A 72089-nucleotide genomic window follows, 5' to 3' on the forward strand; every position below is an offset into this window, starting at 1 on the left:
CTCCTATGTCTTGGTTTGAACTTCACAATGAATGATTTTTTGATATGTTTCACATATTGGTATTAAACAAAACTCATTTAATATGAACCCTCCTACATGAAGTTATATTAAACATCATTATTATTTGAAACCCCAACCCTATAATAATAGTATGGTAATCGATACTTTCTTGAAACATCCCAAGGGCTATTGGCAGCATGTACATTAGACAACTGACATCTCCATCATTGTTGATCTTGGTACCCATCATGATTCCAATGGCTCAGAGGATAGTGAGGGTATACTCTCCCCCAAACTCTCTTGAGAAACTTTGATTTTGTTGTTGCATGGGTTGTTAGGTCCCTATAATATTAGTGATTCCCTGATTACTATTGTGATTGTATCCATTATTGTTATTATTGTGCCCCTATTGTCCACATATTGTTATTAGTGTGCCCCATAGAAGCCCACTATTGTTATTGTTGTGCCCTTATATTATTATTGTTATATCGGCTTTGATTATATTGCGACCCCTTAAACTCCTATATATAGAAAGGAGGCATAGTCATTTGTATCTTCCAAGAATTATTCATTTGTGTAATGTAAAGGAGGTTGCCCCCTCAAAGAGGCTGATTTTGAAGTCGTTTATCTATCTTTTCTTCTATTTTGTGAGCTGGTTGCATAACATTTGGTATCAAAGCTTTAGATTCTACGGTTTCACTGCTCCAAACAGGTCATCGTGGAATTTTCGCTATAACTTTTTTTCTACGATGTTTTAAAATCTAAAAAAACCCCATTTGAGTAGAAAACTTGATGATCCTTCAGTCTGAATTTCAGATCTTTTCTCACCATATTTTCGGAGATATGATCTGAGGAAGTTAGGGTTTTTGTAGGATCCTGAATTACATCCTAAACAGGGGACATTGGGAAAATCGTCTTAACTTTCTCTCTCAGTATCAGGTTGAAATTTCTTAAAAAGTTGCATTAAGAGGATGGACTATATTTTTCTTTGCATTGTTTTCAGGTTTGAATGTTGAAACAGTGACACGTGGCACTTCGTACAAGTTCACTCTACTGAAACAATGTATAATCATGCCATCTTGGGATATTGGGCATAATTTTTTCATGGAGAGTCCAATTTCGATCAGACTGGTGGTGTTGGAAAGAGGACTTAGAGGGATACCATAATTCACAATTTTAGACCTTGGCGCTCCGAAATATCAGAGATACATCAGATCCAATATCAAGCTCCTACAATGTGAAAAACGTTGTGTAGTTTTTTTAAATTTTGCATAAGTTTCGTTTGAAAAACTAGTTTGAAGGACTTCAAAGGGCATAGTGAAGCATAATTATCATTAATTTATGTCCCGAAGAAAGAAAATGGAAACGCCTAGTAAGCAACCTAAAAACTCTAACATGACTCATGAAGAAGAAGAAGAAATGGAACATGATAGATAAAAATTACGAGACCAAGTGCAACAAAATTCACTCTGACAAAAAGTAACAGAAGCTAATATGGATGGTTTAAAGAAAGGCGTGGAAGCTAAGATGGAAGGCAAAATGGAAGATTTGAAGACAGATTTGACAAAGTTGCTACAAGAAATGTTTACTAATGGTTAAAGGGTAGTAAATGAAGCTCATGATGAGAAAAAAATAAATGTTAATCATGATTTCATAGACTCTAATGTTGGATTGAAGACCCACCATGTTCCAAAGATCGATATGAGGAAGTTTGATGGCAAGGATCCCGAAACATGGATACTATAGATGAAACAATGTTTTGATCTCCATAATGTGAAAAACACACAAAATTACGCATTGCAACTTTATATTTGGAACCAAATCATTTTTTATGGTATCGATGGCTTTGCTCTCGTAAACAAATTTTCACTTGGGCAATTTTATAGAAGAAATGATAGCACATTATGAGGATACAAAAAGAAACACCTTTTTTAGCCAATTGATAAATCTCAAATGAAAAGGTTCAATGATGGAGCACATTGAGGACTTCAAAAAATTGAATATAAGGGTGAAAGATATTCCAGGGGAGCATAGGATTGATGTGTTCGTAGGGACTTTAAAGGATAACATTCAACATTAGGTTCGCCTTTGGGAACCTAATTCATTGGAGAAGGCATTCAAGTTGGCAAGAAAAATGGGAAGCAAAATTATGGCAACCAAGAAGCCTACCACTCACAAATATAAATATGGAAGTGTTATTGCCCCTATCCTTCCACAACCTACAAGAATGACACCACAAAAATTGGAAGAAAAAGCAGCAAAAGGGCTTTGTTACAATTGTGATAGAAAATACACTAAAGGTCATAAGTCTGTTGAGAAGAAATTATTTTACATATATTGTGAAGAGGAGGAAGAAAAGGAATAAGAAATGTAAAAAGTAGAGGATATACATGAGGAAAAAACCTTAGAGAATGAAGATATGAGTCTAACCATATCTTGTAATAGTGTTGATTGATTCGGGCAGTACCCATACTTTTATTCATTGTAAGATAGCCAAGGAATTGAATTGGTTCCTATATCCATCACCAAGGTGTCAAGTGATGGTTGCAAGTGGAAGAACCATAAATTGTTCTAGAAAGTGCCATAATATCAAGATATCCATGGGAGAATATGTATTGAATAGCCCAATTCTTTCCATTCCAATGGGCGGTGCTGATGTTGTACTAGGAGTCCAATGGCTACAATCCTTGGGTACAATAGCTTTTAATTTTCAAGAACTTTTCATGAAATTTTGTTCGGAAGGAAAGGAAGTTAAATTAAGGGGTATAAACCAGGAAAGATAATTAGCTCTAATGGAATGAAAAAGCTTCTAAGGAAAGAACAATGAGGCGTAATTGCATAATTATGTTTGCTAGAGGTTTCCACATCGAAATCATCTATTTCTCCAGATCTCCAAAAAATATTGGACAATCATTCCAAGGCATTTGAAACTCCGAAAGGCCTCACACCTATTCATGATCATGATCATGTTATTCATTTGATTTGAGGAAGTGTTCGTCCAAAAATCAGGCATTACAGATATCCCTATGCCCAAAAGAGTGAAATTGAATGTATGGTTGTAGAAATGCTAGAGGTTGGTATAATTCAACATAATCAAAGTTCTTTCTCTCCTCTAGTAGTATTGGTGCACAAGAAGGATGGGTCATGGCGCATGTGTCAGGATTATAGGGAGATCAACAAGCTGACTATTAAAGATAAATTTCCCATTCCTGTCATTGATGAATTATTGGATGAATTGCATGGATTAATTTACTTCACCAAGTTGGATCTTTGTTCAGGATATCATCAAATCAAAATAAAGACTGAAGGCAGTCTGAAAACAAAATTTAGAACTCATGAGGGTCATTATGAATTTTTGGTCATGCCCTTTGGCCTTACCAATGCACATTCTACATTTCAAGGTTTGATGATATAGATTTCAAGGTTTGGTGATATTTTTTGATGATATACTAACCTACAACAAGTCTTGGAAGGATCATGTTCAACATGTTGACACGATGCTCAAACTATTGGAGGAAAAAAAATTATATGCAAAAATCTCCAAATGTTTCTTTGGAGTACAAGAGGTTGAATATCTGCATCATATTGTATACCATGAAGGTTTTAAGGTAGACCCTAGCAAAATTAAAGCCATTAAGGAATGGAAAATTCCCACATCCCTAAAGCATTTGCGAGGATTTCTCAGGTTGACAAGGTATTATTGCAAGTTTGTTAAGAATTATGGGAGAATAGCACCACCTCTAACAACATTATTGAAGAAAGATGCATTTTCATGGACTCCAAAAGCAACAAAGTCCTTTGAACATCATAAAGAGGCAATGTGTCAAGCACCGGTCTTAGCTATGCCAGACTTCACAAAATCCTTTATTGTAGAATGTGATGCCTCAAGAAATGGAGTTGCTGTTGTTTTAATGCAAGAAGAAAGACCCATTGGTTTCAAAATCCATCCAATCAAAGGAAGCTATTTCCACAAAGCTATTTATGAGAAGGAAATGTTGGCAATACTACATGCACTTAAGAAATGGCAACCCTACCTAATGGAAAGACACTTCAAGGTAGAAACGGATCATGATAGTCTTAAATACTTTTTAGAACAAAGATTATTTTTAGAAGAGTAGAAAAATGGGTCACAAAGATGTTGGTTTATGACTTTGAAATCATCTACAAATAAGGGAAGCAAAATGTTGTGGCAGATGCACTCTCAAGAAAGGATGAGTATGTGGAAGCATTGCTTTGCGTCATTTCTATTAAACAACCAAATTGGATAAACGAAGCAATGGATGAATGGAAGTATGATAAAGAAGTGTGGGCACTCATTCAAAAGATACAACAAGATCCCAATCCATTTGGTACATTTAGATGGAAAAATGATTCGTTATGGTACAAAGATCGCTTATACCTATGTAAGAAATCCCAACTGAAACAAAAGATTCTTATGGAATAGCTCAATTCTCCCTTTGGAGGGCACTCAAGATTTTTAAAAACTTACCACAGGGTTAAGAAGGATTTTTTTTGGATGGCCTTAAATTAGATATTCAAAAGTGTGTGGTGGAATGTTTGGTTTTCCAAGAAAATAAAGTTGAAATAATTAATACCCAAGGTTTATTACAACCTTTATTCATTCCAAGCCAACGTTGGGAGGAGGTTTCAATGGATTTTATCACAGGTTTACCCAAGTCTAAAGGAAAGACTATCATCATGGTGGTAGTTGACAGACTTACCAAGTATGCACACTTTTGTGCATTATCTCATCCATTTAAAGCCAATACAGTTTCTACATCATTTATGGAAACAATTCAAATTCTACATGGAATCCCAAAGATTATTGTAAGCGATAGAGATCCCATTTTCACTCGAATGTTTTTGAAAAAAATATTTTTCTTGTCTATGTAATCAATTAGATCATAACTCATCTTATCATCCTCAATCTGATGGGAAAATTGAGATAGTAAAAAATTGTTTGGAAGGATATCCTCATTGCTTTGTCTTTGATAAAAAGACACAATCGATCAAATGGTTGCATGTCGCTGAATGGTGGTATAACACTTCCTTCCATTTTGCAGCAAAAATGACCCCATTTATTACACTTTATGGATATCATCGACCATCCATCACATCATATTTAAGAGAAAATTATAAGGTTCAAGGAGTGGAATATCACATCGAGCATCAACAACAAGATCTCCGACTCTTAAAGGATAACCTCACTTTGGCGCATAATAGAATGAAACAATAGGGAGATCAACATTGCAACGAAATAAGTTTTGATGTAGATGACTCGGTATTCCTACGGCTACAACCATATAAACAAATGTTCATCAAGAAAGCTAAGAAGGATAATAAATTATCACCAAAGTATTATGGTCCATACAAGGTGTTGCAAAATATTGGTACTATGGCATACAAATTGGAGCTTTTTGCAGCTCCACGAGTGCACCGAGTTTTCCATGTTTCATGTTTAAACAAGGTTATAGGTGACAAGCTCCGAGTTCAAACAATATTGCGAGAACTTGACGAGGAAGGAAAAATCATATTTGAACTTGAAGGAGTCACAGAAACAAGAACTCGACTCGTACGAAATTGATCAATTTCGGAGTATTTCATCAAGTGGAAGAACTTACCCGCTTAAGATTCCACATGGGAGGATGAGAATTTTATAGAGAAGCATCCACAACTACTCAAGCGTTGAGGACAACACATTTTTACACATTTTTGAAGGACAGGGGCATGTTAGGTCCTTATAGTACTATTGATTCCCCCATTACTATTGTCATTGTAGCCCTTATTGTTATTATTGTGCCCATATTGTTATTAGTGTGCCCCATAGAATCCCAATATTGTTATTGTTGTGCCCTTATATTATTATTGTTATATTGGCAATGATTATATTGACTCCTTAGACTCCTATATATAGAAAGGATGTTTAGTCATTTGTATCATCCAAGAATTATTTATTTGTGTAATGTAAAGGAGGTTGCCCCTCGAAGACGCTGATTTTGAAGTTGTTTATCTATCTTTTCTTCTACTTTGTGAGCTTGTTGCATGACATGGGTTCGTGGCACCGATGTACATCCAATGGGAGTTTTTCCATCCTTTTGCTCATAGACAACTTCTTATCGTAGCTTAATCTTCATATACTCGTTGCAGATGAGTTTTGTATTGTCATTGTGAATACCCTTTTACTAAAACCTTTTTCTTCTATTTTGTGAACTAGTTGCATAACATGGGTTAGTAGCACCCTTGTACATCCAATGCTCATAAACAACTTCTTATCTGAGTTTAATCTTCATATACTGGTTGCAGATGAGTTTTGTATTGTCATTGTGAATACCCTTTTACTAATGCTCAAAAAAAATCATGACAGTTCTCTATTTGTTGAACGGGTTTATTTAATACCAAATGCAACTTAACTATGGGGCCAATGCTTGGTTACAAGAGTGTGTTGGTTAATATTCACGTAACACGTGGCGTCTTGGCGTTTCTAGAGCATGTAGTCACCTATTTATATCATTTTCTGAGTTGGGTATTCTAAGGGTTTTCTCATATTGGCTCGACAAAAATGTCAATTTGTCAATTTTCCTTAGGAACTGTTGTACCCTAACACTTTGAGTTCTCTTTAATTATATAATGACATGCTAATTAGATTATACTTGGTACCCTATCGAGGTTGATGGTCATGTCATTCCTAGGTTTGGTTCGTCGCCGAAAAATCAAAAAGATAATTAACCAAGTGCCCGCTTCTGTTTCCAGGTTCACTTGAAAACCCTCGTGGTCTAGCCTAACAACCTTTCTTTCAAATGAGTTATTTTCTTGTTTTCCGAGGGGTTCGTTCACACCTGTAATTATGCTCTGCAGTCTTTCAAATTAGTTATTTTCTTGTTTTCCGAGGGGTTCGTTCACACCAGTAATTATGCTCGAGGGTTTGAGAACGGTAAATCAACTTTCTATATGTTGTAGTGTACAAACCTTGCGGTGATTTTCTCCTTAAGCAAGTGAGGCCAAGTTCATCTAGTATTAAAACAATGTTTTCAGTTGTGTGGAAATTTTATATTGTCTTTATGTATGTACAATGTTTAAGCTACCTCTCACCATGAGGAACACCTGATTTATACTTCTCTTGGCAAAGAGAACTCAGGTCAAGAATTTAGTTTCCCTCATGGTCAATTTAATTAAAAAAAATTCAGAATTACTAAGCAAGATTATATTTTTAGTACTTCCTTGTTATATATGTTTTCTTAATCATTATTAATATGAATATTTACAGTATGGAATCTGTTGCTACTTTTCTCCTCATTTATTACATTTTTCTTCTGCAATCTCCTTACTTTCTGGGCACTCCTCATTTATTTGTCTATTAATTGTTTTAGATAGCTACCATTTTTGTTGTGGACGAGTGCTTATAATTCTTTTGCATGATTACCTACCAGGGTTTCTATAATGAACTAGTTAAGCTCATTCTTCTCGGGCGGTATGTCGAGAAGAACAGAGGGTTTCTCTTTATTGTTCGTCTGGATTCCTATATTCTTTTGCTCCAAGGGTATCGAACTGTCTAGCTGTTTCGTTACCACCCGCAGGCCGAACTAACCTAACCCGAGAGCAAGTCCCTTCTCTTTAATAAATGTAGGTCATTATGTCATCGTCCATAGGATTATTTCTCTGTCTAATGGTATCTCACTATAACAGTACTGATGCAGAATTAGCATATTCACTGTTCCTATACCATGCATGTTAATCTCTCTTATTTAGTTTTACAACTTATCCAAGTATACAAATAAACCTTTTTATCTCACTATAACAGTACTGATGCAGAATTAGCATATTCACTCTTCCTATACCATGCATGTTAATCTCTCTTATTTAGTTTTAAGTTGTATAAACTAACAAGAAAAAAGTTTCAGAGACCAGAAAACAGTTCCAGTATTGAACTCGGATATTTATATATATCCCCCATGCATAAAACATTCTTTTCAACCACCAAAATAAAATAATTATAATTAACTCGAGATATTTTCAAAATTACTATGGCAATAAGTTAAGTTCAGTGATACACAATCAAGCCAATATGAGTCACAAGGAATAAGAAGAGGAAAAGATTCAGTATAAACGGGGATGAGTGATCTTGGTAATTCATAGCTATTTCAGTTCTATCTAAACGTGGACGTGTGAAAATACGTTATCAAAAAATAGTTTTGTTATTGAAAGATAGAACAATGTGATGCATTAGATTGTGGGTATGTGAACGTTTAGGGCAGTAAGTAGTTTATGTAGGGTTTAGTTCTTATATCGTGGGATATGGGATATATTTTATGAAGCATAGGAATTTATTAAGATTTTTTTTTAATAATTAATATATTTATATAGATTAAATGGTGGGTAAAAGTTAATATTTTTTAATTTTTTAAGATATTTTATGTTTAAAATTTTTAAAATTAAGAAAACAAAATTCATATTCAGCCGGAAATTATAATAGTAATAGTCAAATCGGCTCATGCTAATTTAGTATATAATCAGTTTAATTATTACTTTTTCTAATAATCTTCGAAGAAAACTTAATGAATATCTCAATTTCATATTAATAAATATTTCAATTTCATATTTTATTTTAATTCCATACTTAAATATGATGATGGTTACATAACGCAGTCATATCTCATTAAAGGTTCGAGACCGCCATGGGCTATTAATCACATAAAAGCAGCATAGAACACAAGATGGTGATTAATATTTTAATTTAAAAAAATACAATTTATATTTTTAAAAAATAAAACCAATAATATCATTATAGGTTACAGTGAGAAATATAGGAAGAAACTAAATATATACAAATAATAGTTAAAGACTAATTTAAATTTACAAAATATATTAGAGATATAATATTTACATATAAATATTGTTAATTTTCTATTCTTTTTAATACAAATTCTTTTTAAATGTTAAACCAATTACTTCTTAAATATTTGGTGAGTTTTAATATATTATAGTGAAAATTTTAAAATAGATTCATGTGAGGGAACATGTTGTGAGGTAAATTTAATTTTTATTAATTATATAAAGTCTAAAATTTTAGGAAAACTATATATTTTAAAATTTTAAGGAATGATATTGAAAAAAAACATATGTAGATGTTTAGTTTATTAAAATAATTATTTATTTAAAAAAACAAATATATGTATTAATTTACATAAGTTTCATTATAAAAAAACTAAAATATCATTTTGAAAAAAATAATGTAAAGAATTGCATTTATATTTTTGCTATTTTACTGTTGTGTTTTTTAACTATAATGAAATTTGAAATTAAAAAATTAAAAATAGAAATTTTAAACAAAAACCTATTATTCTTATATTCTTAAGAATAGGTTTGGAGCTGAATGTGTTGGTAGATGATTTTCAAATAATGTATTAAGTTTTTGTTGTTTCCTTCAGGGAAAAATTTGTTTGAAATAATGTTTTGGTAAAGAATTTATTTTACTTTTTAATTACTTTTTAATTGAGAGATATGCTACCAAGGTCTTTGCTTTGGTTAGACCAAATTCTCTACTAAAAGTTTAATTTAATTATGTAAGAATTAAATTCAAGTCTAGTGAAGAATATTTTTAACATGATAAAATTTAAATAAAATCTAAATAAAATTTTATATATATATATATATATATATATATCATGAATTTGAATAATTATTTTTTTACATAAAAAGAAAGAGAAAGTAAAAAAATAAAAAATAAAAGGTTTTGGGTTAATTACTTTTCAACTCATTTTCGCTTATCATTTGTGCATGTTTATATTAGGGATATTGGAGTTTGGTTTGTTGTTTATGCAACTTGGTTTTTTACATATGAAATTTAATATTAAACTTCAAATGCATAATTTCTTAAAAATAGGATACAAAATGAACCACAAATGATAATATGATAGCAATTAAATGGATATAACTCAAATAAATGAGAAATCATGATTACATGATAGAAGAAGAAGAGAAAGTGGAGATGATGAAAAGCAAATGAGGTTGACTAATTTTAAGATTATTTTTTTTTGTGTGTAAGCTTGGTAGTACTTCACTTTTCTATTAATTATCTATATGCACGTAACAAAATATGTTAGACTCAACCCTCTTGAAAGAAACCAGGTCTGTTGGCCACCTGTCAGCATGTTGTCCAAAATTTAAACATTTTAATCCTCATTATCCATGCTAAGTTTGCAATTGTATCTACTATATACTTAGTGCTTTGACTTGTAAAATAAATGATATTTGTCATAATAACAAAAAGGTAACTTTTTTGCTCTGTGCTTCAATGATTCAATTCGAGTAGGGTCCTTAGCACTTCACCCGGGCACTTCGCTCTATAGCAAGGCTTGGATCTGCTTCTCTATAGGTTCTCGTGATATTGTTGCACTTGCACCACCTCAATTTCCTTCTTGATGCCCTTCAAACTTGGTTCCTGTGGCCTATCTTGCTCCTTCTATGTCCCTGTATGCCAATAGATTTTTCACTACCTAGTACGCCTGCCTAAAGAGAGTTTGGCGGCTTCTAGTATGGCCCGGGTCGTTAAGTAATGGCTCCTAGTCTTCCATTGGGAGTTCTTAGTTTTCCACGTTGGCATTTAACTCTCCTTCCCACGTTGCAATTACGACTTTTACTTGTGCTCGGGTGCATGCATGGTAAGCATTCATAAGGTTCTGCATGCTTTCCTCACCCATTCTTCTTCCCCTTTTTCTCTGTGTTTTGCTTGTTGATGCCTCTAGGCCCTTCATTTTCTTCTTTGCTTGCTTACCTTCTCATCGGCCTCCTTTTCTTCCCTATTTCCCTTCTCCTTTCACTATATTTTCCTAAAGAAATTTCTTCCATCCCCTCCCCTCACTGTTCTCACATGTTTCCAATGACAGAGCTCCAGAGACTGAAGAGTATAAAATTAATTCTATGTGTAATGTTAACATGGGTGTGTTCATTAAAACTAGTCCTAAGTATTTCCTTAACATTTTGTCTTTCCTTTTCAATCTATTTTTCAGCATTAAAACTTTGAGTTTGCATCTCGGCAACCCAATTTTCCCGAATTTGAAGCAACCCATTTATGGGTTCTCTCCTGAGCTCTATTCCCCCTAGTACCCATCCCCTCGGGTCCTCACTAAGTTCCCTTGTCACTCTTGTGATACCGCGAGCTAGGAACTGGAATTGCAAGTACGAGAGAGCAAGGTTTTGGCTCCAATTCCGCCACAAGAGAGGACCCTCTCAGCTTGCTACTCACCACCCCCCACATCTTGGCTTAGTCTTCCTTTGTAGTCCATCACTACACATGGTTATAGAGAAATTATTTCCCAGTGGCCATGCAAAGCCCCATTGGTCTGGAATTCTCCCCTTCCTAATCTACTGCACCTCTTTTCTTCCTCATTGGCATAAGCTTCCCCCGAGAAGGCAAACTAGCCTAGCAACGCCTATTTGTCATTTCCCCCCTCTCGCCCCCACAATTTTGGAGTCTACATGGCCCTCGAAGGCTAACATAGGCTTCATAGCCTTTTCTCTGCCCTGGCCTATAGCACTTCCCTATGATAGGTATTAGTTTCTTTCCATGAGGTTCTAGCTATCCTCCAAACCCTTCGGAGGTCTCATTGCCCCACCCCCCCACCCTTCATAGAATACAATCAATTCATACCCAGACATTATCAACACCCAATTGAACTCAAATTCACTAAATTTTTTATTTCTTTTTGCAATTAATAAACGAGACATTATCTTCTTAAAACAAAACTAGAATTTTCCTATTACTTTCAACACCTCTCCTTGTTTTCCAAACTCTCCTACAATTTCGGGACATTGTTGCCAAATTTACAGTGAGAGGAGCTTGGTTCACATACCTGTTTCGTTGCAAGTTGTTTACGGTAGAGTCTAAATGCCAACCTTCTCCCCTTCTCCTATTCTCCTCTCGACTCTCACCTGAAACTCGTGTCGCTCGTTCTCCTTCTGCACTCTACATGCATTCTCGCCACTCTCTCGCCACCTTTCTTAATTTTAGGACATTATTGATCAAGTGAATGAATAAGGTAATATTGATATGAACATAATTACCATTTAAAAACTTTGTAAATTTCAAATTCTATAACCTAGATTTGTTTTATTCATGCTTTTTTTTTAAGTATATATATTTAATTGTTAAAATATACAAATTTATATTATTAGGAAGGAACAACGTCTAACCAACAAAAAGATCCTAACCCATTGGTTAATTCATGGAAATCAATTAGTAGCTGTAAGACCATAAATACATTTAGCATTGAAGAAATAGGACTAGAAATCCGTACTTACAAAGTTAAATATAATGTGCATCCACTAATCAATGCTTTTCATCGAGGTAAATAAATCATATTTCAAGGTTAAATGTTATGTTAGGTTTAAGTACAAAAAAATTAATAGATGTAGTTATATTATTGAGCATTAAAAGTATCAATAAGTTTAAGGTAATTTATACATTACAAAAATGTGACTCAGCACTTTCTTCGCTTGCAAATAAGTGATCAATCAATCTGGACATTATAAAAAATGTGACTTGGCATTTTCCTTACTTGGAAATAAGTCATCAAACAATCTAGTTTAGGTGCGCCCATAGAGTCAAAGTAGCATTGGAAAATGAACTTTACTAAAATATATGATATCAATTATTGTAAAAGCGTGAAATCTTTTGACTAGTTTAGGTGTGCCCATAGAGTCAAAGTGGCATTGGAAAAGGAACTTTATTAAAATGTATGATATCAATTATTGTAAAATTGTGAAATTTTTTGAGTACATAACTGTAGATGCATGCAAAATTTAGGATTTTATTGAATTAGGATGCTAAATATGTTTATTTTAACTATTGGAAAAGTGATCCTAAAGAATTCTAGATAATGTGAAGGTGAAGGTTCAAGAATTTTGGAATTGAAATCTCACGGCTTATTAGAGGAAAAGGATGTTATGTTACATCATATATCGAAAGAAGACTATTAAAAATTGTGTTAAACATATAATGCATGTTACTCACTTGGAACTAATCTATAATTTTAAAAGTTAATGCAAGATTTTTATTAACACATTTGTGAAGTTTAAACTATAGTGTGTTAGGTTAATTAGTATTCATGGCACATGTTACTTTTAGAGTAATTATTCTAAAATTTTAGTTTTATTATAATCCGTTTAATCTATAATTTTAAAAGTTAATGCAAGACTTTTATTAACACATTGTGAAGTTTAAACTATAGTGTGTTAGATTAATTAGTATCCATGGCACATGTTACTTTTACAGTAATTATTCTAAAATTTTAGTTTTATTATAAGCCGTTTTTATATTTTGAGATATAAAAATTCTCAAATGACCCTTTTCCTTCTCATGTTTATGAATTTTTATCTAAATATTATATCTATCAGAGAATTATTAATTTATTTATAAAAAAAATGTTTTGGGATAGAAAATAGAAAAAATGTTATTATTTGGTAGTTTTTACTACTATGTATCATTTTGGTCTTAATGATCTTTGATTATGAAATATCATTATGAAATGGAAGAGATATGAATATGCTAAGTAGACTCCATTTACTTGAGTAAGATATTATAATGATAAATTCATGAAGGGTCCGAAGGAAATATATAGATATATTAAACACTCACTTAGAGCTTAGTGAAAACATTTACCATTCAAGCAAAACAGAAATATTTTCATTTTGTTTGATTTTGATGATAATTGCATGTTTACTAGATAAAGGGAGATACAAGATCAATATTATGTTTTAAAATAGTTTTAGATACTTGTATGTATTTTATAAAAATATGGAAAATTTTGTATGAGTGGTTGTGATAGCAATGAAGATTTTTCTAAGGTAATTAAAAAGTATCTTTTTTACACTAATGAGGATTATATACATGATATATTTTTTATTATTAAAGTTTTGATTTACCTTATAATGAATTAATAAGATAAGCGTTGACTTTTATAAAACAATGAGCGTGGTTAGATGGATAGATTTTATGATATTGATATTTTTTTACTTTATAATGAATTGATAAGAAAAAAAGTAACTTCAAAAAAAAGTGGAGGTTATTAAATGGTTGTGGAAAATAATATAAATTAGCATGATATTATATCATATGATTATGACTTTCCTTTGTACATCATAGAAAAGATAGTCCCCTCATAGCATCCTTCACATAAACTTACACCCATATGGATCTCTTGATGCGACTAAATATACACTTGATCAACTATGGTGTCACACTTAAGAAAATAGGCATTTGTCACACTTGAAGTTTCATTGCAACATGGCATGGAAAATGAGAGCATGGTGGGGTATGTGTAAAGTAGGCACTTAAGACGTACCAATTGAATTTCTCTTCTCATTATCTTGAATTTCTCTTCTCATTATCTTATCGATTAAAATTATATTATTAATTACCACATAACAAATAGATGGCATGGATTCAACCTAAAGATGATTCATATGAGTAGGGAAGTGTCGATGGCTTTGAAGTTTAGAGTTAAATAAATATATGTGCCTTTTATATCAAAATATTAATTATTTCTGAAATTTGACATGTATGAACCTCTTTCTCTTGAGTAAGTTCATTCAAAATTTGAGCTTAATGTTTGTGGATCAATACCATTTAATTGTATCTAAGCTATATTTACCCTTAATTATGAGTGAAAAAATAATGAATGTATACTCAATTGAGAAGTGAAATTATTATTTCCTTTTTTCTTGTATAGAGGATGAAGAGTTCATTGATGTGTTAAAACCAAAATAACAAGTTTTTTCAACCATGAAAAAATTAAGAACTAAACCATTGCTACCTTTTGGAAATAAGACTATTGTAAAGATGGATAATGAAGAAATTACCATTAATAAGGATTATGATCATGCTTTAGATATGATAAAATAATATGATATTCTCTAAGTTAGTTGCATTAAAAATAATCTACTTATAGTATCACTTAATGTGATGCAAAATATAGAAAAAGCACATTAATAAAATAGTTTAAAGATGCTTTATATTATATATATGTAATTGGTTAAAGTTTAATGAGATATTTATTTGAATAAGTAAATTAATTTTAATAGATACTTTCATTTGCAAAACTACCATATAGATGATATATGTTTCCAGTATAATAAATTGTTCATAATTATTTGGTTGCACTTGAACTAAATGGATTGGAAAATTTTCCAAAATAAAAGTATGAAAATTGTTGATAAAATATCATTAAAATTATACTTAATAATGTTCTAATAATACATTTTATATTAAAATTAGATAAGAATGTTAAATTATATAATTGGTACATTTTAATTTAGGTAAGAATGTTAAATTATATATATATATATATATATATATATATATTATTTTAATAATTTTTCATTTAAATAATTATAAATTATTAATAATTTATTATAATTTCAAAAACATATATACCTATATTATTAATTTCTAAAATGTTTTATTAACCTATTGAATTCTATATACAACCATTATCATACATATCCAAAAGATTAATATTGTAAAGAAATTTTATGCGTGGAAGGGGTATGGACTTGTCGTGCTTTTGTGTGTGGAAGGGGTATGTTAAAAAAAACATCTAATGGACTTCTTTAACATATCTTTGTTGGTCGATTGTCGAAGAAGAGGTATATAGGTAAATTTAAGATTTAATTATTTGTTTTTTTAATTAATGGAAAGAAATAAAAATATAATATATATTTTAGTTTATTTTATTTTATATTTAGTTGAGAGGTTTATTTTATAGCTTAATATGAAGAGGATAGGTAATTTTGTTCATGCTCAATTTAGAGTTGACACATATTCTTTAAAAAATACACTTTAAATAAAAATATATATAGATTATAATAAAAACATAAATGATTATACATATTTGGTTAGTTTTTATTAGAAGCATTATAAACATAAATAATGATATTTCCATGGTGTTGGCTTAGGTGGTTGTTAATATTACAGTTCATCATGAAAAAAAATGTGGTAAAAGTATTTCACTTTCACTTTTGAAATTATAAATAAAATATTTAGATGTCTATTTTATATAACTTTAAATGATAAAATAATTAAAAATAAAACTTATATTTTTTTTATAAATGTTTTAACACATAACTTAATAATGCAATACTAAAAAAATATTAAAAACAAAATAATTTACGAGAAAACACTTTTAATTCATTCCATTTTTAATAATAATAATAATAATAATAATAATAATAATAATAATAATAATAAAATTTAAACAATAAAAATTATTTATGAGAAAAAAAATCACTATTATTTTTTCAAGTTTTGTATTTTAAAAAGAAATTTGTATTACTAGTTTTGTATTTGTATTGTAATATGTGTGACGTGTCAAAGGTTTCGGATGGTGATTCTATCGATCATCATCACGGACACCACACAGAGCCTTACTGTTGGAGAGCAGTTTTATAGAAAAATATTTGAATATTGGATTAACGGTCAAAATTTGATTTAAAGAAATAAATAATATTTGACCAATTTTTGAAACCAGAAAATATTTAAATGTTGGATTAAGTGTCAAAATTTTGATTTAAATAAATAAATCATATTTGACCAATTTTTGAAACTCAAAAATAATAATGATTACGATTTGGTAATTTTGAAAAAAGTGAAAATAGTAAAAATAGAAATACGATTTTTTAATTTAATTTTTTTAATTGAAAATCTAGAAAGTTAATATAAGAATTGGTTGAATTTTCTTTTTTAATTATGAATTATAATAATTATATGAAAATTAAACTTAGATAGATTAATGATAAATATGTCCATATAAATCTATTATTAGATCAAAATTTAATGAAATGGTTGAATTGGATCAACATTAAGTGAATGGGGGATTATTAGGGTGAAGGGGATTTAATAAAACCAACAAAAACTTTCTTATTATAAAGTCAATGGTCAACAATATGACTAGGAAAATAAAGAGGCTAAGGATTAAAGTGAAAAATAAAATAATAAAGAAGTTAAGGATTAAAATCAACTAAGATGTTCAGAGATTAAAGCAAGAAAATATAAAATAAAAGGAGTTAAGGATTAATGTCTAATAAGAGGCTAAGAATTAAATCAAAAATAAAAATAAAAAGAGGTAAGGATTAATATAAAATAAGATGATAAAGAATATATGTAATTATTGATATTAGATTATAGTTAAAGATTCTATAAGATGGCCACAAAAATTTTAGATGAAGGGAAGGATAAAGAGGGTTGGGGGTGAGGTAGGTGAAGTGTAAACAAAGGTAATTGGAAGGGGGAAGATGGAGAACACGGACAGATTAAGAGTCATTAGGTGAGATGGTGGATGATGGGTTTCCAGGACTCGTTGCGCCTGTAACCATCGTCCCTATTAAATTTATTAGGGTTCTTCTCAATTTCGAGGACTTCTCGAATAACACGAGAGTTGTAGAATGGTGGATAGGGTGTGATTTTTTATTGATTGAAACAAATTTAGTGCTTGGATTTATAGAAAATTTCAATGATGGAATACATTGAAACACAGTTGTGGTTGGTGTGAGCAATGTGCTCCTCGAGGCGAGCTTTGAAAGGATGATCCCTTTTACCAATGTAAGCTTTAGTGCAAGAATAATGAATTTTATAAACCGTTGATCCTTGCATGGGATTTGAAATGTATTTCACCAATAGGGGCAATTGCTTGAGGTTTTTAAGGGGTCTAAATATGGTTTTATGCTTTTCTTAGCCAAAATCTTAGCAATAAGATATGTGGTCCCTTTGATGTAAGGGAGGGTGACAAGGCCACAAGAGGAAGAGGGGTCTGACTTTTTGGGTTTAGGGTGAGCAACAGACCGGAGAGCTTTAGAGATCTAAGCAGAGGAATAACCATTAGCTTTGAAATCCTTGACTAGATGGGATTTTTCAGCTAAAAGAAACTAGGGGGAAAAGATTTTTAAAGCTCTCGAGAAGAGGGTTTTGAGAACCCAGGCATTTTGGGATGGGTGGTGTTGAGAAAGGGCATGGAGATAACATTCGGTATGAGTCTTTTTTCTGTATACTTGATGTGAGAGGGAACCATTGGGGAGGGAGGTTACAAGAACATCTAAGAAGAGAAGGGATTTCTCCGATCAACCAAATACATTTCCGATCCAATGCAAGGATCAGGGGTTTAAAATTTATTGTTCTTGCGGTAAAGCTTACATTGGTCAAATAGGTCATCCTTTCAAAGCTCGCCTCAAGGAGCACATTTCTGACACCAACCACAATCGTCTTTCAGATTCTGTCATCGTTGAACACTCTTATAAATCCAAGCACTTAATTTGTTTCAATCAATAAAAAATCATAGCCTTTGCACCATTCCACAACTCTCATATTATTCGAGAAGCCCTCGAAATTGAGAAGAACCCTAAGAACTTTAATAGGGATGATGGTTACATGCTATGCTAATCCTAGAAACCTTGCATCCACCATCTCACCCAATGACTCTTAACTTGTCCCTATTCTATGTCTTTCCCCTTCCAATTACTTTTGTTTACACTTCACCCTCCCCACCTGCCCCACCACACCTCACCTCCCCATCACCCCCAACCCTTTTTATCCTTCACTTCATCTAAAAGTTTTGTGGTCATCTTATAGAATCTTTAACTATGATCTAATATCAATAATTACATATATTCTTCATCATCTTATTTTATATTAATCCTTCTTTTTAATTTTGTTTTTTGCTTTAATTCTTAGCCTCTTATTAGACATTAATCCTTAACTCCTTTCATTTTATATTTTTTCGCTTTAATCCTCATCTCTAAGCATCTTATTTGACTTTAATCCTTAACTCCTTTATTATTTTATTTTTCACTTTAATCCTTAGCCTCTTTATTTTCATAGTCTTATTGTTGACCATTGATTTTATAATAAGAAAGTTTTTGTTGGTTTTATTAAATCCCCTTCATCATAATAATCCCCTTCAACCATTCCATTAATTTATGATCTAATAACAGATTTGGATGGACATATTTATCATTAATCTATCTAGGTTTAATTTTCATATAATTATTATAATTCATAATTTAAAAAAAAAAAATCTCAACTAATTCTTTATTAACTTTCTAAATTTTCAATTAAAAAAATAAATTTAAAAATCATATTTCTATTTTCATTATTTTCATTTTTTTCAAAATTACCAAATCCTAACCATTATTATTTTGGAGTTTGAAAAATTAATGAGATATGCTTTAGTTATTTAAATCAAAATTTTGACAATTAATCCAACATTCAAATATTTTTTGGTTTTAAAAATTGATTGAATATTATTTATTTTCTGGTTTTAAAAATTAGTCGAATATTATTTATGGATGTATGCTTGGTTTTATAAGATGGATGTATACTTGTTTTTGTTTTTTTTTTTTTCAGATTTTTCTTTTACAAAGTGTTCTCTAAGTATATGTAAATGTAATTAACTTTCTTTTTCAAATTTTCCTTTTACAAAGTGCTCTAAGTATATGTAAATGTAATTAAAAAAATTACAGATTTTTATTCTAAGTGTGTATATATATATATATATGAAAATCAATAATATAAAATCTAATTTTTATATAGAAAATTAAAAAGAAATATAAATTAAATTAAAAAATATATTATAAATATGATATTTTTATACCATTTTTTTTAATTTAATTTAATTTTTTAAATGATTTAAAAAATCATAAACTTGCCCCCAAAAAATAATTATGTTAATAATATGTTAAATAAGTTTGATCTTTTGATACCTAAAAGGTACACACTTCAAGTAAATCTATATTAATATAATAAACATATTATTAGATAAATTTGATCAAAATAATTACATATAATTTAAAATTTTGAACAATGATATTGAATGACTATATGAATGAGAGATGGTTATTGATTTATTTTATAGGAAAATACATAAGCATTCAATTTAAATAGTATTGATTATTAAGAGAAATAAAAGTACCATTTTGTTGAAGATAGTACTGGACATTGCATTTTTTTCTATTTTATTATGATGATTTTTAATTATATTAAATTTTTTAATAAATTATTAAATTTAAATTTAGAATAAAAGTATCAAAAATAAGAATTTAAAAAGTAATTTGGAAATAAATTTATTGGTAAATAATCTTAAAATAATAATGGATTAGGTTTCATTGTTTTGGTTGAGAAAAGACTCATTTGAGATAATGTTTTGGTTAAGGTTTTCTTAATTTTTTATCTAATTTACATTGATGTCGTGAGGTTATAATGCTAGAAAAGAGAGAGAGCAAGAGATTGTTCACACAAGATTTTATTGATATCACAAAGAATACATATATAGGAATATATGATACTTCTAGATCTGAGAATGGTGGATCTAGATTAATAAAAATAGCTCGTACAACTATTAACCTAGGAACTCACACAATTACAACTCATAATAACTTGGAAGTCATGGAAGCATTACTTCCAACACCCTCCTTGTAACAACCCCTCCTCCCACGTCTACCCAAGAAATTGACCAACTCGGGTAAACATGTGACGAGAGAGGTTACTATAAAGGATTCAACCTCCTTGGTGACCTTAAGGCAATGGAATCGACGGAACACCTTAAACAAACCCATCCACATCAACAACATCCTTAGAAGACATGTCAACGAGTGAGACATCATATCCCTCAGTCTCATTGATGATTTAAGCTTTTTAACCCATGCTCGCTCTCATGCTATAGGGAAAACAACGTCGAGAAGCCAAAGTCGCTCTCACAGGCCTATGTGCGAGCATCCCTAGACTCTTTTTAGCATATCTATGCGAGCGTCCCCAGGATTTTAGCCACATTTCTAGCCCAGAACCCCAACCTCTGCCTAGAACCTATTATATCCTTTAAATCCATCAAAGACATGCTGACAAGATAAAAGAATAAAAATAAAAAAATAAAAATAAAATAAAAATAAAAATAAAAAATAAAAAATAAAAAAATAAAAATAAAAAAAATCAACCTCAAGACTATGCCTAAGCATCCCCAATCAGGAATGAAATTCTCTCAAACACTTGGCATCAATTCAACCTACAGGTCTAAGATACAAGACAAAGCATAAATTACTGAAAGAACTTATAAAAAATAACTATAAGGATCACCACGTTCTCCATTGAACTATTATATTATCAATTAGGTCCTGCATACATCCATTTAACAATTACAAGTAAATACATGAAATAACCATGACATGAACCAGTCATATAACCATGCTTATAACCAACATAAAACTGTATAAATATCAGAGATATGAAAGCCATTAAATCCACATATAAACAAGTGCAAAAGTAAGAGAACTTAGCTTTTATTAATCATAGGCAAATCCGACTAGGTTCGGGACTTTCACGTACCACTCGACCATAGATATGGCTGAACCAAATCTCTCTTTCAGCCAGTCACCCATATGCCATAATCCAAGAATGATTGTGGGATCTCATAGAACAACCAAGGGAATCCAGAGGTCAAACGACCTACACCCACATTAAACCTTGATCATACCAAAATCGATGCTCCAATCATAACCGAACCAAACTTGGAATGCCATTCAGAATCCATCACTATACTTGAGTAATTTTCCATCTCCTTGTCTCTAAGGCTTTACCGCAATCTAATCCTGGATCGCTAGGACCTAAATTGAGACCAGACTCTCAGGATTTACCGCAATCCAAACCCACATCACTAGGCCCTAAACCGAGATTTCTCCCTCAGGATTTACTGTGTATCCTGCCAAAATCGATTAATGGATTCCTAGGCCTTTGAGAATAAAACTTGAGATGACCTCTGCCCTGGATTCCGAAATCTATCTAGAAAACAAAAGATCAAAGCTGATCTAAACATCCCAACTATGGCCTCCGAAAAACACAAGGCTAGGCTGAAAACCATTGTCCTAAGCCGGAAAAGCCATGCCACCAATAGCAAGAGAACCATAGACCAACATGTAAAGTCATGCATGTCCAAACTAGCTAGGAAATCACACATGCAAAAGGTTACCTACAAGTATTCCGACTAAAGCTACTTGATCCTAATTTCCTTTCCTTTATCCTTGCTTTCCTTCCTTTCCCTTTACTTGTTTTTGCTTCATTACTCCAAAGCTAGAGTGCTTCAAGAAAACTCTAAGTGACCGAGAGAGAGAGAGAGAGAGAGAGAATAGTGAGAGAGCCCAGAACTTGAATTGACAAAAGGTTACCAACTGACCCTTAGAAGCCCTTTTATGAATGAGGCCTCTATTTTCTTCATTTTCCATTATTTTCCTTCAATTTCCTCATGACATGCAACCCATGACCTTTCACCTTAATTTCCTCCTAATTTCCTTTATTTTCGTAAATAAATGTGCCAAAACTGCCTTGTTTCCTTTTTATTCCTTTGCCTTAGCCTTTGAGAATTTTCGTCTGCCAAAACACACATCTAGTGTTGCCCAATAAGATATATTTACCCAACATTCAGCTTGTAATAAGTGTCCCTTAACCGTGGTCTTATTTTTCCTTTATTAACTTTTATTACATGAACTTTTCACTAGGCTTGTCATAGAACCCTCTTGCTTGGAGAACACCATCCATGGTGTTAAACCACACCATGACCTTAGAAAAATCGTTGAAAATCAAAGATACTACTCATGGAGATTTATAGCATAGCTTGTTGCAGTATTTACAATGAAATACTTCTCAAAAGAAAAACATCATGACAACATGACAAGATAACAACCATAGCAACATGACAGCCATACTACTTATTAGAGTTTTATACTTAGCTCATGGTGGTATTTACATCCATATACATAGACGTACATATACAAAAAAATCAGTAAAACATATTCCAAACATAAACCAACATCAAACCAAAATTTCCTTGCCTCAACCGACAAACAATGAAGGGTATAGGGCCTTCATCTTCTTTTCCATCTCCCATGTAACTTCTTCAAGCACAAAGTACTTCCACTACAAGTTAATTTTCTCTATGTCTCTATTGTTGAGAATGAGATGTTTTTGTTGCAATATGAACTAAGGCTCTAGCTAGAAATATCCTTCTTGCTCCACCTGCAATACAGACTAATCAATAACATGATCAACATCCTTTATATACTTCTTAAGCAATCAAATATGGAAAACATCATGGACTTGCAATGTTGGAGGTAGTGCAAGTTGATATGTCATTGGTCCAATCCTCTCAAGGATCTAAAAAGACCTGCAATATCATGGTGCCAACTTGGCACATGAACCAATCCTCAAAGAGTGTTTCTTGGCCTTGATGCACAAATACACATGCTCCCCAACTTGAAACTCCTTGAATACCCTGTGTTGATCCTAATAAATGTTTTGTTTATCCTATGTTTCCTTTGGATTTTTCTTTATAACCTGCATTTCCTTCTCCATGTCCACCAACATATCCAATCCAATAAGTACCATGTTCGCTGGATCACTCCAGCTGATGGGAGTGTTACAACTCTGCCCATACAATGCCTAGAAAGGGCTCATCCTCAATGACTCTTGATAACCATTGTTGTATCTGAACTCAACCAATGGAATGTGCTCCTCCCATTTCCTTTGTTGGTGCATCACATACATCCTCAACATATCCTCCAAGATCCTGTTGACCGTCTTTGTCTGTCCATCTGTCTGCGGATGATAAGCTATGTTGAAGGCCAACTCTGTACCCAAGCCTAAAAATAGATCCTTCCAAAATTTGGAAGTGAAATTTGCATTGTTGTCTGACACAATATTCTTCGGAACACCATGTAGTCTCACTATCTCTCTCATGAACACCTATGATAACTGTTGGAAGTAATGCTTCCATGTCATGTATAGTTGTCATTATAAGTTACGAGGAGTCAATCTAGAAATTGTTGATTCCTAAGTTATGAGTTGGATTTGTGTCATCTCTAAGTCATAATTTTTTGAAGTCAATGATCTGAGTCTTATAAATGTAATTGCTTTATGTGATCAAGAAAATATATTGTGTTTGGTGTTGTGTGTTTTGTTGTCATAAAAAATCGATCAGCTAGCCATAATTTACTAGATGGATCGAAGTACACCATGAAAGGCCAATTTTACCATAGTAAAATTTCTTTCACTGTGAGAAATAAGTTAATAGACCACATTTGTTACGCAATTTATAATTAAACCCATGAAGAATAATTAAATAAATCACTATTTGTTTAATTATCTTCTAGGAATATTTATTTAAACCATTTTTTAATTAATATTCCTTGTCACATTTGACACAATTATTTGAAATAAATAGATAAACCATTAATTATATTATTTTTCTCTAGGAATAATTAATTAATCACTAATTAGTTATTATTCCTTATCAAGTTTGACCAAATGCCTTAGGAATAATTAAATAAATCATTATTTGTTTATTATTCCTTATCCATATTTCTTAAAATGATAAATAAATCATTTATTTATTTATTATTTCTAAATAAAAGTTTAAATACTTTTTCCCTCTAACCAATTATAATAAAACATTCCAAATGGTTATTCCTAGAATGGAGTTAATAATATTTTATTATTTCTCATTATTCAAGGATAACTTAATAGTTTGTTATAAATAGAAGGGTTTTCCATTGATTATTCACTTTTGATTATTTTCATTGTTGCACTCACTGTTGTAACTCTGATTATTATCATTGTCACACACCATTTTTATTTTCCATTTGAGTTCTCATTGAGCTCAAACATTTTGCTTGTTTGGTTTACACATTATAGAGGAGAGAAACTCTACAAAAGCTTAAGGCATTTGAGGATAGCCAAGAACCCATCCCATAGACGAGGACTTGTAACATTATTTGTTCCCTTCACAAGTGTTGTTTAATAAAATATATTCTTTATATATATGGTTTCCATTGGATTACTAGAGTTACTTGCGCTTATTTTGCTATTCCATTTTGTTGTTTAACTATGATTGTGGCATAGATCTCAACTTTGGCATGTTTTGTTTCTATCATTTGCTATATATCTACAATGTTTAATAGCCATTTCCATTGTTAAGGTTGTTTTTCATCCACAGCCTTAAGTGGTTTATTTTCATACACATTCAAGAAGAAAACACAATAACAAAATTGGCAACTCCATTGCGTTTTTAATTTTGATCCGAAAACCTGGGTGACCTTCAATTTTTAGCTTAGGGTTTTTCTTTTTCAGTATTTTAATTTTGTTTACTAGATTTTTAACCCTAGATCAGTCAAATTTCTAACTTCCATAAGTTTTCTGGTCTTTTCTGCAAGTCACAAGAACCAGCTACGACACACAAGGAAAATCTTTCAGAGACTTTCCAATCGAGAATCAAGGAACAGAAATCACACTTTTCTTCCCCAAAAATGTGATCTCGAGGTCTAGAGTGCACTTTCTAGCCCAAAATGTGTGATATCCCACAAATCAGGTTAATACCTACATTTTTTAGGGTTTTTGGGATATTTTTCAATCTGTTTATGGGTTTTGCCAAGAGCTGTCTTCTGGGTTGGTTGACCACTATCTTACCCCACTTAGGCCTTTATCTACTCTGATTTTATCATTGAAGTGTAAGTTATCCCCTTAGGGATTCTAGTACGCTTCCACCTTTAGAGGAGGAGTTTAGCTGAGTAAGAAGTCTGAGTTTTTGCAGAGCTTTCAGCCATATTTTCCAGATCTGTACCTTCTTATTTCAAATCTTCAAAGATAGGTTGTTTCCATCCAAAGTTTCATCTCAAACCTTGTTTGGTCATTTTCCTTAGGGTTGGTTTTTTGTTGTTGCTACGCCACTTTCTAGCAGCATAGTGTCATTTGATCCCAGTCACTCTGATGCTTAGATCTCTTTGCCTTTTTCATGTGTTTTTGGTTGATTTCGCCACCAACCAGCACAGTTTTTTCAAACCCAGTTTGGTGGGGTTTAGAAAGTTTATTTGTTGTTCATTTTCTGTTTTTAATTTCAGTTTATTTCAACAATATTTTTCTTTTGTCAAACACAATCTGGGCTTAATTAATAAACACACTTACACACACAAGAACACCTTAAGTGAAGGGCGCTTAGTTTACACCGCCAAGCCAAGACTTAACTTAATTAATCTATCTCCCCACACTGAGACAAAAACATCTTCTTAATCTCCCTTCACCATTTCTGTGTCACTTGTGTCGTATAACCATTGTACCACCAAGTTGTTTGTTGCAGAGACTCCTAGGTATTCATCCCCTATTTTCACTTAGGCATATTACTCCTCCCTGTAGGGTTCGAGTTCATAGTCCCCCGAGTCCCCACACTGACTCTTCTTCTGGTTCATATGATTCCTCATCTGATTCCGAGCCTCCTTCACTGCATACCTTCATCATGTCAGGACCCACTGCAGGTACAGGAACCCAACCTGGTGTTGGATTTGGTTCTACCCTGGTGGTCACATCTCAGAAACCGTTATGGCAGCTCCCATGCTACCTTTCATGGTTGGGTTAAACCTCTCGAATTTCAGACAGTTGATCAATGACTCTATACACCATGATGCTAGTTGGCCAGCTATGCCAACTGAGCTTCCCTCTAACATTCCCAAGTTTGAGGGTGATTCTGGAGAGGACCCCACCAATCATGTTTGCTCCTTCCATATGTGGTTTTCATCCAATTCCATCATCAATGATTCCATTTGTCTTCGATTTTTCCAATGCACACTCACTAGAGATGCTGTGAAGTGGTATGTTGACCAGCCTGCCGCCTCTCATTCCATTTTCACGACACTTGCTAAAGCATTCCTCTCATATTTTTAGTTACCTCTTTGATACAACACTGTTACGGACAGGGAAAATTTTAAGAACCACCATAAATTTATATGTATAATAAATAGGCGAATCCCCACGATACATAGGAAAGATGGGAGGCGATTTTATCACTAATATAATATGTATATATATATATATATATATATATATATATATATATATATATATATATATATATATGTATATATGTATATATGTATATATGTATATATATATATATATATATATATATATATATATATATATAGATATATATATATATATATCTATATATATATATATATATATATATATATATATTGGCAAATCTCTCACGAGATTATATTATCTTGTAAAGTCATGGCGAATCTTTCACTGAATTATAAAATCTTGTAAGATCTTTGAAAATATTTCACTGAATAATAAAACATTGTGAAGCCTTGGTGAATGTTTTGTTAAAATATGAAACCATATATGATAATAATAAAACATATTCATTAAACTATAATATACTAATATACATGTTTGGAAAAATGAAACATAATTTTCACTTCCTACAAAAAATGTTGCAATTTTTAGTGGCCATGTTTGTCAATGTAGGAGAGATTAATGTTTTCTCTTCCACTTTTGTCAAGCACCACTTTTGCCAAGCTATCAAATTTCATTCTTATTCCATAGACTCCAACCGTGAGATTAAAGAAAAAAAAAACATCAAGTTTGTTTACCCCAGCATGATGGCAAGTAGCAAGCCCCAACTATATAATATAATGAAGTAGTATGTATCCCAAAGCCATGAAGGGGATCTAATGGAATGAAGTGACCATTGTCAGAAGCCTTCCAATCAATATATAAATATATAAATGTAGATTTATTATTATTTTAATTGGAAATCTTCAATTAAATAATAAAATTTAATTACGTCTCTCCCAATCTAAATTTCTTTCATACAATTTTTAACAACGTTGTAACATGTGGATTAATTTCCTTTTTGGTGCACAATCTCCACCTTTTAAGACAATAGGATGCAGTGACCCAACCCCTACAAATCATTACGACAAACTAAGAATAGCATAGAAGATGAAAGGTTGTACAAGCCAACATATTTTTCAAAAAACTAATCCAAGATTAGTACCTTAACATTTTCATGAAGATATCATATTGAGAATGTTTGAAAAATGATGGGAAATCTGGGCAGCGACTATCTCTCTTTTGTGAGGGTGATGCGGAAAGAGTTAAGATTTCATTGTTTTGAATTTTTTCTTTGTTAAATCAGAAAAACCAATATTAATGGAGATATCGGTATTTTTTACTAAATTTTGTGAAGTGACTAAATGTAGCTTTAACCATTCACCTAAAGATTTATTTTTACAATATAATTTCCTAAGTCTATTTAATATCTTCATTATCATAAAAACCAACCTATATCCATCTTAACTCCACATCTACCACTCTTAGAGGGATGAAATCTATTTATCCCTCCCAACACTTGGTAGACCCAAAATTAAGATGGATCTAAGCTGGTAGAATTTCCCCTTTAAATAGTCTATGCTCACATGAATACCATGGGTTATCATAAACCTGGAGCTTCAAGGCTATTAGTAATTTATAAAAATTAATAAAATTAATAATTTACTTTTTTTTTTTGTTTTTTTTTTTAACCAAGTTAAAATGTTTAAGTGACATTAAATTACAAGATCCATTTTTACTCTTTATCTACCAAGCCCCGAGAGGGATCACATATTTTTTCACTCTATGTTAGTTTGCATATCACAATATTTGATCCAGAGTAAAGATGGATCTATGCTAGTTTAATTCCTGCCTTTAAATAGGCTGCATTCCATGTGAATACCATGGGTCAATACCATGTGCCATCTTTATTTTTATTAATACTAATATTAGCGTTAATATTGTTTTTTTGCATGGTATTAATAATAATTTGGCCCATGGTATTTGGCCCATACGCTTCACCTAAATATAACATAGTTTTTGAGTGTTCGTAAATATAAGGTGGCTTATGGAGTAAATATAAAAAATGTTTTATTTATTTACCATACCTCTCGTTTATTTGTATTTTTATTAATTTACCATACCTCTTTTATAAATATGGTATTTGGCCCATAGGATTCAATTAAATAAAACCTCTTTTTTGAGCCTTCTTAAATAGAAAGAGGGTTATGGACTAAATATAGAAAGAGGTTTTATTTATTTACCATACCTATAGATTATTTATATTTTTATTTATTTACCATACCTTTGAAGTATAAAAAGAGGTTTTATTTATTTACCATAACTTCACTTTATTTATATTTTTATTTATTTACATGCTTGCGTCTTCATAAATATAAGATGACATATGGAATAAATGTAAAAACATGTTTTATTTATTTATCATACCTCTGGTTTATTTGTATTTTTATTAATTTACCATACTCTTTTATAAATATGGTATTTGGCCCATAGGATTCACTTAAATGAAACCTTGTTTTTGAGCCTTCTTAAATAGAAATAGGGTTATGGACTAAATATAAAAAGAGGTTTTATTTATTTACCATATCTCTAGTTTATTTGTATTTTTATTTATTTACCATACCTTTGGAGTAAGTATAAAAATAGCTTTTATTTATTTACCATACCTCCACTGTATTTATATTTTTATTTATAACTATCATAAATACATTTCTTGAAAATGAGGGCGAATTGAAGATTGTAACTCCTAATTTCAAGGGCTAAATTTACTTTTTTTACCCTCTCCCTTAAAATAAGGTGGGCTAACCTCCATACCTAATTTTTTTATAAAATAAATTTGAGGCGATTTGTAACAATGTACTATGATACAAAATATTTTCCCAATAAAAATATAAAACCCCTTAATTTATCCCAAGGGCGAAAATTTGCCCCTAAAATTTTCCATGGGTACGGAGATCTTGAATGCATTCCGTCAGTCCTCTGCCACCCGTCTTTCCGATCATGTTCGGGAATGGTGTAGAAGGAGGAGCATGTGCTCTGTTCCGCCCTTTGAAGATCGTGTCTACCTTGATTCGCTTCGTAAGACTCTTTTATAGCCTATTTCCAAATATGTCGCATCTCATTTTTCTCAGACAGAGGAAGAGGCTCTCCAGACTGCTCTAAGATATGACATGATTTATTCTCAATCTAGTTATTTATACACCATTATACCAAACCTCTCCTGTCCTGCTAGTGCTAATGCATCAGGGGCATATCACACTGCTGATGGTATCATTGGAGCTATTTCACATCCTACTCAACATAGTTATGGCTATCCGCAGGGGGGCACTAGTTCCTCTAACACTTATGCCCCTCCTGCCAGCAATGTGTATTCAGGAAAAAGCACCTCTTATGAATTTACCCATCCGCATCAACAGATGTGAGGACCAGGTAGTGCTCAACCTATCTACCATACAGTTGCCCCTTCACCATCTTATACTTATTCTTGCCGAGCACTCCAACCCCTCAGGTATTAACGTTGCAGCCTCCCATGCGTCCTTAGCACCAGCAGCCACCATCCCCTCAGGGTCAAGTGCTTGCCCAACATAGTGCAACCAGGGTAAAGGTAACAAGGGTAACCAGGGTAATCAAGGTAATCAACCTAATGAACCCCAAGGGAACCAACCTAACACCAACAACTAGCAACAAGATGACCATCCCAAGAAGAACAAGGCTATTCATATGAACAAGCCTTGGGCATGTTGTTGTGTACATGGCCATTATACTCATGAGTGTACCGTCTTACCCCAGATGTGCCAAATGTGGAAAGCCCGAATAGCTTATAGAGGTCAACAACCCATACAACAACCGCCTCATAATTTTACCTAATCTCAACCAGTCGTGCTCACAAATCCTTTCCCTTAGCAAGGATATGTTGCTACTCAACCCTAGCCAGGTTAAGCAGCTCACCTTCCCCAATCTTCTGGTCCTGGTGACAACCAAATCCTCATGATGAATTCTGATGAGGTAAATACCTTTGATGTTAACTTCAAAACTCAGTCGCATCAATATGACAGGCCATCGACTTCGTCCACCACTAAATCCAAAACCAAAGTATCTATTGAGCCTCTTACAACACTAAATGGTTCACTTCATATCCCTCAACCTAACATTGAGTCAATTCCTAAGATCCCCAAGGGACCATTATGTTGTAACGTGGATTCTAACCAAACTGCCCATACATACAGTATAGTAGATGACTTGGCACAATCACCTACTCCCATGTCGATGCTGGAGGTGCTCTAGTCATGCCCATCTCAAAAGAAAGCTCTCCTAACTGCTTTGGGTGTAGTAGATCCTTTAAACGATCATTTGATTGTCCTCCCCATTGATACATTAGAACATCCTCCATCACCTCCATCTGTTGCTTTCTGGATACGAATCTAAGTCTGTAATGCCATCATCTACAGATGCATTACTGACAAAGGTGCATCCACCTGTGTGATGTTCGCTGTTGTTTGGAAGCAAATCAAGTCACCTAAGTTGTCCCCATCCACCATCACTTTGCGTTTCTGGGAAGGTCACTCCTCTCAGCCTCTCAGCCTGTATTGCAATTGTGCAGTCTCTTGCAAGCAAGGTTGTTCATGTCGACATTGAAGTTATTGATGCCCCTCTAGATTACAACATTATCTTGGGTCTTAGTTACACTTATTCCATGTCAACCGTTGTATCTGTGGTTTTCCGCAAGATGTGATTCTCCCATGAAGGGAAGATCGTCAAAATCTTGACATACTATGAGTTGACATCCTAGACCTCCTGTGAGTCCATTATCTCATAGATGTCTGACAAGCAGTCTTCTACCCCTTTCACTGGTGTTTCATCCAAAGTTTACAAAGATTCCTCATTATTAGTTTCTTTCCCTAGTCCTCCGCCTCCTATCTCTGAGCCTATATTTTTTAGTGTTTTCATGTTACATGTGTCACGGGCTACTCACAAGTAGTCTAGTACATCTGATCCGCAACCAGCTCCTTAGCACCCCATAGTTACCATCTCAATCGAGCCATCCAGATCCGTCCCCTAAGACCTCCTCCTTTTGTGGGTGCCTCCTCTTTGTTCCCACTAGGAACTATTCCTCTAGGTCTCAACCATCCAGTAGTTGTTCTGTCGAGACATTACCCTGTAGGAAAAATACCTTTCTTGTTTCCTCCTCTGGGAATATTTTCTGTTCCGTGATGGCTTCATTGGTCCTCACTAATATGGCTTTGAGGATCCCACGGTGGTACATTGATCCCCCTGCAAACATTCCACCTGGTCAACCGAGATCGTATCATGCTTTGACCCAGGTTCAACCAGTCCCTACAACCCCTGTCACTACTCTAGCTCCACCGTCACCTCAACAGAAACCCATTCCTATTGCGAAAGAATCTGGAAAGAGGGGCAAAGACAAGAAAAAGGAATCTAAGGACAAGACTCCACAAGCACCTTCCTCCCCCAAAGCCCCAAATTTGACACCTATGTGCACTTTGTGTGAGGTTGTTGGGCATGCCACCAATAACTATCTTGATCTTCCTCATCTCAAACCTTTGGTTAGTGAAACTTTCCCTGAGTCAAATATCCCTAAGGTCCAAGTTACCTTACCGAGACTAGCCAAGAAATTCAAAATGTTACACACAAATCACCCTTGTCTCGTGTACCATCATTATGGTCATTATTCCCATTATTTCCCTTGTCTCGACAAATTTTGTGATTTCCTTCAAGCACTTTGTGAATACGAGGCCACTCGTAGTGGATCACCTTCTCCTCTATTTGTGGATTCTAGTACCACTAGTATACGAGAACAAGGGGACTCTGGCCCCACCATCATGATCCCTCCCCCCCAATGTTGAGATGACGGACTCCACGATCCATATCCTTTACCTATCATCATCCTTGAATTCCTCATAGACAAACCTTCTTGAGGTTACTGCACTTGCTTCTATCGAACCTACTTCTTTGGAAATCCAAGTCTCAACATCAGTAGATCTTCTATCTACTAGCTCGTCGTCTACCATTTTATATGATGCATATCTGAACCTTATTTCTCAGGATGATGCACTAGGTACAGTCATCGCGTCATGTATTTAGTCTTCCTCCCATCCGCCCATCTTCCATTCTGATGGGGACATCATGGAAGTTATGTCTACCCCTGATTACCCTTGCAATTAGGTGAGGGGGAGTATCTTCTAGAGGATTTTGAAGGTCATCTCCTTCCTAATTCTCCCGATGCACTCTATTTGTTGTCTTGTGTGCTTTTCAGATGGATCCATCATCCAGAATGTGTATCAATTATGCCGACAGTGTGAGTTGCTTCTCGAGGAATCTAGCCTCGGTAGCCTAGGCCATTTTTACCCTGTTGCATACATTATTCCTTGCGAACGACATGTGCCTTGAATCTGCCACCAATAACCAACCCGAATATGATGTAATGATAGGTTTGTTAGTCGATTTCCTCGCTCATCGCATCCTTCATCATCGTGTTCATTTAGATTCCTTGTTGCTTCTCATGCAATTGAATGGTGTGTATCATGTGCATAACCAAGTCCTATTTAGAAAATATCTATGAGTTAATTTGTTGGTACATGAGTTGGAAACCATCACTTTCAGTCATGTTCCTAGAGCCCAAAATAACTATGTAGATACCATTGCAAATAACATTCTAGATTGGAATTTATCACATGTATACCATAGAACACAACCATACATAAAACATATGGTGAACCATCATCTTTATATAAAAATGAATAATCATATTATTTATCACATAAAACATATAAGTGTTTGGAGCCCATAGCTCTAAATACATCTGACATGCCCATAGCATGCTACAAAAATCCAAACAAAGGGGACCCACATGTCCCTATCCCTAGTCACTGTCTGGCAGATCCTGCACCAAAGGGTCTGCTTCACCTTCTCGTAGATCGTGCACTACTTGACCAGCCATTGCCATGCGCTGCATGATCCCTCGCCACTCTGAGGGAAGGATTGTACACTCATCTACGTATCGATCATTTAACTCATGCCACCCATGCTTAGAAACTTCAGTCAGGAGCACATCACACCTACAATGTAGGTCAGCAAGTAGAGCATTGTCATATGGAACCTAATGTGAGGATGATCGTCCTTGATCTGCCACCCCTAGTGCTGCGGCTTGGCCTGCATATCCTATCAATTTTACCGGTGTTATATCTGCATACTACATATTTTACACTCAGTACCATATACATGTGCTAAAAATATGAAATGCACCAAAAAAATATCAACTTAACACTTACCGCCTGGTCCCCAAGCTTGTTCGAGTGGAAGTGGTAAGTCATGATCACCCTGATAGTTCATCCCGCTATAAGGATAATCATCTATGTAAAGGGGCATTTGATCCAAGTATGTGAAAAATTGAGGTTGGAACACACGCCCGACTCCCCCTCCTCCCACTCTCGATAGTAGTTGCCCCCAACAGCGCATCCTGGGCTCCTGTCGGCCCCCATCCTAGATTTGTACATGAGGGTGGATGGTGGGTATCTTTTCAAAGAAGAAAGCACATAACACTGTACCAAATGCATAATCACGATTCACCTGTCTCTTACATAGACTCAGCTTTTGTTTCATCGACGACAGCATCATTTGGGCCCACCCATCATAGGTCCTTGCCAAAAGACTCTCAACAAGCATCATCTACCCAATAGTGATGTGGTGGAATGCCTCGCTGCCCAAGACCCGTAGCACTGTTGCAGAAATAGCCCGTGTCTCTAGCCTATCTAGATCACCAATAAGGATGGTCATGCCCTTCACACGAACACCCTGTGGACAATGGCGCTCCACAAGCTCTGTAATGTTCCTCCCACAAGGCAACATCGGATGGATATCCCCCACCATGTGTAAAAAATACACGTCATGTAACATGAACTCAATCCTATGCCCCTGCACTACAAAGACCTCTTGGTCTGGATCCCAATAGCTCGTGATCCACGATAACAAGGGGTAACCTACCCTCGTCGATGGGTTCTCTACCAATTTGAGCACCCCATAGCGAGCCAACGCCCCTCGAACCCCCTGATCCCTCTAAATCTAAGATCGAAGGGTGTCCAAATATCTCTTGTGCTAGTTGATTTTAAACTCTACCATACCTACAAAACACCACATGTGTTGTCAGTTCGACGAAGAAACACTGGCCTACACTTATCAACCTACATCCCCCACCAGGCCAATAGATCACCCTCCCTCTTAGGTCGAGCTCGCAGATTTTAGCTAGAAATGTGTGAGCTCATAGGTTTCTAACCATTTCTTGCGAGCCAAATCGCACTTCAGGCCCAAAAAAGTGCAAGCCGGCTATGAGGAGTAGCAAGGGTCTCCCAAGGAGCTGTGGGGCAATAAAATTAGGAAGTAAACCACTGAAACTAAAGAGATAAGTAAGGCCACCTACTTGAAAGTCATTGATCCTTATTCTGATGGTCAGTTTATCCACTACGATCTCCACAAGATTTAGGGAATTTTCCTCCTCTCCAAATTCACCATAGCTCATTTAGCAAATGAATTCAAATTGGTGGGAAATTGTCCTTTTAAAGGAAAACCCACAGTTATTTTGTCGCCCATTGTGGCCAAATCTTAGCTCAATTTGACGAATTGTTAGCACCATTCGAAAGCTCTCGTCGAGTACTATAATGGGTCTCACTTAGTTTTTTACTATGTCACACTTTACCACGAAACAATTTTTCCAAGAATCGTCACTTCATCGCCTCTAAAAATCAAATTTCTTCATAAAGTGACACGTGTACTTTGAGGCCCAACTCCTCTTAATACTTGTCGTCTCATGTGTCAATTTTCTTCATGAGTAACCGTCATGTGCTCATGTCTTCATGGTCCCCACCTCACCTATTCTGTGTCGCAGAGTCATCGAGCCACCCTTGTTCATAGCATCCGCGATGAGTAACCTTTACATCCATGGAGTCTTTTTCGTTTCCCATTGTATCATGTCACATTATTCCATCAATCTTCGCATACCATTCATCCTGTGTTGCCCATTTTGGCTTCCATTCATAATATCCCCATCCCCTCTGAAGTTGAGTCAGTCACTGCCAGGTCAACCATACACTTTATGCTCTGACAAGGGAAGTCAGTTATTTGTCCCTTAGTCCCACTTTTCCCCATTATCCCTGGTGTCATTCCATCAATCACATTACTATTTTCCCTCACGCTTTAGCTAAGGATCCTCATTGTCTCAGCTTTTGTGGGCCCTATTCTTTCGACATCACCTCATTTATTCCAGAAGAACAACCTAGAGGGCAGTGTATCTTGGTTACAGCTTCTATTCTTGTTCATCACCTTGGATCAAGCAGAGGGTCTCATTATTTCCCTTTGACTTAGTCGTTTCATGTTCGTGATCCATACACTTGATGGTCCAGTGATGCAGCAGATTGTACCAATGATTCCTGGGTGTGTGTGATATGTTTCAGACCTCATGAGGGGGTGGTCCTTCAAGTATCCCCCACATGCCCAGATCCCTTCCTATTATACTACAGCCATAGATCCAGTTTCGTAGATTTGATGGGTTCAATTCCGACCACTTGTAGCATTCATAACATGCATGTCTCCTTTAGATGATCCATGTTATCACCAAAAAATTGATTATCTAGCCTAATTTACTAGATGGATCGAAGTACACAATGTAAAGTCAATTTTACCATACTAAAATTGCTTTCAGTGTGAGAAATTACTTAATAAACCACGTTTGTTAAGTAATTTATAGTTAAACCCATGAAGAATAATTAAATAAATCACTATTTATTTGATTTTATTCTAGGAATAATTAATTAAACCATTGTTCAATTATTATTCCTTGTCATATTTGACCCACATGAAAAATAAACAAATAAATAAATAATTATCTTATTTTTCTCTAAGAATAATTAATTAATCACTAATTAATTATTATTCTTTGTCAAATTTGACTAAATCCCTTAGGAATAATTAAATAAATCATTATTTTTTTGTTATTCGTTAACTAATTCCTTAAGATGATAAATTATTTATTTATTTATGATTTTTAAATAAAACTTTAAATAGTTTTTCCCTCCTAGACAAATATAATAAAATATTCTAGGTGGTTATTCCAACAATGGGATCAACAATATGTTATTATTGCTCATTATTCGAGGATAACTCAATATTTTGTTATAAATATAAGGGTTTTCCATTCATTATTCACTTTTGATTATTTTAATTGTTGCACTCACTATTGTAGCTCTAATTATTTTCAATACCACACACCATATTTTTGTTGGGCTTATACATTGTAGAGGAGAGAGACTATACACAAGCTGAAGACATTTGAGGATAGCCAAGAATTATAATAAAACTATTCTATGTATATCTAGTTTCCATTAGATGATTGGAGTTATTACTCTTTCTTTCTGTTGTTTGATTATGGATGTGGCATAGATCTGGACTTTAGCAGGTTTTGTTTCTATCATTTGCGGCATATCTATAATGTTTAGGAGTCATTTATATTGTTGATATTTTTTGTCATCCATAATCTTAAGTGGGTTATTTTCATATATCGTTGAGAAGAAAACACTACAACAAAATTGGCAACTCCACTAGGTTTTATACTTCAAATCTAGAAGCCTAGGTGACCTTCAGTTTTCAGCTTAGGGTTTCTTGTTTTTTCAATTGTCTTAATGTTTCCTAGTTTTTTAAACCTAGTTTTTTTAATGCAGGTCATAGGAACTAGCTGCGACAAAGGTGACACTTTTTTCCAACATTTGCTGACCGGGATCCACGGAGTAGAAATCACACTTTTTGGCCCAAAAAGTGCGATCTAGAGGCCAGAGCGCACTTATCAGCCCAAAAAGTGCGATCCCTACAAGAAAACAAGTCAGTACCTATGATTTCTGAGTTTTAGGGTTTTTCTCAAATCTGTTTTTGGGTTTTTCCGGAGTGTTGTCTGTTGGGTTGTCTAACCTCTATCTCATCCTACTTAGGCCTTGATCCACTCTGATTTACTCATCGAAGTCAAATTTAGCCTCCCCTAGGGCTTCTAGTATGCTTCCACCTTTCTAGGAGGAGTTTAGCTGAGTGAGTAGTCTGAGTTTCTACAATGCTTTTAGCCACATTTTCCATATCTGTACCCTTCTATTTCAAGATCTATTAAGATAGGTTGTTACCATCCATATTTTCACATTTCAACTTGTTTGGTCACTTTACTTAGGGTCCCATTGATTTCCCTAGGTGCTTCACCCATCTCCTTATCTTTTTTCAGCGATATTCCTCTCTATTTTTTTGTTGTTCCTACACCACTTTCCAGCAGCTTAGAGTCACTTGATCCCAGTCACACCAATAGCTAATTCTCTTGACCATTTTAGTGTATTTTCCATTGATTTAGCCACCAACAAGCAGAGTGTTTTCAAACCCAGTTTGGGTGGGGTTTAGTTAATTGTTTTGTTCATTTTCTGTTGTTAATTTTAGTTTATTTTCAAAAAGATTTTTTCTTTTTTACAAACAAGATCTAGGCTTAATCAATACATACACTTTCACACACAAGCACACTTTAAGCGAAGGGCACTTGGTTTACACCACCAAGATAAGACTTAACATAATAAATTCATCTCCCCTCATTGAGACAAAGACATATTGTTGATATCCCTTCACCATTTCCGTGTCATGTGTGTCCTACCACCATTGTGCCACTAAGGCATTTTTCACAGAGGCTATTAGGCCTTCACCCCCAGTTTCTGCTTGGGCATATTACCCCTCCCCATCAAGTTTGAGTTCATAGCCCTCCGAGTCCCCACACCAAATCTTCTCCTGGTTCATCGGATTTCGAGCCTCCTTCACCACATATCGTCACCATGTCTGGATCCACAACTAGTGCAGGAACCCAACCTGGTGTTGGCTTCGGTTCTATACCAATGGTCACATCAAGTGGAATAGTCTCTATAACCATTCCGGCTCCCCTCATTCTCCCCTTTATGGCTCGGTTAAGTCTATCAGATTTTAACGAGCTGATAAACGACCCCATACACCATGATGTTGGTTGGCCCTCTATGCCGACTAAGCTTCCCTCAGACATCGCAAAGTTTGAGGGTAATCCTGGAGAGGATCCTACCAGCCATGTCCGATCCTTCCACATGTGGTGTTTTTCCAACTCCATAACCTATGACTCCATTCGTCTTCAGCTATTCCAATCCACGCTCAGTGGAGATGCTACAAAATGGTATGTAGACCAACCCTCTGCATCTCATTCCATTTTTGTGACACTTGATAAAGAATTCCTCTCATATTTCCAGTTACCTCTCTGGTATGGCACTGGTATAGAGATATTGACCACATTCCGTCAGTCCTCCGCAACTCACCTTTCATACCTTGTTCAAGAGTGGCAACGAAGCAGGAGAACATGTCGTGCCCCACCTTTCGAAGACTATCTCTATCTAGATTGGTTTCTTAGGAGCCTTTTATCTCCCATTGGAAATGATGTTGCATCCCATTTTCCTCAGACAGAGGAAGAAGCTCTACAAACTGCTCTGAGATATGACCTAATTTATGCACAATCCGGTTATGTCTATACATCATTCCAGACCTCCCTTGTTTTGGAAGTGCCAATGCACTGGGGACATCTCATGCGGCTAATGGTATCGTTAGATCCCTTTCACGCTATTCACGATATACTCAACAAAGTTATGGCTACCAGCAGGGGGCATCAGTTCCTCCAACACTTATTCCCCTCCTACTAGCAACATGTTTCCACGGCCCCAACCCATCTACCAAACTATTTCTCCTCCTTATGCACAGGCCAGTGCTCCACACCCTCAAGCATTTGTGCCACAACCTCCACTGCATCCACATCCCCAGCAGCCACCGCCCCCTCAGGGACAGGTGTTTGTGTAGCATAGTGTGATCAATCCCCAAAATTTGGAGAAAAATACTAAGGGGAAGGGTAACAAGGGTAACCAGGGTAATCAAGGTGACTAGCCTAGTGAACCGCAGGGGAACCAACCTAACACCAACAACCAGCAACAAGGTAGCCAACCCAAGAAAAACAAGGTTATTCATACGAACAAGCCTTATGTATGTTTTGGTGTACATGACCATTATACACATGAGTGTCCTCTCTTACCTCAGATGTGCCAAATATGGGAAGCTCAAGCAGCTTCTAGAGGTTAACAATTGCCTCAGAATCGTGCACCATCTCAACTAGTAATGCTCACAAATCCTTTCCCTCAGCAAGGATTTATTGCTGCTCAACCTGAGCCATGTAAAGTAGCCCATCCCCCCCAACCTTCTGATCTTGGTGACTACTAGATCCTATAATGAACTTTGATGACGTTAATCCTTCCAATATGAACCTGCAAACTCAGTCGCATCAATATGACAAGCGCTCGACTTCTTCTACCATTGGATCCAAAACCAAAGTATTTGCTGAGCCTATTATGACACCAAATGGTCCATTATAGATCCCTCAAGCTAAAGTTGAGGTCATTCCTAAGATCCCAAAGGGACCATTACATCGTACTGTGGTTTCTAATAGAGTTCCCCATACATACAGTATAGTAAATGGCTTGGTGCAATCACCTGCTTCCATGTTAATGCTGGAAGTGCTACAGTCATTCCCATCTCAAAAGAAATCTCTACTAACTGCCTTGGGTGCAGTAGATCCTTCTAATGATTGTTTGATTGTCTTCCTAGTTGATACATCAAAACATCCCCCATTGCCTTCATTTGTTACTTTCCAGATACCAGTAAAAGTTCGTAATGCCATCATCTCCCGATGCATTATTGATGAAGGTGCATCCACCTATGTGATGTCCGCTACTGTTTGGAAAAAACTTAAGTCACCTGAGTTGGCCCCCTCCACCATAAATTTGTGTGCTTGGGATGGAAAGTCCTCCTAGCCCCTTGGCATGTACTGCAACTATCTAGTGACCCTTGTAGGCAAGACTATCCATCTCGACATTGAAGTCATTGATGCCCTTTGGATTAAAACATTCTCCTAGGTCATATTTACACATATGCCATGTTAGTCGTCACGTCTGTAGTGTTCCACAAGATGTGCTTTCCCAATGAAGGGAAGATCATTACCATCGATCAATTGACTTACTAGCAGCGAGCATCTGTGACCTCCCTCAAGTCCATTATCTCGTCAATGTCTGACAAATAGTCTTCAACTCCTCCCACTGGTGTTTCACCCGGAGTCTATAAAGATTCCTCATTTTTGGGTGCTTTCCCTGGTCCTCCCCCTCCCAACTCCGAGCCTAATTCTATGAGTGTTTTCATGTTAAAAGCATCACAGGTTGCCCTTAAGCAGTCTAATACACCTAATCAACAACCAGCTCCTCAATACCCTATTATTCTGCTTCCATCTGAACCCTCTCGATCCATGCCCCAAGACCTCCTCCATTTTTGGGTGCCTCTCCTACGTTTCCACCAGGAACTGTTCCTCCAGGTCTTAACCATCCAAGAGTTATTCCACCAAGACATTACCTTGCAGGCCAGATACCTTTCTTATTCCCCCCTTCGAGAGTATTTTCTATCCCTGTCATGGCTTCACTAGTCCTTCCTAACATGGCTTTGGGGAGCCCAATATGGTACATCGATCTCCCTGCAAAAATTCTACCTAGTCAGCTAAGACATTATCACGCTTTGACTCCGGTTCAACTGGTCCCCATGACCCTTGCCGCTGCTTCAGTTCCATCACAACCTCAGTAGGAACCCACTCCTATTGTGAAAGCATCCAGACATGGGGGAAAGCTAAGAGGAAAGAATTGAAAGACAAGGCTCCCCGTGCTCCTCCAGCCCCTAAGGCCCCGAAGCCAACACCCTCATGTGCTTTTTGTAAAGTTGTTGGGAATGCCACCAGAAATTGTCTTGAACTTCCTCAACGCAAACCTTTGGTTCTGTTGTGGTCACCAACAACCCCCCTCTTTGTTTGATATTAGCAATAACACCAAGCAAAGGGGGACCCTTAGCTAAAAATCCAAAAATATTTTTATCAAATTTTTTGTATTTTAACTCCCTAAAGCTAGATCGCATCGCGAGGAGAGAGTGAAGCATTTCCTATGCGCATAAATAAGCTGCGAAGAAGCGACGCGAAATTCATCGCATCGCATATATTGAAAGCGCCCTTAAATGAAAAATCTGAAGGAATCACCGACGACCGATATGCGACGTCGCATATCGCAACATCGCATAAGCAGTACACAGTGATTGAATAAAAAACGCGATCTCGCGATCTGCGATCTGCGATCCTGCGATTTGCGATCTGCGATGAATGAGACTATCAATTCCTGCGATGACACCTCTTGACATCACAATCCTCGATATTGTGATGCGAATCGCAGAAACCACTCATCGCAAGATTTCCTCGACATAGTCTGTAAACCCAAAATTGAGCGCGCACCTTAAGGGAAATTAATGATTGTACGCCTGAGTATCCAAGAATGAATGTGTCACGTTTTTCGAAGAGTCAAGTCATTATGAGTGTCATAATTATGCATTCATTAGAACTTAATGCTTTCATGTCAATCTTTTCGTCATTCTTCTTTTCCTTTGCGTAAACTGTAAGGCAACGACTAATATAAATCAATAGGCAGGAAACATCTAAGGAAAAGGGGAAAGCGCCAATACTAGGAGAACAGAGAGGAGATGCCTTCGCAAATGGTTGCCACATGCAGCAGGACCGCGGATTCTAGAGTATCACTCAACAGATACTGATGGAAATAGACTATCCAAGACTCAGAGTCAAAGGCGCACAAAAGCAGCATGTTTGCAAAAGATCCTGAAGCTCAGACTGGGTAAAGCAAAAAGAAAAACGCTAAAGAAGGAAGACGCTCCAGAAAAGCCTGGAACAAAGAACGGAAGCAAGTTTCAATACAGAAGATTGTTCAGGCAACGAAATCCCTAACTCATTGAGTCATTCGCACGATCGGAAACCGAAATAGCAACAACACAATCAGTTTGAAAGAAATTTGGGTTACACTAAGTATACACACAGCGAATAGACCCAGCCAGAGAAAGATTTTCAAAAATATCTCCTAGTTTGTCAGAAAGAGGTGCCAGCTCTTGTTATTTCTACTTTTATCGCTCGAACGAAAGGAAAAGACAACCAGCTGACTCTTTCCAGGCGAATGTTGCATTGCTTACAGCACTAAGGAGCAGATACAAAAATGGTTAGAAATTAGATTCAATTTTTAGAAATAAATTTGTTTTAGTAAGAGGGCGGTCATTTGAAGCCGTTTCCTAAATTTGTGTAATTAAGATTAATTAGTTAGTAGTATTTAACCCTTCTCATGGAATTTGGAGAAGGGTCCGGAAATTTCTCAAAAAACTTGTCCTCAGAACATGAACTTTTGCACCCTCGGAGGGGGTTTTTGATGAATGGATGGATCAAGATTTATTTATGTTTGCATTTTAATGTTTGCTACTGATGTTGCACTTCTGTACTCTTAGTAGATATTAGAACAAGTAGAGATAAATCGTTATTGCTTGAAGTTTATGAGTGAAGTCAGTCATAAATGGTACTTTTATCTCTTGACCAATTTCTGCTCATATTCTTAGAGTGATATGCAGCTGAGTTGTTTGTATGTTAATGTATGAATGTGTGGGTTACCATTTGGCACTTTTGTACGGTGGAGTCATTTATTTGTGCTTGACATATGAATAACTTATTATGCGATATGCTGTTCACAACTGTTTTGTCTAACTTTTTATGCAGAATGGTTTATCTTAATTGATTTCTATTCTTATGATAGCTGAATGATCTTTATTACCAGTTATTGTTCGAAATCTTTTTAGATCGCATAATAGAGGAAATCTACCCCGGGTTAGCGTAGATTAGATGTGTTGTTTTTTGTTAGATTACAATAGCATAGAGTCAGTTTAGAAGTTAGAATTAAATTAGCTTAAAAATACTTCTAGATCAGCATCATCAAACTCTACACACACACACACCCCTTAGATTGGGAAACTGGTCCCATTATCCCCAGTCGGACCCGCTATACCAAACGGACAAGGAGCTGCCAACCAAGTTCCGGACCGGGTGGGTATCCCCCTTGTTGTCGACGCGATTTCCGGGCCCTCAACAGGTTCATGAAACGTTCCCTAAGTCAAATATCCTTGAATTCCATGTTAACTTACCATGACCACCTAAGAAACTCAAAACGTTGCACACAAACCACCATTGTGTCCTAAGTGATCATCATGGTCACTATTCCCATTTTTTCCCTCGTCTCGATCAATTTCACGACTTACTTGAAACACTTCGCGAATACGAGGCCACTCATAGTGGATAATATACCCCTCTACCCATGGATTCTGGTACCACTAGTCAACCAGAATAGGGTGGACTCTGGTCCTACCATTGTGATTCCTCCCCCCAATGTCGGGATGACGAACACCACAGGCCACATTCTTTACTTGTCGTCATCCTTGAGTTCCTCGCAAGAAAACCTTTCTAAGGTTTCTGTGCACACTTCTATCGAACCTTTTCTAATAGAATCCCAGGTCTCAACATCTATAGATCCTCCCTCTACTAGCTCATCAACTACCATTCAAGATTATGCATATGTGAACCTTATTCCTTAGGTTGATACACCACATAACGCTGCTGGATCATGTGGTCAGTCTTCCTCCTGTCCACCCATCTCTCAACCTGATGAGGACACCATGGAAGCTATGTCTACCCCTGATTACCCCTACACTTAAGCAAGGGGGCATTTCCTCAGAGGATTTCGAAGGCCATTTCCTTCCTAATTCTCCCAATGCGCTCTACCTGAAGAAATTTCGCTCATAGCACATCCCTTTGATTTGAATCTCTTTATTTTTGCCAGGAAGTTAGGTAGATTATATCCTCTCGTTCATTGTCTTTTTCACCTTTCAGATGGATCCATCATCCACACTGTATATCAGCCATGCCGATGGTACAAGTAACTTCTCTCGAAATCTAGCCTCATCAACCTGGGCCATTTTTACACCCTTGCATACGTTAGTCCTTTCAAATGGTGTGTGCATTGGATATGCCACCAATAATCAAGCTGAATATGATGCAGTGATAGGTTTGTTAGTCAATGCCCTCACTCACCGCATACTTCATCTTCATGTTCGTTTATATTCCTTGCTACTTGTCATGCAATTGAATGGTGTGCATCATGTGCATAACCAAGTCCTATTTAGAAAATATCTACGAGTTAAGTTGTTGGTACGAGAATTTGAAACCATTACATTCGGTCATGTTCCTAGAGCCCAAAATAACTATGTAGATACAATTGCAAACAACATTCTAGATTGGCATTTCTCACGTGTATAGCACAAAAGATAACCATAAACAAAACAAATGGCGAACCATCATCGTCATATAAAATGCATAATAATATTATGTATCATAAAAGTGTTTGGAGCCATAGCTCTAAATACATCTCACATGCCCATAGCATGTTACCAAAATCAAAATCAAAGGGACCCATATCTAGCCACTATCCGGTGGATCTCGCACCAAAGGCTATGCTCCACCTGCACGTAGATCACATGCTACCTAACCAGCCATCTCCACATGCCGCATGATACCTAACCACTCTGAGGGAAGACCAATGCACTCATCTCTATACCGATCCTCTAAATCATGCCATCCATGCTCTGAAACTCTGATTAAGAGTACATCAAACCTATGATGAAGATCAGCGAGCAGCACAGTATCCTCTAGACCCTGATGTGATGATGATTTCCATTAATCTGCAGCCCCAGGTGCTGCAACTCAGCCTGCATATCCTACTGGCTTTACTGATGCTATGTCCACATACAACATATTTTACACTCAGTGTTATCACTTGGATTGAACCTCAAGCTGAAGGAAGGCAATGCCAAGGTAACCACAAACCACACTTAGCCAAGTAGCTCGCCCTACTAGGCCTGGAGAGGGCTCTCTCCTTAAGGATCTTAGCCAAGATGACTAGATCAGCAAAGGATTTTAGGCTAGGTATAGTAGCATGAAGTTTTTATTCGATTTTGAAGGGGTTTTGCTGGATCAGGAGTTGGACAATTTAGGGCTACGAAATTAGTTCAAAATTGCAGGGTGTTTAATGGGGCAAGGTAGGCATAAGTTTTAGCACTTTAGGGCTTGATGGGTGAGGTGTTTAAGACTGGTGAGAGGCTAGGAAGAGCATTTGATTATCATGGATCCTCCCCAAATTGTAGAAAACATGAAATGTTGAATGTTTTCCTAAAGCAGAGTAGTGATGTAATGAATTCTTCTTATCAACTTGAAAGCATTCACTTAGAAGCAATGAAATGATTAATGGAATAAACAAGACATACTAACATATGATCACAAGAGAAAAAATTGTACTAAAACTCTATACCACATGGATCCCATAAAAATAGCTGCAATTTTTATTAATCTCCTATTAAACTGCTACAAAATGATGTACAATCAAGGTCTGAGCATCCAGCTGAGTCCAACCCTTTACAATGAGGAAGAAGAAGAAGATATAGGCTTTGTTTCAACCTCCTCCCATCCTTAGGGGTCAAATCCCTAAGATGAGGAGCTAATATAACCAACAATGAACAAGAAATAGGAATATAGGCATCTTAACAACTTGCCCCTAAAAGTGAAAAGCTGATTCATTTGAACTCAAATTAACTTTTAATGTAATGAATCTACCATATACTACTAGTTATCCATCATATATACATGCCAAGTCATCATGGTAAAACATCCTCCATGAGATAAAATCCATGAACACAGTCAGAAAATGGAAGAATAGCCATCCTGTGCAAATTTGCCCTACGCGCAGCGCCACTGGCCCAACGCGAAGTGCCACTTTCAAGTCCCTTTTGGAGGCCTTTCTAGCATCCAAATTGAGCCCATGATAGCTCATTGGAAATTTCTTCAAGGCTACTTTCCAAAACGCCTTGAATTTCTTCATTTGAAGCTCATTTGACCCCTCATAACTTGATTCTCCCAAGATTAATTCTGTGTGTCCAAAAAGTGGCATAAAGGTCATTTTTAGGGTTTTTTTTGACCTTTTCGTGGACCAATTCTTCCCCAAAAACTTAGCAAACCCATAGGGTGCATGTAATCATCACTCTGAATCCAAAAAAGCAAGGCATTTGTGCATTGGGTGCACCTAGGAAAAGCGCAGCGCCAGTGGTGCTACACGTTGAGCTTGATTTTCTGTGTTTAAAATTTCAAAATTTGCATGTGACAAAAACGTTTCCAAACTTGACCAAAATTGGTGAGAAGCACCATCATCAAGTATATTGATGAGCCAAGGAAGCTTCAGCATGAAACCTAAGCCTATCCTCCTCCTTTTTGCCCTTTAGAGCCCGCCTTAGCCTAACTTTCATCTTTTTGACCCTCATGTTGTGAATTTTGTTTCGAGTCCTGTAATGGTAGGCCATGTATCTGATCATTTGGTTGTCCCTACTGGCCTCCTACAATAGCTTCTCTAGGTGCAAATTGAGTCTCTCAAGCCAAGTCTCTCTATCATCTTCAATTTCCTTCTCAATAGGAGTCAAAGTGACCTGTGCCTCTTTATCAATTTGTCATTTTACCTTGAGAAGTTCCAGCTCCATGAGGACCTGCTTGTCACTCAACTGCTTGTTTTCTTGTTCCAACTATATGATGACATACTTGGCCCTCTCCAAATTGTCCATCAAAGCTTGGACTTGAGCCTCCTTTTCTTGTATGATGATGTCCTTTATTGTTTCTTCATCCTAAGCCTCTAAGTCAATTATTTCCATGCCATTATGAGTATAACGCTACTCTGGCTCACCATGCTCTATCAAATCAAAGTCCCTCTCTTCCTCCTCATCAAGACTTTCCTCTGTCATATTTTCCTTCCCCTTGTGCAGTTGCTGCATCTGTACCTGTTGTGTTGATGAAGAAGGCAAAGCCCCTTCCACATCATGTCGAGCAAGCATTTACCTATGGGTTGATGAAGCAGGCAAGGTCCCTTCCATGTCCCATGGAGAAAAAACTTGTCTATCAATTACAAACAATCTCCTTGTGCCCCTCTGATATGTCATGTAAGTCTCGGGCACCTTAGTAGCTCTAGTCTCTTTGGCCTCCTCAACTATTTTCACCTGAGCACTGCTAGAAGTTCCCCCTTTTTCTTGAGACACTGGTGGAGGAATTTGAGGACCCCTGAAGATGTCATGAGAAATAAATGTCTCCCAAGGGATGTTGAAAAGGCTAAGACGATGAAGCACAATCATCTTGATCAGGGAATAATGATAGAGACTCCTCATCTACTGAGGGTATGGCTTCTTCTACACAAAATGGGCCATCTTCTCAATATTCTTGAACAAGAAATAAGGGAGGTTTAACATCCTCACCCTGGTAAAATGCATGAGAAGCCTAATGGTATAGGTGTACAGCCTGGAAAATCTACCCAAGTGAAATATTTCATGATTATTTTCATCATGGGGGCATACTTGTCCTCAAGGAATCTAAAAGGAAAATGCCTTTTTGCCTCATTTATGTACCTTGGTTTGATATAAGGCTCATAATAGTGTTCATCTAGGTCTTGTGCCTTGTACCACTTCTCCCCTACATTTGGAATCCTGGTGGCATCCATAATAATGGAAGGTGAGACTGTGAATGTCACCCCAGCAAGAGTCACCTTGTTGTCATGAAGATGAGCTACAAAAAGTCTAGTGAGCTTAGGGTGGTGTTGAACTTTCTCTACCTGCTCACAGAATTCATAGCACCCTAGATGTCTGAAACAAGTGATAGCTAACTGAGAGGCCTACAATTCTCTAAGGCTTTATGGCTCCTCCCTGATAATTCTACCTCCCTTATGTGGTTTCGTTTGATGCGTAGGTCTATCTACTGAAGTGTCACTACCGATGTTTTCCTCCTCCTCATAGTCTTTGTCTTCTCTGTCCATTTTTGCAAATTTGAGGCTTTACACTCCATGAAAAGGGATAAAGGGAATGACCAAGAGTGATTTAGGAGTGAGGGGATGGGAGATTACCTTATGAGGTGTCTTGGTAGACTAGAAAAGGAAGGGAAGGATATGAATTATGAAAGTGAGAGGGAGGGGTTGGTTTATTCGAGATATTTCTATTTGGGAAGAGGGATAAAGGGATGTGGATGTTATGGAATGATATAGGGAAAGTGTTTAGAGTTTTAGTGATAGCTGATAGGAGGAATAATTGAGTTTTAGGGTTTTAGGCATAACTAGGGGAAATTTTAGGGTTTCACATTTACCATGGGGAATTATGTTTATAAGTTTGATTACAAACCAACAATGTAGTATGGGAGGACAATTTACTTGTATGAAGGAAGAGAGGGCACCTTGGGAAGTTTTTATGAAGTTTGAGGCCTTTCTGGCCCTCTTGCTCGACACATAGCGCCACCTCCAAAAGTACAACGCAGCGTAAATTTACACTATGGAAATCTGTAAACGCGCAACATCGGGCCTAGACGAATAGTGCCAAACTCTCAACGCATAGCGCCAACCCTCCTACCTGAAACGCGTAGCACCAGACTGTAGAAGCGTAGCACCACTTCACCACTGCTCCAAACGTGTAGCGCCACTTCACCACTACTCCAAATGCGTAGCGCCACCCTACAAAAGTGCAGCACCACTTCTCCTTTGCCCAAAACTCACTCAATCTTTCCTCTTCTCCTCACTTTTTAACTCCTTGCTTGCCAAATGAGAATGATGAACTTGAAAATGAAATGTGAGACCATATATAGGAGTAAATTTTGATTTTTCACTTGAAAAACCCACTTTCTAATGTTTCTTGACCTTCTTCAAAACTCTGTTTTTAATGCCTTTTCTTCTTTGTTTCTTTTCAGGTGGATAATGCTCAACTTGAATTGATTTTTGCAGTGTTTCTTTGTCTTGCAGCGAGGATAGATGCTTTGGTGCAGCTGGGATCATTTATTACATAAAGTGACTTACAATTACATAATAAGTACAAATTAACTCAAAATACTCTGTTTCACCTCAAAAACATGTTTTTGAGGTGAAAATTACATTAGTTTAAAATATAATTATATAGTGACTATGACCTAGAAGCCATCATGCTTAACTTATTTATCATCCTCATACCCTTGCTGCCTTTTATTTACACTTTTAAATCATGCTCTTGACCTTGGTAATGAAACCCTAAGACCTAATGATGACATGCCCTATGACCTAATGAAAGCATGATTGCAAATTGACCATGAAACCATAACTGAAGACAACCTGAAGAAGGGTCAGCAAGTATACTCTATGAGGGAGAAATTATATTTTCTGAAGAGAAGACAACCATCAGTGGAACAGTTTGACGTGACCTAATGAAATGATGTAAAAATTTCAGTATGCGACCCCTAAAATGAAAATGCAAAGAGCAAATTTTGATCCCTGATGGAAGTATGTAGATACTGACACTAACACTTAGTATTGTATACACATGATAGATATATAAAACATAGCAACTTAATACTTACCGTCTTGTCCCCATGCTCGCCTAGGTGAAAGTGGCAAGTCAGGATCTCGCTGATAGTTCATCCCACTATAAGGGTAACCGTCAATGTAAAGGAGCATCTGATCCCAATGTATAGAAAACTTGGGTCGAAAGACTTGTCTGATTCCCCCTCCTCCTCCTCTCCATAGTAGCTCCCCCCAGTGGTGCATCTTGGGCTCCTGTGGGCCCCCATCTTGGATCTGTACATGAGGACAGATAGTGTGTATCTTGTCAAAGAAGAATGCACATAGTACTGTACCAAAAGCATAATCATGGTTCACCTGCCTCTTGTAAAGACTCAACTATTATTTCACCAATGACAGCATCATCTGGGCCCACCCATAGTAGGTCTCGGTAAAAACACTCTCAACCAACATCATCTACCCACCAGTGATGTGGTGGAATGCCTGGATGCCCAAGACTAGTAGCACAGCTGCAGAAATAGCCTGTGTCTCTAGCCTCTCTAGATCAACAAGCAAGATAGTCATGCCCTTGACACAAACAACTCATTGAAAATGGTGCTCCACAAACTCAATAATGTTCCTCCCACGAGGTAACACCTGATGAATATTTCCCACCACTCCGAGGGGAGGCAGTCCGATCAAGAAGTAAATATCCTATAATATGAGCTTGATCTTGTGCCCCAAAATGACAAACACCTCCTGGTCTAGATCCCAATAACTCACAATTCTCGATAGCAAGAGCTCACATGCCCTCATCAGTGGGTTCTCTACCAACTTGAGAACCCCATAACGAGTCAATGCCCCTCAAACCACCTCATCCCCCTAGATCTCAGATCGAAGAGTATCCAAGTCTCGTTCGCACCAGTTTATTTTCAGCCCTGCCATCCCTGCAGCACACCACATGTCTTGTCAGGCCAGAGAAGAAAAAAATGGTCTACATTGATCAACCTACAACCCCCACCAAGCTAGCACACCAACCCTCTCTCCAACCCCAAATCATAGTTTTCAGCCGAGAAAGTGCGAGCTTACAGGTTTTCAGTTGTTTCCTGTGAGCCAGATCCCACTTCTAGGACCATAAAGTGTGATGTGGCTGTGGGAAAGAGCAGGGGTCTCTCAGGGAGTTGTCAAGTGCCAAAAGTCAGGAAATAAACCACTGAAATTGAAGAGATGAGTAAGGTCACCTACCTAAAATTTGTAGATCTTGATTCCGATACTCGATTTTTCAACTATGATCTCCACAAGATTTAGGGCCATTTCCTACTCTCCAAATTCACCACATCTCACTTAACAAATGAATCCAAATTGGAGGGAAAATGTCCTTTCATAGAAAAATCCCCAATTTTTCTATCACCCATTGCAGCCAGACCGTTGCGCGGTTTAATGAACCATCAACACTGTTAGAAATATCTCATCGAGATCTATAATGGGTCTTCCTCAATTTTTGATGATTGGACACTTCACCAGGAAGCCATTTTCTGAGAAATGTCACCTCGTTGCCTCTAAAAATCAAATTTCATCATAAAGAAACACTTGTACTTTGAGGTCCACCTCCTCTTAATACATTTCGTACCATATGTCAACTCTCGTCATGAGTAACCATCATTTACTCATGTTTTGATGGTCCCCACCGGGCCTAGTCTCTATGGAAGCTCATCGAGTCACCCTTGTTCAGAGCATCCGCGATGAGTCACCCTTGCATTATTGGAGTCTATTTCATGTCCCATTATATCATGTCATAGTATTCCATCCATATTTGTATATCGTTCATCCTGTGTTACCCATTTTGTGCTCTAGTCATACTATCCCCATCCCCTACAGAGTTCAATCAGTCGCTGCTAGGTCAACCATACACTTTATGCTTTGCCAAGGGAAGTCGTATGTTTTTCCCTTAGTCCCACTTTCCCCATTATCCCTGGTGGTAGTCCATCAGTTAGATTACTATTTTCCCTCACACTTTAGTTGAGGATCCTGATTGCCTCATCTATTGCGGGTCCTATTTTGTCAACATCAATTCATTTATTCTAGAAGAATAAACTAGAGGGTGGTGTATCCTGGTTCTAGCTTCCATTCTTGTTCAGTGTCTTAGATCGAGCAGAGGGTCTCATTATTTCCCTTTGACTTGGTCATTTCATCTTTGTGATCCATACACTTGATGGTCTAGTGATGCAGCAGATTGTACCAATGATTCCTAGGTGTGTGTGTGATATGTTTCAGACCTCATGAGGGGGTGGCCCTTTAGGTAGCCCCCCACATGCCCGAATGCATACCTACTACGATACAACCTTAGATGCAATTCCGTAGAGTTGATGGGTTCGGTTTCTACTGTTTGTAGTGTTCATAGAATGCATGTCCCCTCTAGATGATCCATTCCATTTTGCAAAGCCCTCCCTTCTTCAAAAGGGCTTCTCTAGTTGTTCTATCCTCCCTCCCACCCATTTTTTAAGGGAAGGGCCTTTGTATCTCATGTACTCATATATTATTGTATTCATTCCTAGCTCATGTTTTTCCAGGTGCATTATGTATATGGGACACATTATATTATTTTATGGCTCTATTATGCCAACATGTCATGTACCATTCGGCATGTAGTTCATTTCTCAGTTTTATATTCCTGGGTGAACCATTATTTATGTATTAAGTTATCTCGATGGGTATGGGTATGTGTCCCCTACCTCATTGAGGTCTGGTACCACAACATAAAAGGAGACTTGGATTAGTCTCGCCCCCTCTGTTCCTGTCCTCTTTCAATTTAGCATTATTGGTCTCTCTCTCTCTCTCTCTCTCTCTCTCTCTCTCTCTCTCTCTCTCTCTCCTATGTTATCTAGTGATTGTGTCTTTACAATGTAATTCAATCATGCATTTTTCTCCTAACACTCATACGTTGGGGGGCAATCTGTTATCACCAAAAAATTTATCATCTAGCCTAATTTACTAGATGGATCGAAGTACACCATGTAAAGCCAATTTTACCATAGTAAAATTGCTCTCACTGTGAAAAATTACTTAATAAACCACCTTTGTTGAGTAATTTATAGTTAAACCCATGAAGAATAATTAAATAAATCACTATTTATCTTATTGTCTTCTAGGAAAAATTAATTAAACCATTGTTCAATTATATTCCTTGTCATAATTGACACAATCATGAAAAATAAATAGATAAATAATTAATTATCTTATTTGTCTCTAGGAATAATTAATTAATCACTAATTAATTATTATTCTTTGTCAAATTTGACTAAATCCCTTAGGAATAATTAAATAAATCATCATTTGTTTATTATTCCTTAACTAATTCCTTGAGATGATAAATAAATCATTTATTTATTTATTATTTCTAAATAAAAGTTTAAATACTTTTTCCCTCCTAAACAAATATAAGAAAATATTCCACATGGTTATTCCATGAATGGGATCAATAATATTTTATTATTGCTCATTATTCGAGGATAACTCAATATTTTGTTATAAATAGAAGGGCTTTCCATTCATTATTCACTTTTGATAATTTTCATTGTTGCACTCACTCTTATAACTCTGATTATTTTCATTGTCGCACACCATATTTTTGTTGGGCTTATACATTATAGAGGAGAGAGACTCTACACAAGCTAAAGACATTTGAGGATAACCGAGAACCCATCCCATAGAGGGGGTCTGGTAACATTTATTTGTTTCCTTCACAGGTGTTCTAATAAAACTATTCCTTGTATATTTGGTTTCCATTGGATGATTGGAGTTATTACTCTTTGTTTTTGTTGTTTAACTATGATTGTGGCATAGATCCCAACTTTGGTAGGTTTTGTTTCTATCAGTTGTTACAGATCTACAATGTTTACTAGCCATTTATATTGTTGAGATTGTTTGTCATCCACAATCCTAGGTGGGTTCTTTTTGTACATCATTGAGAAGAAAACACTACGACAATCCATTCAGTTTTGCAAAGCCCATTCCCATTCAGCAGGGCTTCTTTGGTTGTCCTACCCTCCCTCCCACCCATTTTTTGAGGAAAGGGCCATTATATCTCATGTACTCATAATTTATTGTATTCAGTCCTTGCTCATATTTTTTCTTCCAGGTGCATTATGTATATGGGACACATTGTATTATTTCCTGACTCAGTTATGCCAACATGTCATGTATCATTCAGTATGTATTTTATTGCTAAGTTTCATGTTTCTGAGTGCATCATTATTTTGTACTAAGTTATATCAGCGTGTATAGGTATGCCTCCCCCGCTTCACTGAGATTCGGTACCACAACAAAAAAGGAGACTTGCATTAGTCTCGCCCCCTCTGTCACTATCCTCTTTCACTTTAACTCTATTGGTCTCTCTCTCTCTCTCTCTCTCTCTCTCTCTCCATTTTGTTGTCTAGTGATTGTGTCCTTACAATGTACTTCGGTCATATGTTTCTCTCCTAACACTGATATGTTGGGAGGTAATCAACAATCACAAAAAAATGATCATCTAGCCATAATTTACTAGATGGATTGAAGTACACCATGTAAGGCCAATTTTACCATAGTAAAATTGCTTTCACTGTGAGAAATTACTTAATAAACCACATTTGTTAAGCAATTTATAATTAAACCCATGAAGAATAATTAAATAAATCACTATTTGTTTAATTATCTTCTAAGAATAATTAATTAAACCATTGTTTAATTAATATTCCTTGTCACATTTGACCCAATTATGAGAAATAAATAGATAAATCATTAATTATCTTATTTTTCTCTAGGAATAATTAATTAATCACTAATTAGTTATTATTCCTTGTCAAGTTTGACCAAATCCCTTAGGAATAATTAAATAAATCATTATTTGTTTATTATTCCTTAACCATATTTCTTGAAATGATAAATAAATCATTTATTTATTTAAATTATTATAATTTCTAAATAAAAGTTTAAATACTTTTTCCCTTTAACCAAATATAATAAAATATTCCAAATGGTTATTCCTAGAATGGAGTTAATAATATTTAATGATTGCTCATTATTCAATGATAACTTAATATTTTGTTATAAATAGAAGGGTTTTCTATTCATTATTCACTTTTGATTATTTTCATTGTTGCACTCACTATTGTAACTCTGATTATTTTCATTGTCACACACCATTTTTCTTTTCCATTTGAGTTCTCATTGAGCTCAAACATTTTGTTTGCTACGTTTAAACATTATAGAGGAGAGAGACTCTACAAAAGTTGAAGACATTTGAGGATAGCCAAGGACCCATCCCATAGAGGGGGACTGGTAACATTATTTGTTCCCTTCACACGTGTTGTTTAATAAAATATATTCTTTATATATATGGTTTCCATTGGATTATTGGAGTTACTTGCACTTATTTTACTATTCCATTTTGTTGTTTAAATATGATTGTGGCATAGATTAGGGCTTTGGCAGGTTTTGCTTTTATCATTTGCTACAAATCTACAATGTTTAGTAACCATTTTTATTATTAGGGTTGTTTATCATCCACAACCTTAAGTGGTTTATTTTCATACACATTCAAGAAGAAAACATAATAACATGTTTAATGAATCTCTGTGCTCTCTCTTTGGATTTCTAACATGGTATCAGAGTTGGTTCTGGCTTGATTCCATTACGGGAAAGGCAGGAAAACGTGAAAAGATTTGAGTTTATTTCTATGCAAATAGATTAGAGTAGGATTGTTGTTTTGTGAGTGGTTGTTAGATTTATGTTCCTTTGTAAAGTGTGCTTTTATGGGGTGTGTGTGAGTGTTTATAACCCATTAATTTTTTTTGTGTTAGTAAAAAGGAAAAAAGCAACTGTTGAATCGAGAGGATCTACATCTGATAAGATTTGGAACAAATATGTTAGGAATCACTGAGGGTTTAAGTACTGTCTCCATTCCTTTCGCACATTTTGTCAAAAAATATGGTTGCATCTGACGAGGCAGAACTGACGCACATGCTTGCAACTACTGCAACAGATCAAAAAAAACAATCAAGGTTGTGTAATGCATGCATCTGGATCTGTGATCTATTTATGCTCATTTCGATATACAGAGGACTTTCGAAGGAATTTTTTTCTATTCCAACATGACTAAAATCTTCTTCAAAGGTCCAAAGATCGAATCCACTCACCTCTCCTCCTTGTCCTTGTATTTTGATATTCCATGCCCAGACATGAGTGGTATGAGACCTAATTCGTAGCTAAAAAATCTTAATATGTCTGCCAAAATAAAGAGAACCATTACAGGGGACACACCAGGTAAAGTATATGGCATGTCTATCTAATTATTGGTTTTCACAATAATTATGGGTTCCCTTGCAATGTCCTCAAACAATTTTTTAATGGTGGCTTATACTTCCTTTTGACGAGGATCCATTGATAGATCGTTCCGGAAGGACAAATTATTGCTACCTGCAGCTGATGAGGTGCTTACATCTTACTTGAGATTGTTAGGCCCCTATACTACTAGTGTAACCCCTTATTGTTATGAGTACAACCCACTTATTATATTGATGTACCCATGTAGTGCCCATATTGTTACGATTGTGCCCCATAGAAGCCCATTATTGTTATTATTGTGCCCTTACATTATTATTGTTATGTCGGCTCTGGTTATGTTATGACCCCTTAGACTCCTGTATATAGAAAGGAGGTCTTTTCATTTGTATCATCCAAGAATTTTTCATCTATGTAATGTAAAGGAGGTTTCCCCCTCGAAGAGGCTAAATTCTAAGGCGTTGATCTATCTTTTCTATCTTTTCTTGGGCTAGTTTCATAACATTTGGTATCAGAGCTTTGGATTCTAGGGTTTTGCTGCTCCAAATAGGTCATCGTGGAATTTTCGCTATAACTTGTTTTATGTGATGTTTTAGAAGCTAAAAAAAACTTGTTTGAGAAGAAATCACACTGAATCTCAGGTCCAAATTTCAAAGCTTTTCGCGCTATATTTGCGGAGATATAATCTGAGGAAGTTGGACTTTTTGAAGACTCCTGAATTACATTCCAAACAAGTGACCTGGGGAAAATAGTCATAAATTTCTCTCTGTACATCAGATTAAAATTTCGTAAGAAGGTACAGAAAGAATATGGACCGTAGTTTCTTGTGTATCTTTTTCAAATCCAAAGGTCGAAACAGTGACTCGTGGCATGTCATACAAGTTCACTCTACTGAACTAGTCTATAATCAGGTCATCTTGGGAGATTGTGCACAACTCTTCCTTGGAGAATCCAACTTGGATCAGACTGGTGGCATTGGAAAGAGGACACAGAGGGCTACTACAGGTTGTAATTTTAGAACTAGATGATCCGAAATTGCAGAGATACATTAGATTCAATATCAAGCTTCTACAAAGTGAAAAAAGGTGTGTAGTTTTTTTAAAATTTTTGCATAAGCTTGGTTTCAAAAATTAGTTTGAATCGGTAATTGATGCCCCGAGGAAAGAAAATGCAAACACCCGGTAAGCAACCCGAAACATCTAGCATGACTCATGAAGAAGAGGAAGAAATGCAACATGATATATCAAAATTACGAGACCAAGTGCAACAAGTGTCACTTGCACAAAAAGCAACAGAATCTAAGATGGATGGTTTAAGGAAAGATGTAGAAGCTAAGATGGATGGCTTAAAGAAAGGTTTAGAAGCTAAGATGGATTGTTTAAAGAAATTCATAGAAGCTACGATGGATGGCATGGAAGCTAAGATGAATGGCATGGACGCTAAAATTGATGGCATGGATGATAAGATGGAAGAATTGAAGATAAATATGAATAAGTTGCTACAAGAAATGGTCACTAATGGTGAAAGAGTAGTAAAGGAAACTCATGATGAGAACAAAAGAAATGTTAATCATGATTCCATAGACTCTAATGTTGGATTGAAGACCCACCATATTCCAAAAATTGATATGAGGAAGTTTGATGGCAAGGATCCCGCAACATGGATATTACAGATGGAGCAATTTTTCGATCTCAATAATGTGCAAAACACACAAAAGGTACGTATTGCAACTTTATATTTGGAACCAAATCAGTTTGTATGGTATCAATGGCTTTGCTCTCATAAACAAATTATCACTTGGGCAATTTTTACAGAATAATTGACAACACATTATGAGGATACAAAAAGCAACACTTTTTTTAGCCAATTGATAAGTCTCAAACAAAAGGGTTCAATAATGGAGCACATTGAGGAGTTCCAAAAATTGAACATAAGGGTAAAAAATATTTCAGAGGAGCATAGGATTGATGTGTTCATAGGGACTTTAAAGGATAATATCCAACATGATGTTCGCCTTTGGGAACCTGATTCATTAGAGAAGGCATTCAGGTTAGCAAGAAAAATGGAAAGCAAAATTATGGCAACCAGGAAGCATACCACTCACAACTATAAAGATGGAAGTGTTTTTTCCCCTAGTCTTCCACAACCTATAAGGTTGACACCACAACAATTGGAAGAAAAGAGAGCAAAAGGGCTTTGTTACAGTTGTGATAGCAAATACACTAAAGGTCATAAGTGTGCTGAGAAGAAATTATTCTACATAGATTGTAAAGAGAAAGAAGAAAAGGAGCAAGAAAGGTTAAAAGAAGAGGATATACTCCAAGAACAAAGCCTAGATAAAGAAGAAATGAATCCTACCATATCTTGTAATGCATTGGCAGGAATTACCACTCCTCAAACAATCAAGATAGAAGGACAAATCAAGAAGAAAAAGGTAATAGTGTTGATTGATTCAGGAAGTACCCACAATTTTATTCATTGTAAGGTAGCAAAAGAACTGAATTGCTTCTTATATCCAGCACTAGAGTGTCAAGTGATGGCTGCAAATGGAGGAACAATAAATTGCTCTGGAAAGTGCCATAATATCAAGCTATCCATGGGAGAATATGTATTGACTAGCCCAATGCTTTCCATTCCAATGGGAGGTGTTGATGTTTTACTAAGAGTTCAATGGCTACAATCCTTGGGTACAATAGCTTTTAATTTTCAAGAACTTTTCATGAAATTTTCTATGGAAGGAAAGGAAGTTGAATTAATGGGTATTGCAGGGAAATCGGGAAAGATAATCAGCTCTAACGGTATGACAAAGCTTCTAAAAAAGGAAAAAAGAGGTGTAATTTCACAATTATGTTCGCTAGATGTTTCCACATTGGAATCATCTATTTCTCCAGATCTCCAAAAAGTCTTGGACAGTCATTCCAAGGTATTTGAGACTCCCAAAGGTCTCCCACCTATTCGTGATCACGATCATGCTATTCATCTGATTCCAGGAAGTGTTCCTCCAAACATCAAGCCGTATAGATATCCCTATGCCCAAAAGAGTGAAATTGAACTTATGGTTGCAAAAATGCTAGAGGCTGGTATAATTCATCCGAGTCAAAGTTCTTTCTTCGCTCCAGTAGTATTGGTGGAAAAGAAGGATGGATCATGGCACGTGTGTCCGGATTATAGGGAGCTCAACAAGCTCACTATTAAAGATAAGTTTCCTATTCCAGTCATTGATGAATTACTGGATGAATTGCATGGATCAATTTACTTCACCAAGTTGGATCTTCATTCAGGATATCATCAAATCAGAATGAAGACTGAAGACATTTCAAAAAAAAAAATTAGAACTCATGAGGGTCATTATGAATTTATGGTCATGCCTTTTGGCCTTACCAATGCACCTTCAACATTTCAAGGTTTGATGAATTCCATTTTCAAACCATTCCTTAGAAAATTTGTGTTAGTATTTTTTGATGATATACTAATCTATAGCAAGTCTTTGAAGGATCATGTTGAACATGTTGACAGGGTGCTACAATTATTGGAGGAGAAACAATTATATGCAAAAAGATCCAAATGTTTCTTTGGAGTACAAGAGGTGGAATATATGGGTCATATTGTATCTCATGAAGGAGGTAAGGTAAACCCTAGAAAAATTAAAGCCATTAAGGAATGGAAAATCCCCACATCCATAAAGCATCTGCAAGGATTTCTCGGATTGACAAGGTATTATTGCAAGTTTGTTAAGAATTATGGGAGAATAGAAGCACCTCTAACAACATTATTGAAGAAAGATGCATTTTCATGGACTCCAGAAGCAACAAAGGCCTTCGAGCATCTTAAAGAGGCAATGTGCCAACCACCGGTCTTAACTACACCAGACTTCACAAAAACCTTTATTATGGAATGTGATGCTTCAAGAAATGGAATTGGTGTTGTTTTAATGCAAGATGAAAGACCCATTACTTTCGAAAGTCATCCAATCAAGGGAATTTTTTTACACAAAGCTATTTATGAGAAGGAAATGTTGGCAATACTACATGCACTTAAAAAGTGGCGAGCTTACCGAATGGGAAGACTCTTCAAGGATGAGGATGTGGAAGCATTTTTTTGTGCTATTTCTTTTATCCAACCAGATTGGATAAACGAAGCAAGGGATGAATGGAAGAAGGACAAAGAAGTATGGCCACTTATTCAAAAGTTGCAAAAGATCCAAATTCAAACAATATTTCCAGAAATTGAGGAGGAAGGAAAAATCATATTGGAACCTGGAGCAGTCATAGAAACAAGAACCCAGCAACTATGAAATTGATCAATTTCAAAGTATCTCATCAAGTGGAAGAACTTACCCACTGAAGATTCCACATGGGAAGACAAGAATTTTATACAGAAGCATTAAGAACTACTTGTCCTCATATCCAAAAAAATAACCCATCGTGCTCCAGGAGCATTAGTCATAGTTGGTTCTTAATAAGGTCAAGCTAGTGTGACCCATCGTTCTCCAGAAGCATCAGTACAGGTTATTTTAAAAGTTCAAGTTGTAGAATTGTCTACTGAAGACATTCTATACCTAGAATGATATCCTAGATAACTGATGAAGGCTGCAAAGGGTCGTGGATTCAATAGATGGTGGCACTTCCATAGGATGGTTCAGTATTGAGACTGACCTGTTGCACTCCAGGAGGTTGAGAAGCATCAATTCTACAAATCACGTCAATGATGGTCTAAAGCGGTTATGTATTAAATGGATCAAGTGGGAAGCTTGAAAGTGTGGTGAAGAAAAGAGTGGAAACCATGAGATTTCAGAGTGGATATGAGTTCTAGTGATGGCCATATTAGACAAATTTGACAAAGATTCATTTTTTTTTTGTAATATGTGTTTTTATATTTGTTACATGTAAGAATTAAGGGAGGGTGTTGGAAGTAATGCTTCAATGTTATGTATAAGTTTCATTATGAGTTACAAGGAGTCAATTTAGAATTTGTTGATTCCTAAGTTATGAGTTGGAGTCGTGTCATGTCTGAGTCATAATTTGTCAAAGTCAGTGATCTAAGTCTTATATATGTAATTTATTTATGTGATCAAGAAAATATATTGTGTTTGGTGTTGTGTGTTTAATCAATCTCTCTTATCTCTCTTCAGATTTCTAACACTACCTCACTGGTTGAATATGTAGTCTTCACTGGCATGAAGTGAGCTACCTTGATCAACCTGTCAACCATGACCATAATAGAATCATCATTCTTCACTTTCCTCAAAATATATGTAATGAAATCCGAAATGGCCTCCCATTTCCATTCCAGAATCGCTATAGGTTGTAGTAAACCACTCGGATGCTTACATTCCACCTTGACCTACTGACAATCTAAACATCTAAACATGAACTTTGCCACTTCCTTCTTCATATTCATCTAATAGTAGAACTTCTTCAACACGGCCAATGTCTTATGATATCCTAGATTAGCCAAATGGATTGACGTGAAACTCTCTCAAGATAAGCTTCTTGAGCTCACTGCAATTGGACACATAGATCTTGTCTCTAAATATGATCAAACCGTCTATCGTGAGATGATACTTTGCATCCTGATCACCTGTACCTATTCTCTACTATAACCTGTGCATAGTCTCCATCTATTTATCATCATGTTATCTTTCCTGCAATATCCTATCCTGTAACTCTGTCCCATAAGAGCTCATAACTACTATATGATTTACCTGTACCTTCCTGCTAAGATCATCTGCAACCCAGTTCTCCTTCCCTTTTATTTATCTGATCTTGAAGTCAAACTCACTAAGGTTAGCCAACCATCTAGCTTTCCTAGAATTTAGATTTGTTTGATAAAAAAAATATGTCAACCCATTATGATCGCTCATCAATGCAAACCTCCTTCCAAGAAGATAGTGCCTCCACATCTTCAATTCATGTATAATCACTTCTAGCTGAAGATCATGCATTGGATAGTTATGGTCATGCTCATCCAGTTTTCGTTGCTCATAGCACACTACTTTTCCTTCTTGCATGTGAACTCCACCAAGTCCTCTCTTGCAAGCATCTGTATACACTACAAACTCCTTATCCGGCTCTGCAATTGTTAGCATTGGTGCATGTGTCAACAACTGCTTAAGATGCACAAAACTAACCTCACATTATTCTATCCATTCGAACTTCTTACCTTTCCACTCCAATGATGTGATAGGATATGCAATGTGTGAGACGTTCCTGATGAGCCTCCTGTAGTAACCTGCCAATCCCATAAATGATCTCACCTCGTCCACATTCTTAGGAGCTTCCCACTCCATGATGGCCCTTATCTTTTCTGGATATACTCCTACGCCATCCTTGGAGACCACATAACCCAAGTAATGTACCTCATTCTAGAAAATGTTGCACTTGCTAAGTTTAGCATACAACTAATGCTCACTTAGCAATCTCAATACTACTGCTAAATTCTCGAGATGTTCTTCCTAATTTTTAGAATATACCAGTGGGTCATCAATGAATACAATAACAAACTTGTCCAAATACGAATGCAACACACTATTCATCAAACACATAAATGTAGCTAGAGCATTAGTCAAACAGAATAGAACAATAACAAACTCATAATGGCCATACCTAGTCCATAACATAGTTTTGAAGATATCCTCTTCCTTGTTGCGTATCTGATGGTATCCCCATCTCAAGTCGATATTAAAGAATTTTATTGCTCCCTCCAACTAATCAAACAAATCACCAATCCTCTGCAAAGGGTACCTATTCTTAATGGTCACTTTGTTTAGCTTCCTGTAGTCAATGCACAATCGAAGAGTACCATCTTTCTTCTTTATGAACAACACTAATGCACCCCAAGGCGATACACTTGGCCTAATGTATCCCTTGTCCAACATTTCCTTCAGCTGTAACTGTAACTCAACCAACTCAAGTTTTCTCATCTTGTAAGGTTCTTTTGATGTTGGAGTTACCCCTGGCACCAACTCAATAGAAAATTCTACCTCCATGTGAGGTGGAAACTCTGTAATGTCCTCAGGAAATACATCCTAAAATAGCTGCAAATATGGGTACCTGGTTAACACATCGAAATCCTCAATTTCATTACCTTTTTCACTAGAAATGTTCACTACAAACATCACACAACCTTTTCTGCAACTACGCTTAACCTACATAGTGGTAACTATCCTCAGTGATGTAGGCTTCTTCTTTTCCTGTAAGGTCCTCTTTTCCCCACTATCATCCATACACTCAATGGCCTTGTCGAAGAAATCCACTTTGGTTCTGTGAATTTATAGACAATCCATGCCCAAAAGCATACTATATGATCCCAATGGAAATACATTCAAATGTGCTATTGTTGGCATACCATTTAACTCAAATGCGCAAGCTCTTGACTAGTGGTGAACTCACTTCTTTGTACATGTATCCAATTGTACCAACCAAGATTTTGCATGCACTTATTTTATCAAACCACACTTATCCACCAGGTCAGGATTAATATAAGTATAGTTAGATCCAGGATCAATCAAAATAGAAACAACTTGATCACAAATCTTACCATCAATCTCAATGATCAACCCCTGATGATCCGCCTGCATATTGTCCACAACTACATAGATCCGAGGAATGCAATTACCAACATCATCAATTGTATGTACCTCTTGAGAACAATAGATCTAGGGTCTACAATCACTTTGATACTGCAGGCAATCCCTCTTACAATGATCCTTAACACATATCCAACACTGCAATGGTTCCCTACACCTGCCTCGAGCTAACTTCTCTCCATGTCCCTTCTTAGTTGTATTGAATCTCTTGTAAGGAACTGCATTTTCTTTCTCACTTGCATATTTAGGTCTTCCTCTATTCGGTGGCCATTTTCCTTTATCTTTCTCATTTATTTTCATGTCATGCTTGGGCTCAACTTTGCGCTTCAATTGTTCATAACAATGCTTCAAATTTCAAATGGCCTCCTCCAATGATCTAGGCTCAGCAAACTCAATTCGCTCTTTGTATGCTACTGGCATTCCACTAATTTTAACCTTGGCCTTCTCCTCCTTGAGGTAAGGCATGTATCTCAATAGCTCCAAATCCTGCTAGTATATCCATCATTTGTCATGAAACCCATCCACAATTCGTAAAACTCCTTAACCCTATCATCATAGTACCTCTCCGATAAGTACTTCTTCTTGAAGAGCCTTTCAAATGCATGCCAAGTCAAATCCACCTTATGTTTACCTTTGACATTCTTCATGTCTTCCCACCAAATAATTGCTTTACCTTTGAGACAGAAAGTGGTTATTCTTACTTTCATGTTTTCTGAATAATCATGCAATCGGAAAAAATTCTTCATACCAAGAAACCATGCCTCTGAATCCTATGATTTCTTCATCTCTCCATCAAAGGTAGGTGGATTTTCCTTCTTAAACTCATCCAGAAAGTCTCCCCTATCACTCCTCCTATAAGAATGATAACGATCATGATCACGATGCCTCTCAGAACCAGAACTAGAATAGCACCTGTGTCAATCACCACTCCTATCTAGAGTGTCCAAGAACATACCATCTTTGATCGTGTGAAATCTATATGACTTTTGTCTACTAGAATACCTACTACCATATGCCCCATTAGTTTTGTTCTCATTTCCATGGCTGATTCAAAGTGGCCCCTGTCACTGCAATTTTGACAAACTCTGAAGTAGTATCGCATTCACCTCTACTTATTTCTCTTGTGCCTCTATGATTTTGTCATTTTCTTCTTTGGAACTCCTTATTTCTTCCTTCAAGATTCTCAATGTGTCTTCTAAGTTAGAAGAGTGCCCCACACCATGCTTCCCCTCTAATGCATAGGGAGATTCTATGTAGTCTACCACCTTTCTAGCCATCTAATCTCTTTCCTGTGAGGCATACTATGTGAGCTAAACCAAATCACAACAAACCAACTTACCTTATCATAATTTAGGGAGGATACCTTGTCTCTAATATCATCAAATCAGTGTGATACATGTATAACATGAGCATAATAGCATATAGACATATACCAAAAAAATGCATCAATGCATAAAAAACATTCTAGCTAGGGACTAGTCATCAATTCAAGGCCATATCAATAATGCATGCAATGACCTCATGCATGACAACAACCATTACTCCATTGTACACATTGCCACATGCAACTATCAACATGCATAAGCAATGTCTAATCAACAACACATAATCACTTCAAACCATAATCCTGGCCTCTACTATGAACTTGTTATAACCTTTCGAATCCATCAAAGACATGATGACAAGATGAACAAATCAAAAATCAACCTCAGCACTAGGTTTGAGCATCCCCAACCGGGACTCACATTCTTTGAAACACTTGGCATAAATGTAACCTATAGTTCAAGGATACAAGACAGATCATAAATAGCTGAAAGAATTTATGAAACATAACCAGAAGGATCACCACTTCTCCATTGAACTATTATATCATCAATTAGGTCTTGCATCCATCCATTTAACAATTACAAGTAAATACATGAAATAACCATGACATGAACCAGTCGTATAACCATGCTTATAACTAGCATAAAGCCATATAAATATCAGAGATATGACAACCATTAAATCCACATATAAATAAGTGAAAAAGAAAGATAACTTAGCTTTTATTAATCATAGGAAAATTCAACCACGTTTGGGACTTCCACGTACCACCTAACCATAGACATGACTAAACCAAATCTCTCTTTTAGCTAGTCACCCCCGTGCCATATTCCAAGCATGAATGTGGCATCTCATAGAACAATCAATCCAAAAAAAACCAAGGGAATCTAGAGGTTAAACCACCTCCACCCTCATCAAATAGTGATCATACCAAAACCAGTGCTCCAATCATAATCGAATCGAACTTGGAATGCCATCCAGAATCCATCACTATCCTTGAGGAATTTTCTGTCTCCTTGTCTCTCAGGATTTACCAAAATACAATCCTAGATCACTAGGCCCTAAACTGAGACCAGCCTCTCAAGCTTTACTGAAATCCAAACCTAGATCACTAGGCCCTAAACGGATACCTATCCCTTTGGTTTTACTAAGTATCCCACCAAAACTGGTCCAGGGATTCCTAGGCCTTTGGATATGAAACTTGAGACCACCTCTGCCCCAAATTCTGAAATCCATCCAGAAAATAATAGCTTAAAATCGAGATCTCCCAACATACCACATCATCCGAAGAAATTCAAGGCTAGGTTAAAAACCATTGTCATAACTTATTAAAACCATGCCATCAACATTATGATAACCATACACCAACATGAAAATCCATGCATGTCCAAACTAGCTAGGAAATCACACATGCAAAAGGTTACCTGCAAATATTCTGGCTGAAGCTACTTGATCCTTCTTTCCTTTCCTTAATCCTTGCTTTCCATGCTTTCCCTTTACTTTCTTTTCCATCATTGCTCCAAAGCTAGAGTGCTTCAAGAAAACTCTAAGTGACCAAGAGTGAGAGAGAGAGACAGAGAGAATAATGATAGAGCCCCAAACTTGAACTAACAAAAGGTTACCAATTAATCCTTAGAATCCTTTTTATGAATAAGGCCTCTATTTTCTTCATTGTCCATTATTTTCCTTCATTATTGTCCTCACATGAAACCAATGACCTTTCACCTCACTTTTCTCCTAATTTCCTTTATTTTCATAAATAAATGTGCCAAAATGCCTTTTTGCCTTTTTATGCCTTTGCCTTAGCCTTTGCCAATTTTCCTTAGACAAAACACACATCCAGTGACGCCAACTAGGATATCTTTTCCCAACATTCAACTTGGAATAAGTGTCCATTAACCATGGTCTTATTTTCCCTTTATTAACTTTTATTACATGAACCTTTCACTAGGGTTGTTACACTCCCTTAATGCTTACATGACAAAACTAGAAAGTATACATTACAACAATGAATCAATCTTTGTCAAATTTGCTTGATATGGTCATCACTAGCACTCATATCCACTCTCAAATTTCATGGTCTGCACTCTTTTCTTCACCACAATTTCGAGCTTCCCACTTGATCCATTTAAGACATAATCGCTTCAGACCATTGTTGATGTGCTTTGCACAATTGATGCTTCTCAACCTCCCAGAGCACAATGGGCTAGTCTCCATATTGATCCATCCTATGGAACTGCCAAAATCTATTGAATATATGGACTTCTGCTATATTAACCAGTTATATCGGATAGCATTATGGATACAGAATGTCTTCAATAGACAATTCTACCACTTGGCCTTGTATAAAATAACTTGTACTAACACTTCCAGAGCATGACGAGTCACAACAACTTGACCTTATTAAGAACTACTTGTGACTAAGGCTCCAAGAGCACGATGAGTCACATTAATCTGTTGAATAGTTGGCACATTCTTTATGGTTCTGCATTATTCTATTTTACTTTTCATTTTCTTTTTTAAATTCCTCTCACCAATCAAATATGTCTCAAACCAATTAGTAAAATAACCTTAAAATAAGGCTAAAATAATAATAATAATAATAATAAGTTTTTTACCAATCAATAATAACATTTTGACCAATCAAATATTATAATGAAATGTGGCCAATTCATGTGCACTACCTTTTAAGAAAAAATATCAGGACCATTCAACCATGAAAGATTTGACAGTCAAAGTCACCATCACTTTCACCTTGCACACCAGTCAAAAATTAGGACTCTCGCACTCTCTTTAGGATGCCATTAAAAAAATCACCTGCATTGTCATGGTTCCAATCCATGACTTAAACATGCCTCTATAAATAGTCGGCTCTAAGAATAATTTCATAAACAAAATGTAATGCGGTCCTCTTGTGCTTTGGGTCATAACATAGCAAGGCATTGACACCCTTCTTGCTTCTGCAGCAAATTTTTTTGATAATAGATTGATGTCTCCTTGCCACTTGGCTGATCATGGATCTGGAACACAAATCTACTTCATTCTAGTTTAAATCACTTGTAAGAGATAAATTCACACGAGCTCCGAAAAAACACAGATCTTAGAACATACAGTGGGATCCACACAACTCCACTACCTATGCGCTTGAATTTCCTTGCAGTGTTTATTGTTCGTGGTTTGAAAGCCCTTTTCAACCATGGAACTTCCATGAGTCGGGACATATTGATCTATATCTTTGGAATGGTATCAAGAATTTTCAGCAACATGGAATGACGAATAACGAGCCATTAAAATAGTGCATCAGACCGTATTTCCTGTGATCAACCGCAGTTTGGGTTTGTTGAATATATTGTCAGATGATGTCATACAATGATGGATTTCATTCACCTCTTGTTTGAATCATACATGGATCCACGATCCACCTTAAACGCACCATCTCTGCACAGATCTATCTCCCATTACAACAAGAAAAATGGATCATAGATCTAGATCCATGCACTACAAAGTTGTTATATATTCTTCTTATGCACACTGCCACTGGTAACATAACACAACAATCAATATAACAAGAATCTACGCATTTGGCAAAAGCTCTACGACATACTCCTCTACGATTTGCACAACTACAAAACCAAACACACATGTATAGCAACACAAACAATACAAAAGACGAGAACACATTTAAGCTACCCCTAATCTAACCAATTATTTTCAGTGCTCTCACATCTTCCTGGCCTTCCCGTAAGGGAATCAAGCCAATACTAGATCTGATACCATGTTATAAAATAGAGAGAGCAAGAGATTGTTCACACAACACAAATAACACACTGATTTTATTAATCTCACAAATATTACATATATAGGAATACATGATACTTCTAGATCCAAGAATGGTGGATATAGATTATTAAAAGTATCTAGTACAATTATTAACCTAGGAACTCACACAATTACAACTCACAACAACTTGGAAGTCATGGAATCATTACTTCTAATACACAAAATATTTGTAACCCAGAGAATGTGTAGAGAATTTAACTCATGACCTATAAATAATAAAGGTGCTCTAAGGACAAGGACTCAACCAATTTAGCTAACCCTAAAAGCTCATTAAAAATTTCTTTTTAACTTTTAATTAAAAAAATTACCACTACTATATTTACTCAGGTTACATTATACTCTCAAGAGAAAAAGCTTCAATTTAACCTTCAAATTTTGAATAAGAATTAAATTCAACCCCACCTTCAAAATATTTTAAGATCACAAAATATAAATAAAACAACATTTTGTTTGAAAACCACCCATATTTATAACCATATATCTATAAATATAGATATTCTCAATTAATTATCTTTTTAAATCATTCCAATCAGAATTATATAAATTCTGAAAAAAAAAAATGTTAAAAAGAGTTAAGGTAAAGAAAAGGGATAAAAAAATAAAACAACATTTTGTTTGAAAACCACCCATATTTATAACCATATATCTATAAATATAGATATTCTCAATTAATTCTCTTTTTAAATCATTCCAATCAGAATTATATAAATTCTGGAAAAAAAAATTGTTAAAAAGAGTTAAGGTAAAGAAAAGGGATAAAAAAATAAAAGGACACTAAGTTGGTTTTTTTTATTTTTTTTTAACTTTAAGATATTAAATTTTGACTTGATAGTGCCATCTGGGATATTGGAATGTGGTTTATTACTTATGAAATTTTGTTCTTTATTTGTGAAAATTTAACATTGAATTTCAAATGCATAACTTTTAAATTTGGGATGCAAAATGAACCATAAATTATAATATGATTGCAATGGAAGTTAAATAGATTAATAAGTTCATGAAATTCCATAGGATATGAAGTAATGACACCTCTAGGGATTTCATTAGGGGACTACATCTAGGCCCATGCTAGATATTTATCCATTACAATGGTCCTTTCTTAGCCCCAACTAGGTTTTTCCCTTGGTTGGATTCCTTCTTCCTTTGGCTGGAGAAATTTTGCATAGTAGCTACATTGTCATCAAGAAGACATTCAACGGGAGACTTTAGAATTTCAAAGGTTATTTTACCTTCTATTTTTACCATTTAAAGAGGAATTTTTGGAAAATATGTTCTTTTATTGTTTTTATGGTAAAAAAAAAATGCTTTTCTTTTCTTTCAAAGAATTTTTTTTAATATTTGTGACAGTGTTGATGACCACCAACATATAGGGGATCTCCCTGATATAAGGTCCCAATTATACTTTACACCATTTTTTGTATATATCCCATCTAGAATATGGCTCAATGGTCGGTTACTTAAATATATGAATTGCCCTTAATTTTTGGCACGAGAGAGAAGTGAAATGTCCTTTTTGAATGAGAAAGATAGTACGCCTTGTGGATGTTTAATTGTAGATGTATCAAGGTTCTCTTATTATGGAGGGGGGAATGAAGTCAGCCTCTAAGAGAGAAGTAATAGTACTACCCTAATGGAGACACATGTAAAAGAGAAAGGTTCATCTAACATTAAGTGAAATAGTTCACAAGGATGCCACGATCATTATAAACATAACAACATATTTCCAACAAGAAGCACTCAAGTCACTGAATTAGTTCAATTACCCCACTACTAATGAAAGAAAACATGAACCATAACATTCAAATAAAAGTCTTAGAAACATGCACAATACATGTTTGGAAACGTGTTGGCCTAGAAGGCTTCAATATTAAGCAAAATTCCCAAGATACATAAATACAATGAACACCACTAGCTCCAGTAGTGGAATATTAGAGTCACTTCTTACTCCCCAAAATTATTAACTATGTCTCTCTAATTCCTTATGGGAGAAGCCAAGGTTAAAATTTCTTTACATGATTAGTGAGGATTTATTTATAACTTGAGGAATCACCTTTCACATTCTGATGACATTTGACTTTATAACTTCTAGCGACCTTTGGACTTCTACAACATTTGGGATTCCAAATTACTTTCGGAATTACATATGATTTTTTTTATTACTTGTCTTTTAGACTTCCATGACTCTTTAGTTCATACATGACTCTTGGAATTCCACTTTTTTTTCTTTTAGAATTAGTAAAACAATACACCATGACTTCCACACCATCATGTGATGAGTCTTAACATTCCACTATCTTTGATGACTAGGACTAGTAGTGGTTGATGACATGGATTTTCTCCAATGGTTACATGGTAGCCAACTGTATCTTTAATCTTCATGTGGCTGCAATCATTGATGTTCTCTACCTTTCAAAGGGTCTCTCTTCAAATGGATTCTTTAGGGTTCTTTGATCATCAGGGTTCAAGCGTGTTCTCCATTATTTCTGAGCTCCTTTTTTTTTATTATCCTTGCTCGATAATCCTCATGTGTGCTTTCCACGATGTTTCTGGAATAACTGTGTCTGTAAATCAATCATGACAAGAAACCATCAACCTAAAAAAATCCTACTCTACCATGTTTCATGCATATTTCTTTTTCATGTCTTCCAGGCACGCTCAAGATAGAAAAAATGGGCTTCAAGGCACATGGGAACACTTTAAAATGCTGAAGGGATGAAGAGGGAAGGCTTCAGAACTTTGGCATGCACTCATGCACTCAAGAGAGGGAGATAGTCAAGGCAAGGCATATGGCACAAGTTTGAAGGACAAAGGGGAAGGGGAAGGATTCTCAAGTGCTCTTTGTGCTTAAGGGCAAGATGGAGGGCCTAGGTCAAACTCCTTAAGGCTAAATTCTGAAGGCTTCAAGCCTTTGGGGTGTGCTCATGTGCTCAAGAGACCTAGGAGGGCACATGCCACA

This window comes from Pinus tabuliformis, chromosome Q, assembly GCF_031772625.1.
Source record: "Pinus tabuliformis cultivar Carrire ecotype Pingquan chromosome Q, CPIR1, whole genome shotgun sequence".
In the NCBI taxonomy this organism is placed as follows: Eukaryota; Viridiplantae; Streptophyta; class Pinopsida; order Pinales; family Pinaceae; genus Pinus; species Pinus tabuliformis.